Source organism: Nerophis ophidion, linkage group LG05 (genome assembly GCF_033978795.1).
Source record: "Nerophis ophidion isolate RoL-2023_Sa linkage group LG05, RoL_Noph_v1.0, whole genome shotgun sequence".
Lineage (NCBI taxonomy): Eukaryota > Metazoa > Chordata > Actinopteri > Syngnathiformes > Syngnathidae > Nerophis > Nerophis ophidion.
The window spans coordinates 10,577,797-10,649,885 of NC_084615.1; the positions used below are offsets into that span (position 1 = coordinate 10,577,797).

Here is a 72,089-nt window from a genome sequence, read left to right on the forward strand (position 1 = left end):
CACTATCGAATTAATGAATATTAAAGTAAAGTTAAAGTAGCAATGATTGTCTCACACACACACTAGGTGGGGTGATTTTTGTCCTCTGCATTCGACCCATCCCTTTGATCACCCTCTGGGAGGTGAGGGGAGCAGTGGGCAGAAGCGGTGCCACGCCCGGGAATCATTTTTGGTGATTTAACCCCGAATTCCAAGTCTTGATGCTGAGTGCCAAGCAGGGAGGTAATGGCTCCCATTTTTATAGTCTTTTAATCAATCAATGTTTATTTATATAGCCCCAAATCACAAATGTCTCAAAGGACTGCACAAATCATTACGACTACAACATCCTCGGAAGAACCCACAAAAGGGCAAGGAAAACTCACACCCAGTGGGCAGGGAGAATTCACATCCAGTGGGACGCCAGTGACAATGCTGACTATGAGAAACCTTGGAGAGGACCTCAGATGTGGGCAACCCCCCCTCTAGGGGACCGAAAGCAATGGATGTCGAGCGGGTCTAACATGATACTGTGAAAGTTCAATCCATAGTGGCTCCAACACAGCCGCGAGAGTTCAGTTCAAGCGGATCCAAGACAGCAGCGAGTGTCCCATCCACAGGAGACCATCTCAAGCGGAGGCGGATCAGCAGCGTAGAGATGTCCCCAACCGATACAGGCGAGCGGTCCATCCTGGGTCCCGACGAGCGGTCCATCATGGGTCTCGACTCTGGACAGCCAGTACTTCATCCATGGTCATCGGACCGGACCCCCTCCACAAGGGAGGGGGGGACATAGGAGAAAGAAAAGACTCGGCCGGGGTTTAACAACATCCATCCATTTCTACTGCTTATTCCCTTCTGGGTTGCGGGGGGCGCTGAGGCCTATCTCAGCTACAATCGGGCGTCAGGCAATGTACACCTGGACAAGTCGCCACAAGCTTGAACAACAATTACCTCTATTATCAACAAAACAATTGTTTCAAATGCAACAATACATAGATGTAAAGATAACTGGAAATACAAAAGAAAGCAGATAAATGGAGGGGAAGAAAGAGAAGTCTTAACTATATTGACCTTGTAGATTGTTATAGTAACAATAAATTTATACAGCGGGCCCAAAAATACTAACTGTGGTCCACAAATGGCCCCTGAGGCTGCACTGTGGACATCCATGGTAGTACCTGGTTCTACAGAGCATTTCCACTGGAAGCGAGCTTTTGGTTGATTGATTGAAACTTGTATTGGTAGATTGCACAGTACAGTACATATTCCCTACAATTGAGTACTAAATGGTAACACCCCAATAAGTTTTTCAACTTGTTTAAGTCGGGGTCCTCCTTGATCGATTCATGGTTTACCAGGAATTGATTTACGTGGACCCCGTAATAAGGTCTCACTGACACCGTGAACTGGGGCTTTAATGTCCTTTGTCGGAATGACAAGTCAAAGTGTTTCTTGTGTGCCTCTTTTTCCTGCAAAAAGTAGGAAAGGCTGGTCTTTAAAGGAACGTAGCGTAGGCCTTAAAGGCTCATATTGTGTGCCTTCACAAGTGTCATCACATGAATTGATGAAAGTGAACTTAAATAAGTTGAAAAACTTATTGGGGTGTTACCATTTAGTGGTCAATTGTACGGAATATTTACTGTACTGCGCTATCTACTCATAAAAGTTTCAATCAATCAATCAATCAATCAATCAATCAATCAATCAATCAATCAATCAATCAATCAATCAATCAACCAATCAATCAATCAATCAATCAATCAATCAATCAATCAATCATAACATCATCATTTTTAAAACATGTACATTATTTTCAAGGGATGGTTTTATTTACTTGTCTTAGTTCAATAGTGTTGGTGTTGCTGGTTGATTCTGCTGAAAAACAATGTATTTTATTTACTTGTCTTAGTTGAAAAGTGTTGGTGTTGCTGAAAAACAATGTTTTTATTTAGTTTTCTTAGTTGAAAAGTGTTGGTGTTGCCGGAAAACAATGTTTTTATTTAGTTTTCTTAGTTGAAAAGTGTTGGTGTTGCTGAAAAACAATGTTTTTATTTCGTTTTCTCAGTTGGAAAGTGTTGGTGTTGCTGAAAAACTATGTTTTTGTTTAGTTTTCTTAGTTGAAAAGTGTTGGTGTTGCCGGAAAACAATGTTTTTATTTAGTTTTCTTAGTTGAAAAGTGTTGGTGTTGCTGAAAAACAATGTATTTTATTTACTTGTCTTAGTTGAAAAGTGTTGGTGTTGCTGAAAAACAATGTTTTGATTTAGTTTTCTCAGTTGAAAAGTGTTGGTGTAGCTGAAAAACTGTTTTTGTTTAGTTTTCTTAGTTGAAAAGTGTTGGTGTTGCCGGAAAACAATGTTTTTATTTAGTTTTCTTAGTTGAAAAGTGTTGGTGTTGCTGAAAAACAATGTTTTAGAGTTTTAGAGCTGCTTCTCAACAAGAAATTGGCGCTCGGCCGGAAACAGGAAACGGTATTTTCCCTACTTCCGGTGTGTTTCATTAGTTTCTGTCCCCCGAAAATGGCGAACGTTGCTGCTGTCGCTGCTGCCGCCGCCGCCGCTGCCGCTGCTGCTGCTGCGGCGGCGGGTCGAGACCCAGCCGTCGACCGTTCATTGAGGTCGGTGTTCGGTGAGTGCTTTTTCTCCATTCCCTGCTTGTTGACCGACACACCGTCAGTCTCGTTACATCCCTGTTAGCTCGCTGGCTAACATAGCCAGTGTGGCTCGTCTTTGTTAACTTTGTCATCTCCCAGTCAACTTACCTTCCTTCTTACATTGCAGTGGGCAACATTCCTTACGAAGCCACAGAGGAACAGTTAAAAGACATCTTCTCTGAAGTGGGACTTGTGGTTAGCTTCAGGTCAGTATCCTCCATTCATTCCCACTCTTGCTGGGCGCCAGGAATCTTCCAAATGGGCCCCCATCGAGTCCTACAAGTGGGCCCCCAGGGACCCCATCAAGTCCTACAAATGGGCTGCCAGGGACCCCATCAAGTCCTACAAATGGGCAACAGGGACCCCATCAAGTCATACAAATGGGCTCCCAGGGACCCCATCAAGTCATACAAATGGGCTCCCAGGGACCCCATCAAGTCATACAAATGAGCTCCCAGGGACCCCATCAAGTCATACAAATGAGCTCCCAGGGACCCCATCAAGTCATACAAATGGGCTCCCAGGGACCCCATCAAGTCATACAAATGGGTTCCCAGGGACCCCATCAAGTCATACAAATGAGCTCCCAGGGACCCCATCAAGTCATTCAAATTGGGACCCACAGTCAATTTCTGGGGTCCCACTTTTTTTGTAAGCATTTTGAAAAGAAATGATAATGTATAAAAGTATCCTGTTGTATCTCAGATTCTATATTGTGTATTGGAAAAAGGTTGTCATAAACGTTACTTCATTCATCCAAAAAAATAATACTTAAGAAAACATATATTTATGAATAATTAAATGTATTTCGTTATAAACATCAATTCACTTTTCCTTCATGGATCTAAACTTTACCTCTGCCAATATTTTTTATCTATATTTGTATTTGATAGGTTGTTGGTGTATTTATTTCAGTATAAAAGTGTAGAAAGTGTTGGGTGATGAAATGATGATAATGGTGTGCCAGGGCATACGTGCATATGACAAATGTCATTGATTATTCTCACCTGTATGTAGATCATCGGTCCTTTAAAAAGCGCCACATCTACACTTTCATGGCAAATAATGCCAACAAACTTAGAATTTAGCAAGTTAGTTTCAATGTCATTTAATAGAATGGCACTCTAGCATTTTATCTCTGGTGATGGCCATAAACTGTGTGTTCCCCTTTAAGAATGGCAGTATGTGGGGTGAGTCAGGTGTGTAAGTGAGTGGGCAAGTTAGGAGAGGGAGTGCTAGAATGTTCAGGAGTGTTACTAGCATGGTGAATGGCCGCTTGGCTTTTTGGGAAACATCAATAGCGACCGCAAAGAGCGGAAGTGTAGGGAGCCACTGGCGGGTAAAGTGGAGAGTGTTACCCCTGAAAATGGAGGGAAGGTCTCAGACCCCTGTGCTCCTGGACCACAGTCTGGGAGCAGGAAAGGTGTAACAGGATGTTTCCTGGTGCCTGCTGAGACTGGATCTTAGTTGTAAAGGTGTTCTTTCCCTCAGCCAGTTTCCATGGCGTGTAAAACATCTTTTATCTTCTTAAATCAGCCATTTGCTGAAAAGTGGCGCCTGAAGACAACATTTCATTGAAGCTCGGCTTCTTGGCGTTATTGCTCGCCATGACCAAAACAATAGCACCTGGAAATGCAGGATTTTTAATCCATAAAACATTCGGCGAATCAAAATTTAAGAAATTCTACCGGAAAGTTCATTACTTTGAAGTCGACCAATAAGATGCAATAAATGAGGCCGAAAATTTGACTCTGCAAATACAAACAAAACCCTGTTTTAACACGGAGAAAATAATGTTGGTAAAAAAAATCGAGGCGCAGACTTGTGAAGGTGCACATCCTTTCTGTTTTTAAAGCGTAAAAAGACTCAAAGTGTGTTAACGCCAACACCAGTTCCTTTGTTAGCCATTGTTGTAATCTACTTAGGATTCATATTCTCAATCAAATGAGAAGAGTATCCATAAATTGCACAATTACAATTTGATTACTTATATGATACATGTCTAAACTGAATTTGATTGTTGTATACTGGTATTCATGTTATATCACCCATGAGCTGATGTGCAGTGGGTTATGAACATGTTGATATATTTGCATCAGGTTAGTGTACGACAGGGAGACGGGAAAACCCAAGGGTTATGGCTTCTGCGAATACCAAGACCAGGAGACTGCGCTTAGCGCCATGCGGAACCTCAACGGCAGAGAGTTCAGTGGTCGGGCCCTTCGTGTTGACAATGCAGCCAGTGAGAAAAACAAGGAAGAGCTGAAAAGTAAGTGTTGTGGAGACCACACATGCTACGTCAGCTATGAGCTTGGAAGTTGACTTGTCCTTCACAGGTTTAGGAACTGGAGCGCCCATTATTGAGTCACCCTATGGGGACGCCGTGTCCTCAGAGGAGGCTCCGGAGTCCATCAGTCGAGCTGTGGCCAGTCTACCACCAGAACAGATGTTTGAACTCATGAAACAGATGAAGGTACTTCTATTTTTGTATTCAGTCTATATAAGTTTACATCTTTGTAGTGTGATCGCACCTCATCAGTAAGACTTTTCAAAAATCAATAGAAAGATTTATAAGCTTGTGATTGATGATTGGAATCAATTTGCATCTGACCTCCATCAAACATGGCAGAAGTTTCTCTTAGAAAATAGCGCAGTAGTAAACCGTAGGGAAACAATCCGCCTTTATTGATTGTGGTCCTGTGTGTGTTTTTGTCAAAGTGTGTGTGTTTGTGTGTAATCAGCGTTGTGCCTCTTCCCCCTCACACAGCTGCAAGTGCAGCCCGAAGAACAAAAGAAAAAAGTATGAGTGAAAGTAGCGTAGAAGTTGCAAGAAGTTTGAGAGGGAGCAGCCACACCATGTCTTTTAGCTCACCAGTAATCCTGCACATGCAATGTCTTTTCACTCAACTACTGCATTGGTCCTGACTGGGAGATAAACACACACACACTCTTTTACTCAGAAAAAATATTACATACATCTAAATATGTTTTAATCAAACTTTTTGTTCATGTGTCTGCAAAGATTCAACTCCTCGGACATAACATGGACTAAAAAACTCTGCTGACACTTTGTGTTCAACTTGTTGAAACTTGACAAGAGAACAACTCAATAACTTTGAGAGGAAAAACAAGTTGTTCTCTTTCCCCCCACCAAACTTACCACAAAATGCTAAACTTTGGCATGAGTTACTTGTATTGTTACTCCTCTAGTAAACACAATTATATATATGAACACAATGTTAGCATGTGCTACCTGTACCGTTACTCCTCTAGTAAACACAATTATATATATATATATATATATATATATATATATATATATATATATGAACACAATGTTAGTATGTGTTACCTGTACCGTTACTCCTCTAGTAAACACAATTATATATATGAAAACAATGTTAGTATGTGTTACCTGTACCGTTACTCCTCTAATAAACACAATTATATATAATTTACTGCCAGGATGTGGTCTGTGTAACATTTATTTGGGCTGATATTCTAATTTGATTATGGAAATGAATTTGTCATGCAGTAATTATTTTTCAAATTTTATTGGATCAAATTATAATTTTGAAGTAGCACATTTGTTATGTTGTTATTTATTTTATTTATACAGTCCTGAGCTTTAGTTCCTACCTGTTGTTTCCGCACATCCGAACAGGGAAGGGATGAGGGTTGAAAAGAAAACATGCGGGCAGGGAAGTACTGCGTCCCAGTTGAAAAAAATTAAAAAAACGTTGGTGCTGTCGAGGGGACATTTCCTGTTTTATTTTGCTTTCTGCGGCACAAATTTTTACCTTCTTGTTTCACTCCATGCAGAAAATCAACAGCGAGACAGCAAGATGGTGCGACCAACCTTCTTAGTTGGTACTGCCTCTTGTTGCTCAATGGTCACTTCTTATTTTGCTAGCTGACCAGACCACGAGTGCCTTTGATCATGCAACCAACCTTGCGTCACGCTTTCCGTTTTTTTTCGGCATATATGTATCTCAAACACTTTTTAAAAATGTATGGGTTACGTGTCTATCCCGATTTACATTGTCTTTTTATGGCAAAAATGTTAGCGATTTGCTTGTTTTGTAGGAAGTGTTAATGTAACTGCATGGTAAAGACTGTGTTTCCTCCCTGCAGCTGTGCGTCCAGAACAGTCCCCAGGAGGCCAGGAACATGCTTCTCCAGAACCCTCAGCTGGCCTACGCTCTCCTGCAGGCCCAGGTCGTCATGCGCATTGTCGATCCTGAAATCGCCTTGGTGAGAAACGCCAACCCTGCTCACTCTTTTCTTTCCACAGCTGTACACTAATGGCCCTTTTTCTCCATATGTGGCAGAAAATGCTTCACCGCCAGACCGCGGTCCAGTCGCTGGTTCCCAGCGGTCAAGGAGGGGCAGCAGCGCCTGTCAATCCAGCGCCAGCACAGGCCAACACTCAGCAGCAGCAGCAGCCTGTGGTATGAACAATACTCTACTTACAAATGCATCCACAACTACAATATTACACTGAGTAGTCATTAACACGTTAAGTCCACTGCCAAACTAGTCAGTGGTTACTACTGTATCATATTTGTATTATTACTATATTAGTCACACCTATAATTAGGGCTGGGCGATATTGCCTTTTTTAATACAGCGATATTTTTAGGCCATAACGCGATATACGATATATATTACGATATTTTGCCTTAGCCTTGAATGAACACTTGATGCATATAATCACAGCAGTATGATGATTCTATGTGTCTACATTAAAACATTCTTCTTCATACTGCACTAATATATGCTACTTTTAAACTTTCATGCAGAGAAGGAAATCTCAACTAAGTCAATTTACCAAAACTGTATTTATTAAAGTTATTTGCAGGTGACTTTTCAAATGATGCTACATATTAGCAGTAATGCTACTTTTGGTAGCAACGCTTGTGCGCCACACTTGACAAGTTAAAGTTGTCTATTCGACATATTCCCGCTTGAAGCCGGACCACCGCCAGACGATGGACCCCGTGCTGTTTTTCTTGGGAATTAATTCTTCCTTCATTTGTTACCAGATTCGCACCTTCTTTCTCCCCAACAACCCGCTAGCATCACAGCTAACCTTAGCCACACCGCTACCTCTCCACTGGGCGAGGGCGTATACTTATGTGACGTGACAGTAAGTGACGTATGAATGTGCGCCTGCTTGTTTGTGAGGAGACACAAGAAAGAGGAGAGTGTAATGCCCGCTGTGACGCCAAATTTGTGCCCAGCGAAATAAGTGCTCGGGGGGGTGTACGCATGCACGCACCTGCGCAGTCCAGTGCGCAGTGACCAGCCGGGCAGTTTTTTGGCAGGGCGGCGTCATTGACAAACCAGCGTGTGTGTAGCGAGAGAGAGAGACCATCCTAGTAGTGATTTAGCGAGACTCTGAAGATTTGTTTGTTTGTGTGGACTGACAACCTTATACAGAACTGTCTCATAAAATTAGAATATTCTGATAAAGTCCTTTATTTTCCGTAATGCAACTAAAAACATGAAAATGACATACATTCTGGATTCATTACACATCAACTGAAATATTGCAAGCCTTTTATTATTTTGATATTGCTGATTATGGCATACAGCTTAAAAAAACTCAAAAATCCTATCTCAAAAAATTAGAATATTTCCTCAAACCAAGTAAAAAAAAAGGTTTATTACAGCAAAACAAAATCAAACATTTGAAAATGTCAATTAATGCACTCAGTACTTGGTTGGGAATCCTTTTGCACGGATTACTGCATCAATGCTGCGTGGCATGGAGGCAATCGGCCTGTGGCATTGCTGAGGTGTTATGGATGCCCAGGATGCTTCAATAGCGGCCTTTAGCTCATTTGCATTATTGGGCCTGGTGTCTTTCAGCTTATTCTTCACAATACCTCACAAATTCTCTATGGGGTTTAGGTCAGGAAAGATTGGCAGGCCAATGGAGGACAGTAATGCCATGGTCAGTACACCAGTTACTGCTGGTTTTTGCACTGTGGACAGGTGTCAGATCATGCTGGAAAATTAAATCATCATCTCCATAGAGCTTTTCAACAGATGGAAGCATGTAGACAGCTGCATTGAGTCTGGACTTGATGAAACACAGTGGACCAAAACCAGCAGCTGACATGGCTCCCCAAACCATTGCTGACTGAGGGAACTTCCGTTGTCTAGAGTTCAGGTGTGGCTTGACCATGGGAATACGGCTATTAAAGCTGTATCTGTTGAAAAGCTCTATGGAGATGATGATTTAATTTTCCAGCACGATATGACACCTGTCCACAGTGCCAAAACCAGCAGTAACTGGTGTACTGACCATGGCATTACTGTCCTCCATTGGCCTGCCAACTCCCCTGACCTGAACCTCATAGAGAATTTGTGGGTTATTGTGAAGAAGAAGCTGAAAGACACCAGGCCCAATAATGCAAATGAGCTAAAGGCCGCTATTGAAGCATCCTGGGCATCCATAACACCTCAGCAATGCCACAGGCCGATTGCCTCCATGCCACGCAGCATTGATGCAGTAATCCGTGCAAAAGAACTCCCAACCAAGTACTGAGTGCATTAATTGACATTTTCAAATGTTTGATTTTGTTTTGCTATTATAAATCTTTTTTTTTTTAACTTGGTCTGAGGAAATATTCTAATTTTTCGAGATAGGATTTTTCAGTTTTCTTAAGCTGTATGCCATAATCAGCAATATTAAAATAATAAAAGGCTAGCAATATTTCAGTTGATGTGTAATGAATCCAGAATGTATGACATTTTCATGTTTTTAGTTGCATTACGGAAAATAAAGGACTTTATCACAATATTCAAATTTTCTGAGACAGTCCTGTATATCACAGTAACTTTGGTATGATACGGTTTTTCTTTTAGCTAACAATATCAGCAAATCCAAGTTTAACTAATGAGTATACCTTGTATGCACTCTCACTGAGGCCACAGGGGCAATTATTTGGCAAGCCGTCCCATACACACTGTATAAAATAGGGTGGGCATATATTTCCCACTTAAGGCACTAAACATATGCCCCGACACGCTTGGGCACTTATTTCGCAGCGAGCACTTATTTCGCTTGACACCGCAGCTGCGTTAGAACGTCTACTGGAATATTACGATATAGTCATTTTCTATATCGCACAGAGACAAACCTGCGATATATATCGTATGTCGATATATCGCCCAGCCCTACCTATAATGTTGTTTTTATGAAGTACTACTACATTACACTAGCCAGTGACTCTACTATTTATCACAAGGGTTTTCTCAATTTCGTAGTTATTTTATTACACAGCTAGTTTGGACTACTTATTGCTGTAGTACTACACAAATAGCTGATGCTACAATATTAAATGACCATTACTGCTTCATTAAGTTTTTGTTAGACACATACACTCTCCCCTAAGGGGGACGGAAGTCTGGGCTTCTCTGCTTAGGCTGCTGCCCCCGCGACCCGACCTCAGATAAGCGGAAGAAAATGGATGGATGGACATGCAATTTTGAATTATTATAGAATTCTCTACATCATAGACTGCACATTGCAACATAACGATGCAGTTTTTTGACATTTGATATTAAATCATTACATAAGTATTTGATGTTTATTACTATAATATTACACACAAGCTAAATTTGCTGTGTTTTTACATGGGATTTAGTATTTTTTAAAATAGATAAATATACATGACCCTTTCGCAGGAATTAAACACACCGGCAGTGTTTCTCCCAGAATTCCAATATACTTTCGGGGGTGCGGCCAATATGACGTCGTCATACAAGTTGCATAATCTGAGAGGATGCATATCTTCTTTTTTTCGAAGGCTAAACAATGTTTTACATGTAGTTAAAAACAAATCTGTTATTAGTAGTAGCATACTTGTCTTCTCTGACAGTGTTTGGCTGTGTGTTTGAATTATTGCTACAATGAAACAAATGCTGCTCTATGTTCTGCCCTCCCTGAATGTTGGAATTTAGTTTGCTAAATATAAACTGTTCTTGGGAGGAAACACTTGAGGTATGTTTTTGATATTCTCCACAATGAAGTTAATGTAAAATTAAGCACACACAGGAAAGTAGAACGTATAGACATGAAGTGCACTTCCATAAAGGGATCAGGTTAAATGATCAACACAATACAGAACAGGAAGAAGAAGGTTGCTGTTAATGCCTCTAGCTTAATGCTAACGTGTCAATGGAGCAGCTCATTGAGATGTTTTTCCAAACTAATGACAGACTATATATTCATACAACCCATCCATCCATCCATGTTCTACCGCTTATTCACTTTGGGGTCGTGGGGGGCGCTGGGGCCTATCTCAGCTACAATCGGGCGGAAGGCGGCGTACACTCTGGACAAGTTGCCGCCTAATCGCTGACATTGCTTTTACTGTTTTTCACAAAAAAAACCCCTCATTTTTAAGGATTGTCCGCCTCCATTCTGCCACAATCACAACATGTTCTGGTAGCCCCGCGCAGTAGTTAGTCTGCATTGTGCTGACATTAGTCCTCCATGTACTTGTCTGCCACATGATCAGGCTGGAATGCACGTCAACGGAGCACCTCCCATGATGCAGCCTCCCAACATGGGTGTAGTCCCTGGAGCCATGCCTGGACCTGGACAAGCACCGGCCCCGGGACTGGTTGGCCCTCCAGGTAATTTTCTTCCAAGGAGTCATCCGATGTTCCAAATAATAATAAACTGCATCACTTTATTTTAGAGTTAGAGTACAATGCTTTGCTGCTTGTTAGTTGTTTAAAAACACCTTCATTTCATTCATTCATATATGCAATGTTTTCCTTTTACTGTTATTTGTCCTGTTTCTTGGTTCAACTTGCTGAAAATGTACAAGCATGATGTTCCTGCTCCTTCCTCACTGTGATCACAAGGGGGCGCCACAGCCTTGTAAAAGTGCCCTATGTGCACTTCAATCCAAAGCTTTCACTCGTCTCAATGTCCTCAACCGCCACCATTTCTAATCTCATTCAATTTCCATTTTATGGAAGAATATCACCATCACGCTTCCAAGATCCTCTTAAAGTGCCGCTTTGCTCTCTTGAGTCTTGTCTTCTTTTCTGCTTTTAATGCTGGCTCAGGAAACCTTCAGCATTCTCCCACAGGAGCGTCTGCACAAGCTGCTATGGAGCGGCCGCAAGGTATCACATGTCAGTCCTGCACACGCCAAAGTGTATGCATTTGTCCTATTCTGCATGCATTTTTAACCCTTCAATAGACTTCAGGTGTGCATTATGTCACGTTTTGCCGCTTTCAGAATCCTGGTTAGCTCCTCCAAAATGTGATTGGTCTAGGTCTTTCTACGTTATTGTACAGGTCAGGCCACCTTCTCTTATTTACGATCAACATTTGCAGTAAAAATGACGCAACACATCAATTAGTTGCAGCTTTAATAACACTCCCCATCATTTCTTTCATTGCCGTCCTGCGGCCGCAAAGAAGGAAGCTCGGAGGCACGGAGGGTTGTGGTTGCTCAACGTGCTCACATTGCTCGAGCCAGATCAGCAGCTTTAAAACAGGCTGTCTAAAGTGCGTCCTGAGGGACTTTTGGGGGACACTGTCCACTTAGAATTAAACAATTGGCTAAAATCATGAAAAAGTTTTTGGGAACGTCCACTCAGGCAAATCATGTAGATGATCCATATGTGCTGTACACATTTACTTGATACTTCCATTCCTGCCTTATTTGTATTGGACTTTATTCGAACTTTGGCTAGTATTTTATTCAACAAAACCAAGTTTCAGAGCTGTTAGCTGTTTTTGGAGTTAATCATAGAACTGGCACCAATTATTGATTTTGGTTACCCCCTAAAATGGTGTGGTGCTCAAAGCTTCCGACTTGACATCCATGTTTTCACTGTTTTATTTATGTCAGTAGTTGTAAAACTTTTTATTTCCCAGTACCAGCTCAGAAAACACTTGGCTATACAAATATCGCCATAATGACAAACCTTGAAATGCAGTAGTGTAGTAGACCTATGCATTCATTAAAAACAAGGCAGAAGTTTTATCTTAAAAGTGTATTTAGTGTAACATTACACGGTTTGAACAGTAACACTGTGTTTGAATATTTAATTTAGTCTTTCTTTGGCGTACAACTAGATGGACCCATGGGTACTGTTCTTTATGATTTGAAATACTTGTGGTAAGTCACATGAAGTATTCTCATGGATGCAGTGCACAATGGCGGTGGGTAGTCAGGTCTGCTTCTGCAGTCAGGGTGTGAGGCGCTTTGATGGTGTTTGGCCGCTGATAGGTGTGCAGCGGGACTTGTGTAAAACGAGGAGGAGCGTTAAGACGATTAGGAGTTTGAGAGGAGAATCTGGGCGAGTGAGCCGGAGATGTGAGGAGGGTTCAGACCTCACACTGTGAGGGCGGTGACCACGGCAAGTAGGCTCCTGTCTGTAAAAAAATTAAGTACTGTGCTGTTTGACAAATGGAGCACACTGTTTCAGTAGCAAAATGCATATTTGAAATGGTACTTACCTACCCACCATTTGACAACACAACCCATAGTCCCATTACTTCGTGCATGATAAAGTCTGAAACACTGTTAACCCATTCGGCCTTTGTTACGGCTCTGATACTACATCAAAAAGCGGAAAATTGCCTGTTCCAAGTTGTTCCTCCATTTTGTTGGGCTGTCAATACAGAACAACAACAGAGTTAAACGTCTAACTGTTCAGCAGTGTTCTCTTACTGCAGATATGGAAGTACATTGATCCTGTTTAAATGACAAGTGTTTAAAGAGCATACCTCATTACAATTACCGGTACTAATAAATACTTTCTACGGACGTACGCTGCCAACCACACAACTAAAAACCATATTGATCTTATTTGCATTAATCGGAAATTCAGGCGCTCACTGCTTGATGTCAGAGCGAGAAGAGGAGCTGACGCTGCATCTGACCAACACATAGTCACAGCAAGGTTCCAGTTGAAATTGAAACTCATTAAACAAAGAGGAGGGAGGATCAAATTCAACATACAACAATTCCAAGATATCGCAGGGTTTCCCACACATTCATTTATTTGTTGCGGCCCGCCACGAAAGAATTACGGCCGCCACAAATAAAAAAATAAAAAATATATATATTTTTTTCTTTCCGGTTTTTGACTCTCTCGATCGCTCATAAAAGCAATGGGACTTTGTCTGTGAATGGAGCTTGTACTTACATATTATATAAATATTTAAATATTATATAAATATGTACATAAAGTGTTGTAATTATATTCCAACTCCGCTTTCATCTTGGTTATCGCCACCGCAGGATGTCTGCTCTCGCCTTTCCTTTTCCTCCTCTGCATTGACTGGGCCATGAACCAAACAACCAAAAACAGCAAAACCGGCATACAGTGGAGCCTTACCGAACAACTAGAGGACCTAGACTATGCAGACGATCTAGCTCTCCTGGCTCACACTCACCAAAAGATGCAGGACAAATCACAAATCACATTTTCCGCGCTATAAGCCGTCCCGGTTTATAAGCCGCACCTTCAATGAATGGCATATGTCCACCTATAAGCCGCACCGGGTCATAAGCCGCGCCTACACTGCGCTAAAGGGAATGTCAAAAAAACAGTCGGATAGGTCAGTCAAACTTTAATAATATATTACATACAAACCAGTGTGCAAATGTGCAATCACAACAATAGTAACACTCAAACTATTGCAGAGCAATAGCAACATCAATAACTCAACATTGAATAGAATAGAATAGAGTTTTATTGTCATTATTGCAATGAACAGGTTCAAAGAACAACGAAATTGGAGCAGATCATCCTAAGGTGCATATACAATATGGTAGTATAAATAGTAAAAAACTCAACATTGCTCGAACGTTAATGTCACAGCACACGAAATAAACATTTAAAGCTCACTTTCTGAAGTTATTTCTCATCCATAAATCCCTCGAATTCTTCTTCTTCGGTGTCTGAAGTAAAAAATTGGGCGAATACGGCATCCAAAACGGCACAGGTCATCTTGTTGCTTCCTCCACCTACCCACCATTGATTCATTTATGTTCAATTCTCTCGCTGCTGCTCTATTTCCGTGTTCTTCTGCGTGACTTATTGCCTTGAGTTTGAATTCTGCGTTGTACGCGTGTCTCTTAGTAGGAGCCATTTTGTGGTCGTCTTTACAAAAACACACACATGAAATTAATTGTATTAGCCGCGCGCTTCTTCTACGGGGGCGGGTGCTCACCTTGGCGGTTGCATACCGTAGAAGAAGAAGCGCTTCCTCTTTCCAGGTGGGCGGGTGCTTACCTTGGTGGTTGCTTACCGTAGAAGAAGAAGCGCATCCTCTTCCACGGGGAAAAAAGATGGCGGCTGTTTACCGTAGTTGCGAGACCTAAACTTTATGAAAATAAATATTTATATTAATCCATATATAAGGCGCATCGGGTTATAAGCCTCACTGTCAGCTTTTGATTAAATTTGTGGTTTTTAGGTGCGGCTTATAGCGCGGAAAATACGGTACAAAGAGCTGCTGCATTTCTTGGGCTTAAGATCAATTCACAAAAAACAAAGGTCATGCGTATCAATACCAAGAACAATACACCAATAACAATGGACCATAATCAATTAGAGGAGGTAGTCAGTTTTACATACTTGGGGAGCATAATCAGTGTAGATGGAGGGGCAGATGAAGATGTCAAAGCCAGAATAGGGAAAGCAAGAACATCATTCAACATGCTAAACAAAATATGGAGAGCAAAAAACATTTCTCTCAAAACCAAACTGAAAACATTTAACTCAAATGTCACATCCATCTTGCTGTACGGATCAGAAACATGGAAAACCACCAGTAGCATTCTCCCTAAACTTCAGACATTTGTAAACCGTTGCATCCGCCGGGTCCTAGGAGTCTACTGGCCAAACACCATCACCAAAGCCAACCTGTGGAACTCACCGAACAAGAACCAGTGGAATTGCAAATCAGGAGAAGGAAGTGGCCACACATTCAGAAAACCCAATAAATCAATCACCAAACAGGCACTAACACGGAACCCACAGAGAAAAAGAAACAGAGGGAGACAAAAACAACCTAGAGAAAAAGCACGGAACAGGATATGAGTGCTGAGTGGCTGTCATGGCAACATCTCGACCGTAGGGCACAAGATCGGAATGGATGGAAGGCTTCCTTTGGCGGCCAATGTTCCTCAGGGAATACTAAGGCCTAAATGGAAAAAAAAAAAAAATAGTCAACCGGGGGACTAAAATGACTAGCGGTACAATCGAGCTCGGCATTAATTGCCAAAGGAGATGAATGGCAATCGGCCGTTGGATGGGCACATATCTACTTTAAATGCATATCATTTGTATAGAATATAGGCCTGAGTTCATCAAGCATTTCTTAACCCAGTGTGGCGATGAACAAGCAAATGTAGGCGCTTTCATTCAGAGCTGTCCGTGGTCTTGGCAGACTGCTGCTGTTTTCTGGCATCCGTGTCACTAAAGGTGTAATTAGTCTAAGTGGCAATCTAACACTGACACACCCTCTGACAGCAGCGTTCCCACACCCCAAACAATAGTGAGCAGGAAGTGACTTTGCACTACAAGCTGTCTCTAATTTCCATGCTTGATGTCCATTTGTGTGATGCGGCATCTCACCATGACTTTGTTCCATCTTCTCATTGTTTTGAAAACATTAGTCATAAAATACTCTGCCCACCTGGAAAAATACTCCCATCATCTCACTGTCACATTTATCTTTGTCCAAATGCGCACTGATTGTTTTGGGTTCTCAGGGCTTTGTTTCGGAGTAAATCCTAAAGTGTGTTTAAAAATGCATTTTCACAATGAGAGTCCCAGGATGTAGTCTTAAAATAAGGCAGATCAATAGAATGAATGATTCACTTTACCTTTAGTCCGATTATCCTGGCAATGACTGAGGTTTTACTGTAACCTTAACCCTAGCAATTTAGTCAAAAATACCACTCAATCACATGCTCATAATGCTTTCTCACCCTTACCCTGTTGACTTTTTGGACAAGTTGCATCTTGTGCACATTCTGAGGAAAATATGCTAATATTTCTCTTTTAAAATAGAAAATATATCCATAAACTTAGATTTGTTTTTCCTCATTGTATTAATAAACCTCTAATTTACAAACCTCCCCACTTAATGTAGTAACTAGTGACTTTTTTGCGATTTCAACCACATACAAATTGGAAAGCATGGGAAAATGTGCAATTTTATGGGTTGTCCCAACGTTTACATCAAAATATAAGAATATAGGGAACCTCTTTCATACATTTTGTGCTTTTTAATATGCTATTACCTTCCATGGTGGCAAGCTGGGACCTTTCGAGTGGATACTCAGTGGTTGTTTCCAAAAAAGTCAAGGAGTTTGAAAAGTTTCTGCAATGGAAATGGGTCTGCTTTGCGCATTTTTAGCCGCTTAAACCAATCCAATGCAGGTCAATGTATCCTCAGATACCTGAAAAAAAACATTTTTAAAATGTAATTGTATTTATTTTTTAACCTTTATTCACCCAGGAAAGTCCCATTGAGATTAAGAATCTCTTTTTCAAGGAGTCCTGCACAGTGTAGGTGCCACTTGACATGTTAGCTTCATGTTTATATCTGACAAAGTAAATGATACATTTTGTTAATAATTCATCCAATTTATATTTTAGAGGTGGGAATCTTTAGGCATTTTTTATCGATTCTCTGAAATTATGAATAGATTTAGAATGGGAATAAAAAAAAAAATGGTGATTTGAATGTGAAACAATTTTTGAGCCCCCTACATTGTGCCGAGGACCAACTGAAAATGGTCCACAGGCCGCATTATGAACAGCCCTGCATTACTCACTGTCCAGTGAAAAATATAGTGTAGTCATCTGTTAATCATGTGGACCAGTACTTTAGAAACTATTTGCCTCCGCTGGTTGTAGGGAAGTAGTTCACTCATTTCAAACAACTGGCGGCAGTGTATTTCTTTTTAGAGGTTTTTAAAAGCCTGCGTTTGGGTTTTCATGTTGTTCCTTCTCATCTAGGAGGAGGCGGCATCCCCCCCAGAGGTCTCCTGGGCGACGGCCCCAATGATCCCAGAGGGGGCAGCCTGCTGACCGTCACAGGAGAGACCATTGAGCCCAAGTGAGACATTAGCACTGTTAGCCTTAGCGTGCTGAGGCCCTACTAATAAAACGTGTCTGTTTAAGTCGAGGATACATGGGAGCACCTCCTCCCCACGCTGCGGCGCCCGGGCACATGGCCCCAATGGGAGCCGGTCCACCACCGGATATGAGAGGGCCTCCAATGGACATGAGAGGCCCGCCTATGGGTGAACCCCGTAACATGATGGGTGACCCAAGAGGGCCTCCTATGATGGAGCAGCGGGGACCTCCGATGGAAAACAGAGGTGAGCTCCAGCGCGTCGAAATGTTGATTATATGTGGTCATCAGGAAACCTGAGTCCAAGGTCACGGCTCGGTTCATTTTCGGTACAGTAAGAAATAAACAAAATATACATTTTTTGATTACTTCTTTAACAAATTTGCTAAATCTTCCACCAAAAATAATTTTCTTAGTGGAATATTTGATGTGAAGTAATCGGAAACTTGGATAGGTCAATAATTCATAATAACATTGATTTTGATTCAATATTATGTTTTAAACAATGACAGTTTGAAAAAAACCAAAACAGCTTTGTTTTATTAGTAAACGTTGCAAGTTTTTCTAAATTACATTTAGCCTTTAAGATTTTTTATTTCACTTTTGTTTATGTTTTTGTTTATTTTATTAGTTTTTTTAGAATGTGCCGTGGGCCTTTAAAACATTAGCTGTGTGCCGCAAATGGCCTTTGGGGCACACTTTTGAAACCCCTGCTATAGATAATAAACAATTAAATCTGATTAATCAAAGGGATAAAAAGCAGAGCCTGGCGACGCATGCGCGTTTATCATAACTGTCTCGCTCTCTCTGTCTCTGCCCCGCCCTCACCAATGTTTACGCTGTGTGCACCACTTTTTTTTTTTTTTTTTTTTACCCCTTCTTAACCCTGAACATACATTGAAAATACATACAACCATAACTTAAAACGCCGGACATTCGAGGCACTTAAGAAACTCCACCTGGACAGCCCTGCAAAAAGGACATATCCCGTGAAAAGAGGAGGTGTGGTCAGTCTATCATAGCCCAGTTGTTGCTAGCATGCCGTGTGTTGTTGTTTTTTTGATTGATTGAAACTTTTATTAGTAGATTGCACAGTACAGTACATAATTCGTAGAATACCACCCCAATAAGTATTTCAACTTGTTTAAGTCGGGGTCCATGTAAATTAATTCATGGTGCTTCGGTGTGCACTGTTTACACAACGTGCGATGCGCTACTTATATGTCCGTGTTGTTCGGTTCACCTGCAAACCGAACCGAAACCCCTGTACCGAATATATATATATATATAAATATAAATATAAATATAAATAAAAGAAATACTTGAATTTCAGTGTTGATTTATTACACACATATATACACACACATAACACTTCATCATCAGACCAAAGGGTTGGTTTTGGCTCAGTTCAATTGCTTCCTTGTCCAACTGGGAGATTTTCGGGAGAGGCACTGAAATTCGGGAGTCTCTTGGAAAATCGGGGAGGGTTGGCAAGTTGCTAGATGCTAAACCTACAAACTAACCATTTTAGTCCATAATAAAACAAACACTCAGTATAATATTTCCACTCTCGCTGGGATGTTGACCGACAAGATGCTCACATAATTGTGTTTATATGAAGAATCAATCACAATCCTTACAAAGGGTTAAAAGTTCTAGCAGGAAGTGTCTTTTGGGGTTTATTTCACCATCTGGAGGGATGAGAAAGTGGACCAGCCTGCATTTGTCTAATAGCAGCTGAGAGATGCATGGATTATAATCTTGAATGCACTTTTAGCAAGTTTGAGAGCAAGCAGAAGCAGCCTCAGTGTCAACAATAGCAGCTAAGCTAGCATTAGCACTCTGCTATCAATGCATCACTAAAATAGTCCGTCTGTGTAGGCGATGATAATAACAATATCACTCATATTTGCTTCATTTGCTATATTGTTGTCATTTTAGTAGGTAGACATATTTATGTTGCACTTTACTGTTTGTGTCTTCTTTTTGTTTACGCATGGGAGAGTGTGAAACAAAATGTCGATTCCTTTGTATGTAGAATAGAATAGAATAGAGTTTTATTGTCATTATTGCAATGAACAGGTTCAAAGAACAACGAAATTGGAGCAGCTCCTCCTATGTCTTTACATGTAAAGAAATTGACAAATAAAGCTGACTTGACTTCATTTTCAGGATGGAGTATTGTTTCTGCATGTTTTTAGAGAGTACAATGAGAGGACCCTCCATCTGTAGACTCAATTGTTAGATATCTATTTAGCATTTAGAAAGCATAACAACATATGTGTTCTTGTGAATGGTAAACACATCTCTTTTTGACTCATCTGATAATATTCACAAGCGTTAGCGTGATGTCAATCACCGAATTCATAGTGGAATAAGTGCTGCCACATAGTTTGTGGAGTGTAAACCCAAGTGGGTATGGTGGAATGGATGGTGAACTTGTTTTTCCACTCTCCTGCTACTTCAATACAGAGAGAGGCCAACAGACATTTTGATATGCTTCCACAGCATGATATTCTTTTTCATCACCTGTGGGTCCTCTTTGTCTGAACGTACTCTTGGTGTGGCTGTGCGTCTTTCCGCAGGTCGCGACCCCAGAGCGATGGACACGCGCGGCCCTGTGGCGGCCCAGAGGGTTCCCATGACACCAGGAATGCCAGGCCCCATTCCCCACAACATGGGTCCCAGCGTGCCACTTCCTCAGAGACTGGTAAACATCAACTTCACTCCAACTATATGTGTATGTGTTCCCGTAGCGGAGAACTAGCCTGCTAGCTAACAACAAACAAGCGCAAAAACAATGAGCACAGAAGGAGGAAACTCAAGTCCTAGTAAATATGCCTGGATGATCATTAGACACATGTGTTTGTCCCGCAGGGTCCTGGCCTTCCTGGAGTCCCTCCATCAGGAGCAGGTGGTTTCAGCCCCGGCCAGAACCAAGTTTCCACACAGGACCAAGAAAAGGTAAGAGTCACGTCTTAGAAAATGGGGTGTGGTCCTGCCACAAAGATGGTTGACTTGCCCTCTCGTCCCCCGCAGGCGGCGCTGATCATGCAGGTGCTGCAGCTGACCCCGGAACAGATCGCCATGTTGCCCCCCGAGCAGAGGCAGAGCATCCTCATCCTCAAAGAGCAGATTCAGAAAACCGCAGGAGGTGCACCTTGATTGTCTGACAGTGCCAAGGTCAGGTGGGCTAATGTTTCTTCAATCCCCATTGTTATTTTATTATTATTTCATCCTGTTCTAAATCCATTAAAACATTTTTTTTTTTTTTAAGATTCTATGTTTTTTGGTCATCTCCATACTCACTGCATTTTTTATTCTGTAACCGTTTAGAAAAGGTTTTATAATTTTTATACCAAATAAAATATTGCGGGAATTGCTTCGAATCAAGAATTGATTCTGAATGAAATTGTGAGACGCCCAAAGATTCCCACCTCTAGCGACTGTAGTCTGACTTAATTATCACAAACACTTAACAACCAGACTTGTGGCCATCAATCCAGCCATCGGCATCCAAGGATTTTCCTGAAATATGTACTTGCCATTACAGAATGTCTTTCAATGCCCATCACAAATCACTTGATTTTTGGTCCAGCAGCTGACAGGCAACTAGCAGCTAACTACCTCCATACAGAGTGAGGAGCCGCTTCATTAACAATTGTTAAGTCAGTCAAAACATTAGCAAAAATTAAGGCCTTGAATGGCAATAAAAAGTGTAAAAAGCGATGTCCAGAGGCATTAAAAATGAGATACAGCTGATGAAATACAATTTATTGGATAAACATTTAATTATTGTTATGAGAAGCACAGTGTGAAAACTGGCGCTGCACAAAGTCAGAACATACTAGGTCCAGTCAATGTGCTCATGCTGAGACATCAATCAGAACATGCTAGGTCCAGTCAATGTGCTCATGCTGTGACATCAATCAGAACATACTTGGTCCAGTCAATGTGCTCATGCTGTGACATCAATCAGAACATGCTAGGTCCAGTCAATGTGTTCATGCTGTGAACAAGGCGACATAAGGAATGCATGTTGAGAAAATGGGAAATGCACATTTCAGTAAAAGTGTCTGATTGAGGCACTTTCCTAAACTTGCCCAAAGCCTGTCAACAGGAAAGCTGAGAGGCGTGTGCAAAAAGACAAGCTGGCCTTTAAAGGCTGACAGCACTTAGCATGACCAACAATGCAACTGGCAGCTGCTGCTACCAAAAATGTGACAAAAGACATTAAGACCAAACAGTCCCTTTCTACTTGACTATAGAGTAAGAGTAAACTTGAACATTGTCACACTTCCAACATCAAACTATGTGCAGTGGCAGATGGGCATGAACTCACTTTGAAGTTGCATTAGATGTGCTGTTAAACCTGTAAAATCATTAAATGTGCTGTTAAACCTGTAAAATCATTAAATGTGCTGTTAAACCTGTAAAATCCTCACCTCCATCACGGCAAATAATAGCCAAAGGATCCAAATAGTGTGTAGATGGTAGTTTTTCTGTTCTATTGACTCCAACAATTGTATGTGATATAAGAGTATATGTAAGTAGTTAAAACATTGTGTGGACATTTCAATAGCGTTCATCGTATCGGTATTTGACTAGAATCAGCAGTTTTAAACCCTGATCGGAACAATCCTAATACAACTCTTTTCTTGTAATATTATCAAATTATCCACATTACATTACAATTCTCACAATGTATAACTTCCCTTTTAGATAATGACACCTTTTCCCAGTGTATTGATATTTTTGAAAGATCCTGCCTTGACTGCTGTGCTCGTGTTCGTACGCTTTCTACTTTCTCTTTCTTCTTTCTTACAGTCTGCCCTCTGCCGGAAGATCTCATTAGTTTGGATGATTGCATAGATTTTTGCTGTTTTTGGTGCATTCACCCACCTTATGTTTCATCTTTTCTTTCAGCCCACATGTGAAATCCACCATGAATAGGATTTCATCAATAAAAGCCAACAAAACAATCCTAAAACATGGGCCTTTTTTGAAACCTATTTATTTAGAAGGAGTTTAAAGATGGAATCGTTTCAAACTGTCAGTGGATCATTTAGCACATGTGCCACTTGACTTTGTTCTTCCTGCTTCTCTTCCTTCTTCCTTCTGGTAATCACTCTTGATAAAGCAGAGGCACAGCAGAGCAATAAATCTTTGATTCTTTCACACACAAACCCATTTCCAAGTCAGGGATTAGCAGTTGCTGCTCGTAACAGTATTTTTGTACAGTAAAAGTGCTGATGTTTATTTACATTGTTGACTTTAAAGTTGGAACAATGGAAAATGATGTATATTAACAAATGTAACACAAAATAAACAAAGAGAGTCAATGGAAGAAGTTCAAAGCAGAGACTAAAACCAATCCAATGCAGGTCATGATATGCTAAACCTCAAGTATATTCAAGAAGAAGCAGCCTGGATCTCAGCTTTGTGTTGTTGTAGTTTGTCCTTTTTTTAATGTCATTTTTAGGCCGATTAAAAAAAACTAAACTTGTGGACCATACACACCGGCCCCCCTGGGTGGGACAGGACAAGTCCTAGAAGGAAGAGCAACACACCCTGCGTTGTTGTTGTTGTTAAAGGTTTGTGTGTATTTGGGAAGACACACACTTCTAGGACTAATCCGGTCCGACCCGGATGTTGGTTGGCGTGCAATGCTGTCATCATCTGCTGCTCCTCGTAATTAGCGTTGAGCAACATTCCACCAACAGGTCTTGCATAAGGACCTTGTTGTTTAGAAGTTCTCTTTGTTGAAGTAGAACTTGGTCTTGCGGGGATCCATGTCAGAGTATTTGATGCATTTCTTCACCAAAACTTTAGCCAGAGCGACGGGGCCGCACAAGAAGGTTCCCACCACAGCCCTGGTGAGCAGGAGAGAAAGCAACATTTTCTCTCTTTCTTTGCTAGTTGCGAGGAAATAAATGAATCTTACGAGGGGTTCTCTTTGCGGACTTCTTCAAACTCCTTGTCCCAGTTGGGTCTTCCGTAATGAGTTTTCTGTTTGAGGCCGGTCACCACGTCGGTCTCCTTGTCAAAGTGCACCATGGCATGATTGGCCTTTTGGGAAGAGGACACCTCATGAAGACACACGACCGTAATAACACCTTTACACACACACAGTGTACGTACATGGCTTTGATCCCAGCCGGTTAGAAAGAGCTTGTAGGTCAGGAAATCCCCGATGCCCCTCTCCTCCATCTCCCTCTCCAGCACCTGCAGGAGGTCGGCGAACCACTCGAAGGCATGAGTTTCGCGGCAGAGCCAATAAAAGTAGATCTGGAAGCAGGAAGTGGGAAAAAAGCATTGCCAAAGACTTAATGACAGGTGTGTTCAGGGTGCACCACATAATTGAACATAAATGGACTATTATTGATGACGATAGAAGGAAACTAAGTTGACATTGGGGATTTGATTGGTTGTAACACAAAAAAAAAAAGCATGAAAACTAGCTATTGAACATATATTTGTCATTTCTAGTTGATTGTAATTGTAGAATCAGATTGGAAAGTAAATAATTTAAATAAAACTACAGTATTTTACTCCAATATATTTAAGTGTGTTGATATTTATTCTAATTTTTGATCAGTTTGCTCTTTAAGCCTCCAACATGAAATATTCCTGAAATTGTGTCCTGCAAAAGGTCAGTAAAAAGAAATAATTGTAGCTTCCAGGAGGTAAGGAAGAACCATATTTGATTATTGATAACCCGATCAGCCATTAAAGAAGAATGCTGCGAGTGGTGTATGACCTCAGGCAGGTGGAATGTCAGCCCTCACTAAACCTGTTGGACAGGTTTAGTGAGGGCTTTCCACTTGGAGACAATAGACACTCAAGTCAGAATCTCATCACAAGCCAACAAGTCAAGGCTCCATTACCTTCCTGGTGCGCAGCTTGGGGTTGGACTCCTTGAACTTGTACCAGATAGACTTGAGGATGGAGGCGAAGGGCGTGACTCCGATGCCGGCGCCGACCAGCATGCTGACCTCGTAGGTGAACACGTCCTCGCTGGCGGTACCGAAGGGACCGTCTACGCCCATCCTTGATGGAGACAACATGCTTAGATGTACAGTACATGTGCAGCGTAGTGTCAATCATTGTCTCCCATCGCGCCCCATGCAAATGTGTCAATGCTGTTTGTTGTCAGCGTGACATTGTGACGTGAAGGCTGGCTCTCAGCGTGCACCTCCATTGCAGTGTTTTCCAGGAGGAATGCTGTTTGTTGTCAGCGTGACATTGTGACGTGAAGGCTGGCTCTCAGCGTGCACCTCCATTGCAGTGTTTTCCAGGAGGAATGCTGTTTGTTGTCAGCGTGACATTGTGACGTGAAGGCTGGCCCTCCATTGCAGTGACAACATGGCCTGCACTTTTCATGCAATGTTGGAATATTTGCATTAAGATGATTTACTGTGAGGCGTAAGGCTTTTTTTTCAGTATTTGTTAGCTTGTGTAAACAAATATTAGTTTTAGCATAAAAAAACCTTTTCCCTCAGCATTCACACCAATGTTGGAGGCACTGAAGGATTTGTGCAGTCACCCAACCTTGTCAGCATGCACTAGCAAATATGCTCCTCATAAGTATTTGCACACACATTTTACAGGTGCAAATGCTAGTTTGTCAGATATACACATAGAAAGCTATTATTGCATGCATTCAGCACAAAGATTGTGTTATAGAATATTTGGGATAGACTGCAGCATGTTAAGTAATCTCACAAATATTGCCAGAAATGAGCTTGTGTGTGAACGCTTGTCTCTCAGCATTCACACAAACGCTGTTTGCGTAAATACTTGTCTCAGCACTCGCACGCTAAACATTCTACTGTAAATACAGAATGCTTGTCCTTCAGCAGTCATACAAATATTTTTGAGGCACATTAGCTTTATCGTAAGTGTACTACAGTACGTACAGACCACGGTTGTCAGCGTTCTACCCTCAATTCTTGCCCTTTAGCTTCCGTACTCAAATCTTTGGGAGGCACTTTGTGGCATTTGTCCGTCAGCATTGGCAGATTGAAGTGTGAAAGCTTGTATTGACATGGTGAGACATAACAGCAACATGAATGAGTGAATGCTGAGAGAGCACCGTTGTTAACAGCAAAATGATTGTGATGAACTCACTTGGGCCCCTGCACCCCCTCTGGGAGCTGCTCCATGATGCTGATGAGTTTTTCAGTCCAGTCCCCGGCCGAGCGGATGTGGACGCTGAAGAAGTCCTCCTCGGGGGCCGAGGTCATGGTGAAGGGGTGCCACTCCAGCTGCGAGATGGCCGGGCAGTTGAGGAAGACGTACTGGCCCACCTCCATCTTGAATCCGCTCTTGACCAGCTGCAGCTCCAGCACCTTGGACGGCCTCATGACGATCTAAGCGGGCAAAAAAAAAAAAAGGTGAGGTGGGGTGGCCGCCTGGGGGGGGGGTGCCGGGGTGGACGCACCTTTCTGTAATGGACCGTTTGCAGGTAGCGAACCAGACGAAGCAGGCGCTCGCACAGGTACAAAATCATGGGCCCGATCACCCACATCCACGTCTGGAAGAGAGCACATCTTCTATCTAGCGCCATACTAAGGATTGACTTTGGGAGGAGACCCACCTGAGGAAAGCCTCCCGCAAACTGAGGGACGGGGCACTCTGGGATCAGCCCCCACTCGTTAAAGCGATCTTTGCAAATGGTGAAGTTGTGCGGCGGGTCGGTGGTGGTCTGACTCCTCACGATGCGCCTGCCATGCATGCACACACCCACAGTGGTCAGGGCTGTGTGTGTGTGTGTGTGTGTGTGTGTGTTGTGGTGGTCTGACTCCTCACGATGCGCCTGCCACGCACACACCTACAGTGGTCAGGGCTGTGTGTGTGTGTGTGTGGGGGGGGGTTCACTCCTACCCGGCGCCGTGGATGACCAGACCGGCGAAGAAGATGATGAAGAAGTGGTGCGTGTACCAGAAGACCTCAAAGTAGCTGCGGCGGATGACCTCCATGGAGGAGGTGATGATGAGGATGAGGGCCAGCGTGATGATGACCCCCGTGATGCCGGCGATGGTGGTGAACACCACGTAAGTTGGGTTCTGCTGGGGGTCCTAACACACACACACACACACACACCACTTGTTGACATTAGCAACACCTACACTCATTCAACCATTTATTTCACTCACCTTTGAACCATGCATTACTGTACATTTACTAGTAATTATACTGCAGTGACCTTTGAACCATGCATTATTGTACATTTACTCGTAATACCTCCAGTATATTCCTATTCGAAGCGTATGAAAGATGTTTCCATACAGTCATAGCATGTGAAAAGAGTCCATTCTAATTCTTGTAGTGATGATTTAATCCAGAATCAATTCTCAATTCTGCAGGATTCTCCTAATATATTATTAGTTCTAGAAAGCAGGTTACAAAAGCTCCTCTTGGCTGCTGACATGTGACCTTTAGGCTAGAAGTTGTCTCTTAAAGAAAAAAGTATTTTTAGAATGTTTATGTAATAAAAGAAAATAGAGCAAGACTACTTTACATTACTTCGGATAGAAAAGCAATTGGCAAGATATTCAAATGCAATATTTAAAAAGGAACATTAAAAGTTATCAAAATAAATAGTATTTATATATTTTATTTTATATATTTCGGTATGTTCAGTATTTTACATGTAAAATGTACCATGTGTGTGTGTGTGTATATATATATATATATATATATATATATATATATATATATATATATATATATATATATATATATATATATATATATATACAATCATAAGACTACTTCATCTCTACATAACTGTTTCATGAGGGGTTCCCTCAATCATCAGGAGATATATATATATATCTATATATATATATATATATATATATATATATATATATATATATATATTTGAGTTTGTACAAAAATGGATACATGAATGATACAGCAGAGGATTGGGAGAATGTCATATGGTCAGATGAAACCAAAATAGAACTTTTTGGTATAGACTCAACTGGTGGTGTTTGGAGGAAGAAGAATACTGAGTTGCATCCCAAGAACACCATACCTACTGTGAAGCATGGGGGTGGAAACATCATGCTTTGGGGCTGTTTTTCTGCTAAGGGGACAGGACGATTGATCTGTGTTAAGGAAAGAATGAATGGGGCCATGTATCGTGAGAGAGCTTTGAATGCCATAATTTACAAGTAAATTCTTTAAAATTCCTACAATGTGAATTCCTGGATTTTTTCCCCCCACATTCTGTCTCTCACAGTTGAAGTGTACCTATGATGAAAATGACAGACCTCTGTCATCATTTTAAGTGGGAGAACTTGCACAATCGCTGGCTGACTAAATACTTTTTTGCCCCACTGTATAATAAATATTCATCTTTTAGGTTGGTACTTGTAAGAGAAGGAAGAAATTGACCGTGCAGCACCCAGCGGATCAACTGAGGTGACACACACACGCACACACACACACACACACTTATTTAAGGTTGTTGTTAGTGTAGCAGAAGAAGCTAGGTGAAAGCTGAATGAAGTAGGAGCAGGTGAGTGGTGATAATAAGAAGATGGTGCTCACTATGTCGGTGCTCCTGAAGGGGTTGAGGTAGGTGGTGGTGCTGCTGTCGTTCAGGTTGGACAGCGCCGTGCTGAGCTCGTCATATTGTCCTCGTCTGCTGTTGTTGTACCACTCCATGTTGAGGAGGTGGGCGATGACGTGGACGGCTGTGGAACAAGGACAACTTCAAATGGCCAAACATGCCTCACTTTCACATTTCCAAATGTGGCTTTTTGCCAAGGTCATCATTGACCCTATATGTTACTTTTTGCCAAGGTCATCATTCACACTTGTGCTGCTCTGACCCTAAATGTTGCTTTTTGCCAAGGTCATCATGCACACTTGTGCTGCTCTGACCCTAAATGTTGCTTTTTGCCAAGGTCATCATGCACGCTTGTGATGCTCTGACCCTAAATGTTGCTTTTTGCCAAGGTCATCATGCACACTTGTGCTGCTCTGAGCCTAAATGTTGCTTTTTGCAAAGGTCATCATGCACACTTGTGCTGCTCTGACCCTAAATGTTGCTTTTTGCCAAGGTCATCATGCACATTTGTGCTGCTCTGACCCTAAATGTTGCTTTTTGCCAAGGTCATCATGGACACTTGTGCTGCTCTGACCCAAATGTTGCTTTTTGCCAAGTTCATCATGCACACTCGTGCTGCTCTGACCCTAAATGCTGCTTTTTGCCAAGGTCATCATGCACACTTGTGCTGCTCTGAGTCTAAATGTTGCTTTTTGCCAAGGTCATCATGCACACTCGTGCTTCTCTGACCCTAAATGTTGCTTTTTGCCAAGGTCATCATGCACGCTTGTGATGCTCTGACCCTAAAAGTTGCTTTTTGCCAAGGTCATCATGCACACTTGTGCTGCTCTGACCCTAAATGTTGCTTTTTGCCAAGGTCATCATGCACACTTGTGCTGCTGTGACCCTAAATGTTGCTTTTTGCCAAGTCATCATGCACACTTGTGCTGCTCTGACCCTAAATGTTGCTTTTTGCCAAGGTCATCATGCACATTTGTGCTGCTCTGACCCTAAATGTTGCTTTTTGCCAAGGTCATCATGGACACTTGTGCTGCTCTGACCCAAATGTTGCTTTTTGCCAAGTTCATCATGCACACTCGTGCTGCTCTGACCCTAAATGTTGCTTTTTGCCAAGGTCATCATGCACACTTGTGCTGCTCTGACCCTAAATGTTGCTTTTTGCCAAGGTCATCATGCACGCTTGTGCTGCTCTGAGTCTAAATGTTGCTTTTTGCCAAGGTCATCATGCACACTCGTGCTTCTCTGACCCTAAATGTTGCTTTTTGCCAAGGTCATCATGCACGCTTGTGATGCTCTGACCCTAAAAGTTGCTTTTTGCCAAGGTCATCATGCACACTTGTGCTGCTCTGACCCTAAATGTTGCTTTTTGCCAAGGTCATCATGCGCACTCGTGCTGCTCTGACCCTAAATGTTGCTTTTTGCCAAGGTCATCATGCACATTTGTGCTGCTCTGACCCTAAATGTTGCTTTTTGCCAAGGTCATCATGCACACTTGTGCTGCTGTGACCCTAAATGTTGCTTTTTGCCAAGTCATCATGCACACTTGTGCTGCTCTGACCCTAAATGTTGCTTTTTGCCAAGGTCATCATGCACATTTGTGCTGCTCTGACCCTAAATGTTGCTTTTTGCCAAGGTCATCATGGACACTTGTGCTGCTCTGACCCAAATGTTGCTTTTTGCCAAGTTCATCATGCACACTCGTGCTGCTCTGACCCTAAATGTTGCTTTTTGCCAAGGTCATCATGCACACTTGTGCTGCTCTGACCCTAAATGTTGCTTTTTGCCAAGGTCATCATGCACACTCGTGCTGCTCTGACCCTAAATGTTGCTTTTTGCCAAGGTCATCATGCACACTTGTGCTGCTCTGAGTCTAAATGTTGCTTTTTGCCAAGGTCATCATGCACACTCGTGCTGCTCTGACCCTAAATGTTGCTTTTTGCCAAGGTCATCATGCACGCTTGTGATGCTCTGACCCTAAAAGTTGCTTTTTGCCAAGGTCATCATGCACACTTGTGCTGCTCTGACCCTAAATGTTGCTTTTTGCCAAGTCATCATGCACACTTGTGCTGCTCTGACCCTAAATGTTGCTTTTTGCCAAGGTCATCATGCACACTTGTGCTGCTGTGACCCTAAATGTTGCTTTTTGCCAAGGTCATCATGAGCACTTGTGCTGCTGTGACCCTAAACGAGGTAGAAAGAGGTGATTGAAAAGGCAGAATGTTTGTCGTGATGTGAAGTTAGTGATCATAAAGTAGATATTTCTGTCTCCACATTGCAGTTTGTCCTGCTGTCACATCTCCCAGCTCATGATGATTATGTACAACACTAGCAAACTGACCTGTCATCAAGGCGATGGTGTACGCCACCAGCTTGTGGAAGTCGATGTTTTTGTCCAGCTGCTTCCTCAAACTCCGACTGCAACACTTGAAGGGAACACACAAGGACTTTGTGTTAATAAACACAAACATATTTCACTTTGCATCTTCCTTCAATCACCTTTGTCTTATTTCTCACGGGAGTTGCATAAATGTGGCCAACATTTCATCACCATCCTGCCAACAATGCACACGCCCTGATGTTACCATGGCAACATCTGTGACTGTCACACTAGGACACTTGCGCAACTTCACCAATGTTCCCAATGAGGGAACTCACATAAGAATAAACTGTATTCAATATGTGCACTTTGTACAGTGTCTGTCACAATGTTGGACAGTCCAGGGACACTAGTCAAAGATCTTCTATATGACAAGAGTACTGTGCTGTTTTTAGGAATACCACACTAAAACACTAGTCAAAGATCTTCTATATGACAGGAGTACAGTGCTGTTTTTAGGAATACCACACTAAAACACGAGTCAAAGATTTTCTATATGACAGGAGTACAGTGCTGTTTTTAGGAATACCACACTAAAACACGAGTCAAATATCTTCTATATGACAGGAGTACAGTGCTGTTTTTAGGAATACCACACTAAAACATGAGTCGAATGTTATTGTCAGCAGTGTCTGCTGTTTTTATGCAGCTACAGCAAAACAAAAGTCAAATATCATAAGTCAGGAGTTTCTGCTGTTTTTAGGCATCTACAGCAAAAAGACTATTGATTGATTGATTGATTGAAACTTCTATGAGTAGATAGCACAGTACATTCTGTACAATTGAGCACTAAATGCTAACACCCCAATAAGTTTTGAAACTTATTTAAGTCGGGGTCCACGTTAATGTACTCATGGTTTTAATATGTGAGGAGTGTCTGCAGTTTTTAGGCATGTCCAGCAGCAGAAGACAAGTCCAAGATGTGTTTGCGTACCACAAGAGAGCCTCTGATGAGGGACAGAAGGTTCCGGCACACGGGGAGGAGGATCAGCAGGCAGTTGAAGTTGAGCACGGCTGCAGGCGCCCTCGCCCACGCCAGAGCAGACTGACGACAACACAAGACGGTGAGTTGCTTTCAAACATCCAAATATTAGCCATGAATGTCCTGTGAGGAGGACTCAGGACTCAGGACTCACCCCCAAGATGTGTCGCGTGTAGAAGAACTGATCCCCCAGGTCATAGAAGAAGTAGAACCACACGAAGAGGAAGAGGTTGATGCCCATCCACACCACCTGAAAACACCACCTGCTTGTTAGCAGCACATCATCTCATGCTAGTGACGCTACCATCACATCACGTCATGCTAGTGACGCTACCATCCCATCATGTCATGCTAGTGACGCTACCATCACATGTCATGCTAGTGACGCTACCATCACATCATGTCATGCTAGTGACGCTACCATCACATCATGTCATGCTAGTGACGCTACCATCACATCATGTCATGCTAGTGACGCTACCATCACATCATGTCATGCTAGTGACGCTACCATCACATCATGTCATGCTAGTGACGCTACCATCACATCATGTCATGCTAGTGACGCTACCATCACATCATGTCATGCTAGTGACGCTACCATCACATCATGTCATGCTAGTGACGCTATCATCACATCATGTCATGCTAGTGACGCTACCATCACATCACGTCATGCTAGTGACGCTACCATCCTATCATGTCATGCTAGTCACGCTACCATCACATCATGTCATGCTAGTGACGCTACATCACATCACGTCATGCTAGTGACGCTACCATCCCATCATGTCATGCTAGTGACGCTACCATCACATCATGTCATGCTAGTGACGCTATCATCACATCATGTCATGCTAGTGACGCTACCATCACATCACGTCATGCTAGTGACGCTACCATCCCATCATGTCATGCTAGTCACGCTACCATCACATCATGTCATGCTAGTCACACTACCATCCCATCATGTCATGCTAGTGACGCTACCATCACATCATGTCATGCTAGTCACGCTACCATCCCATCATGTCATGCTAGTGACGCTACCATCCCATCACACTCATGCTAGTCACGCTACCATCCCATCATGTCATGCTAGTGACGCTACCATCACATCACACTCATGCTAGTCACGCTACCATCACATCATGTCATGCTAGTGATGCTACCATCACATCACACTCATGCTAGTCACACTACCATCACATCATGTCATGCTAGTGACGCTACCATCACATCACGTCATGCTAGTGACGCTACCATCACATCATGTCATGCTAGTGGCGCTACCATCACATCATGTCATACTAGTGACGCTACCATCACATCATGTCATACTAGTGACGCTACCATCACATCACGTCATGCTAGTGACGCTACCATCACATCACACTCATGCTAGTGACGCTACCATCACATCATGTCATGCTAGTGACGCTACCATCACATCATGTAATGCTAGTCACGCTACCATCCCATCATGTCATGCTAGTGATGCTACCATCATATCACGTCATGCTAGTCACGCTACCATCACATCATGTCATGCTAGTCACACTACCATCCCATCATGTCATGCTAGTGACGCTACCATCACATCACACTCATGCTAGTCACGCTACCATCACATGTCATGCTAGTGATGCTACCATCACATCACACTCATGCTAGTCACACTACCATCAAATCATGTCATGCTAGTGACGCTACCATCACATCACACTCATGCTAGTCATGCTACCATCACATCATGTCATGCTAGTGATGCTACCATCACATCACGTCATTCTAGTGACGCTACCATCACATCACGTCATTCTAGTGACGCTACCATCACATGTCATGCTAGTCACGCTACCATCCCATCATGTCATGCTAGTGACGCTACCATCACATCACGTCATGCTAGGGACGCTACCATCACATCATGTCATTGCAGTCATGCTAGTTACGCTACCATCACATTGTGTCATGGCAGTCATGGTAGTGACGCTACCATCACATCATGTCATGGCAGTCATGGTAGTGACGCTACCATCACATCATGTCATGGCAGTCATACTAGTGACGCTACCATCACATTATGTCATGGCAGTCATGCTAGTGACGCTACCATCACATCATGTCATTGCAGTCATGCTAGTTACGCTACCATCACATCATGTCATTTCAGTCATGTTTGTTAAGTTACCATCACATCATGTCATGGCAGTCATGCTAGTGACGCTACCATCACATCATGTCATTGCAGTCATGCTAGTGATGCTACCATCACATCACACTCATGCTAGTGACGCTACCATCACATCATGTCATGCTAGTGACGCTACCATCACATCACGTCATGCTAGTGACGCTACCATCACATCATGTCATGCTAGTGACGCTACCATCACATCATGTCATGCTAGTGACGCTACCATCACATCACGTCATGCTAGTGACGCTACCATCACATCATGTCATGCTAGTGACGCTACCATCACATCATGTCATGCTAGTGACGCTACATCACATCACGTCATGCTAGTGACGCTACCATCCCATCATGTCATGCTAGTGACGCTACCATCACATCATGTCATGCTAGTGACGCTATCATCACATCATGTCATGCTAGTGACGCTACCATCACATCACGTCATGCTAGTGACGCTACCATCCCATCATGTCATGCTAGTCACGCTACCATCACATCATGTCATGCTAGTCACACTACCATCCCATCATGTCATGCTAGTGACGCTACCATCACATCATGTCATGCTAGTCACGCTACCATCCCATCATGTCATGCTAGTGACGCTACCATCCCATCACACTCATGCTAGTCACGCTACCATCCCATCATGTCATGCTAGTGACGCTACCATCACATCACACTCATGCTAGTCACGCTACCATCACATCATGTCATGCTAGTGATGCTACCATCACATCACACTCATGCTAGTCACACTACCATCACATCATGTCATGCTAGTGACGCTACCATCACATCACGTCATGCTAGTGACGCTACCATCACATCATGTCATGCTAGTGGCGCTACCATCACATCATGTCATACTAGTGACGCTACCATCACATCACGTCATACTAGTGACGCTACCATCACATCACGTCATGCTAGTGACGCTACCATCACATCACACTCATGCTAGTGACGCTACCATCACATCATGTCATGCTAGTGACGCTACCATCACATCATGTAATGCTAGTCACGCTACCATCCCATCATGTCATGCTAGTGATGCTACCATCATATCACGTCATGCTAGTGATGCTACCATCACATCACACTCATGCTAATGATGCTACCATCACATCATGTCATGCTAGTCACGCTACCATCCCATCATGTCATGCTAGTGATGCTAACATCACATCCGTCATAATAGTGACGCTACCATCACATTATGTCATGGCAGTCATACTAGTGACGCTACCATCACATTATGTCATGGTAGTGATGCTACCATCAAATCATGTCTTTTCAGTCATGTTAGTGATGCTACCATCAAATCATGTCATTTAAATGTTAGTGACGCTACCATCAAATCATGTCTTCAATCATGTTTGTGATGCTACCTTCTAATGTCATTTCAATCATGTTATTGACGCCACCATCAAATGATGTCATTTACACGACTTCTGACCCATCTGTCACATTGAACTACTCTGCTGTTTTTAATCAGTTTGAGCAAGTGTCTCTGCGGCAGTTTGAAGAATTAAGGAATCAAATGAAGCCCTCAGGCAGTTTGAAGAATTAAGGAACCAAATGAAGCCCTCAGGTTCCTCCCATGATGCTTGCTGTCCCTCCTACATTTTTGAAAGAAGTGTTTTCTTGCACAGGACAGCCTGTTCTTTACATTTTAAGTAGAAGTCTCTTTTCTGGTGTACTTCCTACTAGTTTTAAACTTGCCGTGGTTCAACCACTTTTAAAGAAACCTGGTCTTGACAGTTCCGTTTTAGCCCATTATAGACCCATTTCTAAGCTGCCTTTCCTCTCAAAGATCTTGGAGAAGATTGTTAATCACTTTTTTAGAGGACTGTGATATTTTAGAAGTCTTTCAATCTGGTTTTAAACCCCTCCATAGTACCGAGTCAGCATTACGAAGGGTTTTTAATGAGATCCTGAGAGCAACAGATTTAGCTGATCATGTGATTTGAGTATTACTGGATCCAACAGCAGCATTTGATGCGGGGGACCACAATATTTCAATTAGCATCCTACAGCATCAAGTGGGCATCTGTGGTACTGCTTGGAGTTCCCTGAAGTCATATTTGACTAACAGGACTTTCTCTGTAAATGTTGCTAGTTTTGAATCCTCTGTTGCTCCACTGACATGTGGGGTCCCACAAGGCTCAGTTTTAGGACCACTGCTCTTTTCTATGTATTTACTTCCTCTGGGCTCAATCTAAGAAAGCATGATATTTCTTTTCATTGTTATGCCGATGACACACAAATGTATTTTCCGTTAAAGAGAAATCCTGCCTCTTCAACTTGCTTGCCTTGAAGAGATCAAGGCCTGGATGGCGCTAAACGTTGACTTTGCACATTAAGCCCATGGTCACCAAGCTGGGCTTTGGTATCGACAGTGATTTTAAATTGGAGCGTCAGATTGGCACAGTGGTGAGATCCAGCTTTTTTTGATTTACGCCAGCTGGCCAAGGTTAAAAAGCTCCTTTCTAGGCAACAGTTTGAGACCGTAATCCATGCATTTATTACATCTCAGCTGGATTACTGTAACTCTTTGTATTTTGTGTTTTATTCTTTCTTTATTATTATTCCGCCGCCTCTTCAAGCTGTAATTTCACCCCCTTAAGATCCTTTAAAACTCACCAAATTTTACACACACATCAAGACTGGCGAAAATTGCCACCTGATAAAAAAACAAAAACAAACCCTAAAACTCAAAATTGCGCTCTAGCGCCCCCTAGGAAAAACACAGACAAAACTGTTTGTAACTTCTGTTAGGATTGTCGTAGAGACATGAAAGAAAAAGCTCTACGTACGTCTGACTTAGACCTACATTTCATACAATGACCTCTTTCAGCAAAAATCCACAGGAAGTTGGCAAAAACCCCTTCAAAACAAAATATTCATAAAAAAACGTCATTTTTGCCTCTTTGAGCTGTAATTTGACCCCCTTAAAATGCTTCAAAACTCACCAAACTGGACACACACATCAGGACTGGCGAAAATTGCGATTTAATAAACAAACCAAACCCCAAAACCTAAAATTGCGTTCTAGCGCCCCCTAGGAATAAAACTGAAAAAACTGCTCCTAGGAAAAAAAAAAACTGACGAAATTGCTTTTAACTTCCGATAGGAATGCCGGAGCCACATGAAACTGAAACCTCTATGTAGGTCTCACTTAGACCTACATTTTAATAATTAACATCCTTCAGCAAAAATCAACAGGAAGTTGGCAATTACCCCTTCAAAACAAAAGTTTTGTAAAAAACCCGTCACGTTTTTTCAAACATGATCTCCTCTGAGCAAGTTTGTCGTGTCGGCTTCAAACTCGCACAGGAGAGAGATTGAACCCTTCTGATTAAAAGTTATCAAAAGAGTTTTAATAACTGCTCCGGTTTTGATTTAACACACCTTCAAAGAAAATAGAAATGTCTTACAGTTTTAGGAGTTAAATGGTGGAAGAATCTCAGTGATGAGCTGAAGACATGCACTTCTTTGGTAAGCTTTAAGAAAACATTGCAAGGTGAAATAATTGAAAATTATAAAATATAGTAACAATTACTTTCATCCCATTGATTTTTTTTTTTTAACGTTGATTTTCCAGGCAATCTAATCTTCAGTGAAGGTATAGGATAGACAAATATAAGCTTTGGCTTCAGCCTATTCCTTTTTTGGTCATTCTTTTTCTTTTCTTTCCTGTGTAAATGTGCATAATTGTATACATATAACATGTACTGTATAACTGATCACACAAAATGGTTGATGGATTTGATTGATTATATTACCAAAATAAACGTATTTCATTCATTCATTCATTCATTCATTCAAACCCCTGCGCAAAGTTTCCTGAAAATTTTAATTTTTGCCTCTTTGAGCTGTAATTTGACTCCCTTAAAATGCTTCAAAAATCACCAAACTGGACACACACATCAGGACTGGCGAAAATTGCGATCTGATAAAAAAAAAAATCCAACCCCAAAACTCAAAATTGCGCTCTAGCGCCCCCTAGGAATAAAACACAGACAAAACAGCACCTTGGGAGGAAACACAGACAAAACTGCTTGTAACTTCCGGTAGGAATGTTGGAGAGACATGAAACAAAAACCTCTATGTAGGGTCCCACTTAAACCTACATTTTAATAATCGACATGCTTCAGCAAAAATCAACAGGAAGTTGGCAAAAACCCCTTCAAAACAACATTTTCCTAAACGCTTATCCGGGCTTGGGTCGCGGGGGCAGCAGCCAAAGTCGGTCCCGTCCATCGCTGCTTGCAACTTAAATTATTATTATTATTATCTCCCTCTCCATGTGACACAGGCCCCTTCTTTGGCTATTTTTAAAACCCTTCTTAAAACCCATTTTTATTCACTGGCTTTTAACCCAGCATGAGACTTTAAACTGTTTTTAACTTTTACCTTTTCTAACTACTTTTTATCTAACACATTGTTTTTAGGGTAATTTGTATTTGCTATTTCAATGTGTTTTTTACTTCTGTTTTAAATGTTAATTTTCTAGTATGTCCTTTACCTTTATTTCTTTGCGGTGTACAGCCCTTGGTTCTTCAACTGTGCTTGTTTTTAAAGGGCTTTATTAATAAAGTTGGTATGTTAGTGACGCTACCATCAAATCATATCTTTTCAGTCATAGTAGTGACGCTACCATCAAATCATGTAATTTGAATGTTGGTGACGCTACCATCAAATCATGTCATTTAAATGATGTTAGTGACGCTACCATCAAATCATGTCTTTTAAATGATGTTAGTGACGCTACCATCAAATCATGTCATTTAAATGTTAGTGACGCTACCATCAAATCATGTCTTTTAAATGTTAGTGACGCTACCATCAAATCATGTCATTTAAATGTTAGTGACGCTGCCATCAAATCATGTCATTTAAATGATGTTAGTGACGCTACCATCAAATCATGTCTTTTCAATCATGTTAGTGAGGCTAGTATCAAATCAAGTCTTTTCAGTCATGTTAGTGACGCTACCATCAAATCATGTCATTTAAATGATATTAGTGACGCTACCATAAAATCATGTCATTTAAATGTTAGTGACGCTACCATCAAATCATGTCTTTTCAATCTTGTTAGTGACGCTAGTATCAAATCATGTCTTTTCAGTCATGTTAGTGACGCTACCATCAAATCATGTCATTTAAATGTTAGTGACGCTACCATCAAATCATGTCATTTAAATTATGTTAGTGACGCTGCCATCAAATCATGTCATTTAAATCATGTTAGTGACGCTACCATCAAATCATGTCATTTAAATGTTAGTGACGCTACCATCAAATCATGTCATTTAAATGATGTTAGTGACGCTACCATCAACTCATGTCTTTTCAATCTTGTTAGTGACGCTAGTATCAAATCAAGTCTTTTCAGTCATGTTAGTGACGCTACCATCAAATCATGTCATTTAAATGTTAATGACGCTACCATCAAATCATGTCATTTAAATGTTAATGACGCTACCATCAAATCATGTCATTTAAATGTTAGTGACGCTACCATCAAACCATGTCATTTAAATGTTAATGACGCTACCATCAAATCATGTCATTTAAATGTTAGTGACGCTACCATCAAATCATGTCATTTAAATGTTAATGACGCTACCATCAAATCATGTCATTTAAATGTTAGTGACGCTACCATCAAATCATATCTTTTCAGTCATAGTAGTGACGCTACCATCAAATCATGTAATTTGAATGTTGGTGACGCTACCATCAAATCATGTCATTTAAATGATGTTAGTGACGCTACCATCAAATCATGTCTTTTAAATGATGTTAGTGACGCTACCATCAAATCATGTCATTTAAATGTTAGTGACGCTACCATCAAATCATGTCATTTAAATGTTAGTGACGCTACCATCAAATCATGTCTTTTAAATGTTAGTGACGCTACCATCAAATCATGTCATTTAAATGATGTTAGTGACGCTGCCATCAAATCATGTCATTTAAATGATGTTAGTGACGCTACCATCAAATCATGTCTTTTCAATCATGTTAGTGAGGCTAGTATCAAATCAAGTCTTTTCAGTCATGTTAGTGACGCTACCATCAAATCATGTCATTTAAATGATATTAGTGACGCTACCATAAAATCATGTCATTTAAATGTTAGTGACGCTACCATCAAATCATGTCTTTTCAATCTTGTTAGTGACGCTAGTATCAAATCATGTCTTTTCAGTCATGTTAGTGACGCTACCATCAAATCATGTCATTTAAATGTTAGTGACGCTACCATCAAATCATGTCATTTAAATTATGTTAGTGACGCTGCCATCAAATCATGTCATTTAAATGTTAGTGACGCTACCATCAAATCATGTCATTTAAATGATGTTAGTGACGCTACCATCAACTCATGTCTTTTCAATCTTGTTAGTGACGCTAGTATCAAATCAAGTCTTTTCAGTCATGTTAGTGACGCTACCATCAAATCATGTCATTTAAATGTTAATGACGCTACCATCAAATCATGTCATTTAAATGTTAATGACGCTACCATCAAATCATGTCATTTAAATGTTAGTGACGCTACCATCAAATCATGTCATTTAAATGTTAATGACGCTACCATCAAATCATGTCATTTAAATGTTAATGACGCTACCATCAAATCATGTCATTTAAATGTTAGTGACGCTACCATCAAATCATGTCATTTAAATGTTAATGACGCTACCATCAAATCATGTCATTTAAATGTTAGTGACGCTACCATCAAATCATGTCATTTAAATGTTAGTGACGCTACCATCAAATCATGTCTTTTCAGTCATGGTAGTGACGCTACCATCAAATCATGTCATTTAAATGATGTTAGTGACGCTGCCATCAAATCATGTCATTTAAATGATGTTAGTGACGCTGCCATCAAATCATCTCTTTTCAATCATGTTAGTGACGCTACCATCAAATCATGTCATTTAAATGATGTTAGTGACGCTACCATCAAATCATGTCACTTAAATGATGTTAGTGACGCAACCATCAAATCAAGTCTTTTCAGTCATGTTAGTGACGCTACCATCAAATCATGTCATTTAAATGTTAGTGACGCTACCATCAAATCATGTCATTTAAATGTTAGTGACGCTACCATCAAATCATGTCATTTAAATGTTAGTGACGCTACCATCAAATCATGTCTTTTCAATCTTGTTAGTGACGCTACCATCAAATCATGTCTTTTCAGTCATGTTAGTGACGCTACCATCAAATCATGTCATTTAAATGTTAGTGACGCTACCATCAAATCATGTCATTTAAATGATGTTAGTGACACTACCATCAACTCATGTCTTTTCAATCTTGTTAGTGACGCTAGTATCAAATCAAGTCTTTTCAGTCATGTTAGTGACGCTACCATCAAATCATGTCATTTAAATGTTAATGACGCTACCATCAAATCATGTCATTTAAATGTTAATGACGCTACCATCAAATCATGTCATTTAAATGTTAGTGACGCTACCATCAAATCATGTCATTTAAATGTTAATGACGCTACCATCAAATCATGTCATTTAAATGTTAGTGACGCTACCATCAAATCATGTCATTTAAATTATGTTAGTGACGCTGCCATCAAATCATGTCTTTTCAATCATGTTAGTGACGCTACCATCAAATCATGTCATTTAAATGTTAGTGACGCTACCATCAAATCATGTTATTTAAATGTTAGTGACGCTACCATCAAATCATGTCATTTAAATGTTAGTGATGCTACCATCAAATCATGTGTTTTCAATCTTGTTAGTGACGCTACCATCAAATCATGTCTTTTAAATGTTAATGACGCTACCATCAAATCATGTCATTTAAATGTTAGTGACGCTACCATCAAATCATGTCATTTAAATGTTAATGACGCTACCATCAAATCATGTCATTTAAATGTTAGTGACGCTACCATCAAATCATGTCATTTAAATGTTAATGACGCTACCATCAAATCATGTCATTTAAATGTTAGTGACGCTACCATCAAATCATGTCATTTAAATGTTAGTGACGCTACCATCAAATCATGTCTTTTCAGTCATGGTAGTGACGCTACCATCAAATCATGTCATTTAAATGTTAGTGACGCTACCATCAAATCATGTCATTTAAATGATGTTAGTGACGCTGCCATCAAATCATGTCTTTTCAATCATGTTAGTGACGCTACCATCAAATCATGTCATTTAAATGTTAGTGACGCTACCATCAAATCATGTCATTTAAATGATGTTAGTGACGCTACCATCAACTCATGTCTTTTCAATCTTGTTAGTGACGCTAGTATCAAATCAAGTCTTTTCAGTCATGTTAGTGACGCTACCATCAAATCATGTCATTTAAATGTTAATGACGCTACCATCAAATCATGTAATTTAAATGTTAATGACGCTACCATCAAATCATGTCATTTAAATGTTAGTGACGCTGCCATCAAATCATGTCTTTTCAATCATGTTAGTGACGCTACCATCAAATCATGTCATTTAAATGTTAATGACGCTACCATCAAATCATGTCATTTAAATGTTAATGACGCTACCATCAAATCATGTCATTTAAATGTTAATGACGCTACCATCAAATCATGTCATTTAAATGTTAATGACGCTACCATCAAATCATGTCATTTAAATGTTAGTGACGCTACCATCAAATCATGTCATTTAAATTATGTTAGTGACGCTGCCATCAAATCATGTCTTTTCAATCATGTTAGTGACGCTACCATCAAATCATGTCATTTAAATGTTAGTGACGCTACCATCAAATCATGTCATTTAAATGTTAGTGACGCTACCATCAAATCATGTCATTTAAATGTTAGTGACGCTACCATCAAATCATGTCTTTTCAGTCATGTTAGTGACGCTACCATCAAATCATGTCATTTAAATATTAGTGACGCTACCATAAAATCATGTCATTTAAATGTTAGTGACGCTACCATCAAATCATGTCTTTTCAATCTTGTTAGTGACGCTACCATCAAATCATGTCTTTTCAGTCATGTTAGTGACGCTACCATCAAATCATGTCATTTAAATGTTAGTGACGCTACCATCAAATCATGTCATTTAAATGATGTTAGTGACACTACCATCAACTCATGTCTTTTCAATCTTGTTAGTGACGCTAGTATCAAATCAAGTCTTTTCAGTCATGTTAGTGACGCTACCATCAAATCATGTCATTTAAATGTTAATGACGCTACCATCAAATCATGTCATTTAAATGTTAATGACGCTACCATCAAATCATGTCATTTAAATGTTAGTGACGCTACCATCAAATCATGTCATTTAAATGTTAATGACGCTACCATCAAATCATGTCATTTAAATGTTAGTGACGCTACCATCAAATCATGTCATTTAAATTATGTTAGTGACGCTGCCATCAAATCATGTCTTTTCAATCATGTTAGTGACGCTACCATCAAATCATGTCATTTAAATGTTAGTGACGCTACCATCAAATCATGTTATTTAAATGTTAGTGACGCTACCATCAAATCATGTCATTTAAATGTTAGTGATGCTACCATCAAATCATGTGTTTTCAATCTTGTTAGTGACGCTACCATCAAATCATGTCATTTAAATGTTAATGACGCTACCATCAAATCATGTCATTTAAATGTTAGTGACGCTACCATCAAATCATGTCATTTAAATGTTAATGACGCTACCATCAAATCATGTCATTTAAATGTTAGTGACGCTACCATCAAATCATGTCATTTAAATGTTAGTGACGCTACCATCAAATCATGTCTTTTCAGTCATGGTAGTGACGCTACCATCAAATCATGTCATTTAAATGTTAGTGACGCTACCATCAAATCATGTCATTTAAATGATGTTAGTGACGCTGCCATCAAATCATGTCTTTTCAATCATGTTAGTGACGCTACCATCAAATCATGTCATTTAAATGTTAGTGACGCTACCATCAAATCATGTCATTTAAATGTTAGTGACGCTACCATCAAATCATGTCTTTTCAGTCATGGTAGTGACGCTACCATCAAATCATGTCATTTAAATTATGTTAGTGACGCTGCCATCAAATCATGTCTTTTCAATCATGTTAGTGACGCTACCATCAAATCATGTCATTTAAATGTTAGTGACGCTACCATCAAATCATGTCATTTAAATGTTAGTGACGCTACCATCAAATCATGTCATTTAAATGTTAGTGACGCTACCATCAAATCATGTCATTTAAATGATGTTAGTGACGCTACCATCAACTCATGTCTTTTCAATCTTGTTAGTGACGCTAGTATCAAATCAAGTCTTTTCAGTCATGTTAGTGACGCTACCATCAAATCATGTCATTTAAATGTTAATGACGCTACCATCAAATCATGTCATTTAAATGTTAATGACGCTACCATCAAATCATGTCATTTAAATGTTAGTGACGCTACCATCAAATCATGTCATTTAAATGTTAATGACGCTACCATCAAATCATGTCATTTAAATGTTAGTGACGCTACCATCAAATCATGTCATTTAAATGATGTTAGTGACGCTGCCATCAAATCATGTCTTTTCAATCATGTTAGTGACGCTACCATCAAATCATGTCATTTAAATGTTAGTGACGCTACCATCAAATCATGTCATTTAAATGTTAGTGACGCTACCATCAAATCATGTCATTTAAATGTTAGTGACGCTACCATCAAATCATGTCATTTAAATGATGTTAGTGACGCTACCATCAACTCATGTCTTTTCAATCTTGTTAGTGACGCTAGTATCAAATCAAGTCTTTTCAGTCATGTTAGTGACGCTACCATCAAATCATGTCATTTAAATGTTAATGACGCTACCATCAAATCATGTCATTTAAATGTTAATGACGCTACCATCAAATCATGTCATTTAAATGTTAGTGACGCTACCATCAAATCATGTCATTTAAATGTTAATGACGCTACCATCAAATCATGTCATTTAAATGTTAGTGACGCTACCATCAAATCATGTCATTTAAATTATGTTAGTGACGCTGCCATCAAATCATGTCTTTTCAATCATGTTAGTGACGCTACCATCAAATCATGTCATTTAAATGTTAATGACGCTACCATCAAATCATGTCATTTAAATGTTAATGACGCTACCATCAAATCATGTCATTTAAATGTTAATGACGCTACCATCAAATCATGTCATTTAAATGTTAATGACGCTACCATCAAATCATGTCATTTAAATGTTAGTGACGCTACCATCAAATCATGTCATTTAAATGTTAATGACGCTACCATCAAATCATGTCATTTAAATGTTAGTGACGCTACCATCAAATCATGTCATTTAAATGATGTTAGTGACGCTGCCATCAAATCATGTCTTTTCAATCATGTTAGTGACGCTACCATCAAATCATGTCATTTAAATGTTAGTGACGCTACCATCAAATCATGTCATTTAAATGTTAGTGACGCTACCATCAAATCATGTCATTTAAATGTTAGTGACGCTACCATCAAATCATGTCATTTAAATGATGTTAGTGACGCTACCATCAACTCATGTCTTTTCAATCTTGTTAGTGACGCTAGTATCAAATCAAGTCTTTTCAGTCATGTTAGTGACGCTACCATCAAATCATGTCATTTAAATGTTAATGACGCTACCATCAAATCATGTCATTTAAATGTTAATGACGCTACCATCAAATCATGTCATTTAAATGTTAGTGACGCTACCATCAAATCATGTCATTTAAATGTTAATGACGCTACCATCAAATCATGTCATTTAAATGTTAGTGACGCTACCATCAAATCATGTCATTTAAATTATGTTAGTGACGCTGCCATCAAATCATGTCTTTTCAATCATGTTAGTGACGCTACCATCAAATCATGTCATTTAAATGTTAATGACGCTACCATCAAATCATGTCATTTAAATGTTAATGACGCTACCATCAAATCATGTCATTTAAATGTTAATGACGCTACCATCAAATCATGTCATTTAAATGTTAGTGACGCTACCATCAAATCATGTCATTTAAATTATGTTAGTGACGCTGCCATCAAATCATGTCATTTAAATGTTAGTGACGCTACCATCAAATCATGTCATTTAAATGATGTTAGTGACGCTACCATCAAATCATGTCATTTAAATGTTAGTGACGCTACCATCAAATCATGTCATTTAAATGATGTTAGTGACGCTACCATCAAATCATGTCATTTAAATGTTAGTGACGCTACCATCAAATCATGTCATTTAAATGATGTTAGTGACGCTACCATCAAATCATGTCTTTTCAATCTTGTTAGTGACGCTACCATCAAATCATGTAATTTGAATGTTAGTGACGCTACCATCAAATCATGTCATTTAAATGATGTTAGTGACGCTACCATCAAATCATGTCATTTAAATGATGTTAGTGACGCTGCCATCAAATCATGTCTTTTCAATCATGTTAGTGACGCTACCATCAAATCATGTCATTTAAATGTTAGTGACGCTACCATCAAATCATGTCATTTAAATTATGTTAGTGACGCTGCCATCAAATCATGTCTTTTCAATCATGTTAGTGACGCTACCATCAAATCATGTCATTTAAATGTTAATGACGCTACCATCAAATCATGTCATTTAAATGTTAATGACGCTACCATCAAATCATGTCATTTAAATGTTAATGACGCTACCATCAAATCATGTCATTTAAATGTTAATGACGCTACCATCAAATCATGTCATTTAAATGTTAATGACGCTACCATCAAATCATGTCATTTAAATGTTAGTGACGCTACCATCAAATCATGTCATTTAAATTATGTTAGTGACGCTGCCATCAAATCATGTCTTTTCAATCATGTTAGTGACGCTACCATCAAATCATGTCATTTAAATGTTAGTGACGCTACCATCAAATCATGTCATTTAAATGTTAGAGACGCTACCATCAAATCATGTCATTTAAATGTTAGTGACGCTACCATCAAATCATGTCATTTAAATGTTAGTGATGCTACCATCAAATCATGTCTTTTAAATGATGTTAGTGACGCTGCCATCAAATCATGTCTTTTCAGTCATGTTAGTGACGCTACCATCAAATCATGTCTTTTAAATGATGTTAGTGACGCTACCATCAAATCATGTCTTTTAAATGTTAGTGACGCTACCATCAAATCATGTCATTTAAATGTTAGTGACGCTACCATCAAATCATGTCTTTTAAATGTTAGTGACGCTACCATCAAATCATGTCTTTTCAATCTTGTTAGTGACGCTAGTATCAAATCAAGTCTTTTCAGTCATGTTAGTGACGCTACCATCAAATCATGTCTTTTCAATCATGTTAGTGACGCTACCATCAAATCATGTCATTTAAATGTTAGTGACGCTACCATCAAATCATGTCATTTAAATGTTAGTGACGCTACCATCAAATCATGTCATTTAAATGATGTTAGTGACGCTGCCATCAAATCATGTCTTTTCAATCATGTTAGTGACGCTACCATCAAATCATGTCATTTAAATGTTAGTGACGCTACCATCAAATCATGTCATTTAAATTATGTTAGTGACGCTGCCATCAAATCATGTCTTTTCAATCATGTTAGTGACGCTACCATCAAATCATGTCATTTAAATGTTAATGACGCTACCATCAAATCATGTCATTTAAATGTTAATGACGCTACCATCAAATCATGTCATTTAAATGTTAATGACGCTACCATCAAATCATGTCATTTAAATGTTAATGACGCTACCATCAAATCATGTCATTTAAATGTTAATGACGCTACCATCAAATCATGTCATTTAAATGTTAGTGACGCTACCATCAAATCATGTCATTTAAATTATGTTAGTGACGCTGCCATCAAATCATGTCTTTTCAATCATGTTAGTGACGCTACCATCAAATCATGTCATTTAAATGTTAGTGACGCTACCATCAAATCATGTCATTTAAATGTTAGTGACGCTACCATCAAATCATGTCATTTAAATGTTAGTGACGCTACCATCAAATCATGTCATTTAAATGTTAGTGACGCTACCATCAAATCATGTCATTTAAATGTTAGTGATGCTACCATCAAATCATGTCTTTTAAATGATGTTAGTGACGCTGCCATCAAATCATGTCTTTTCAGTCATGTTAGTGACGCTACCATCAAATCATGTCTTTTAAATGATGTTAGTGACGCTACCATCAAATCATGTCTTTTAAATGTTAGTGACGCTACCATCAAATCATGTCATTTAAATGTTAGTGACGCTACCATCAAATCATGTCTTTTAAATGTTAGTGACGCTACCATCAAATCATGTCTTTTCAATCTTGTTAGTGACGCTAGTATCAAATCAAGTCTTTTCAGTCATGTTAGTGACGCTACCATCAAATCATGTCTTTTCAATCATGTTAGTGACGCTACCATCAAATCATGTCATTTAAATGTTAGTGACGCTACCATCAAATCATGTCATTTAAATGTTAGTGATGCTACCATCAAATCATGTCATTTAAATGATGTTAGTGACGCTACCATCAAATCATGTCTTTTCAATCTTGTTAGTGACGCTAGTATCAAATCATGTCTTTTCAGTCATGTTAGTGACGCTACCATCAAATCATGTCATTTAAATGTTAGTGACGCTACCATCAAATCATGTCATTTAAATGTTAGTGACGCTACCATCAAATCATGTCATTTAAATGTTAGTGACGCTACCATCAAATCATGTCATTTAAATGTTAGTGACGCTACCATCAAATCATGTCATTTAAATGTTAGTGACGCTGCCATCAAATCATGTCATTTAAATGTTAGTGACGCTACCATCAAATCATGTCATTTAAATGTTAGTGACGCTACCATCAAATCATGTCATTTAAATGTTAGTGACGCTACCATCAAATCATGTCATTTAAATGTTAGTGACGCTACCATCAAATCATGTCATTTAAATGTTAGTGATGCTACCATCAAATCATGTCTTTTAAATGATGTTAGTGACGCTGCCATCAAATCATGTCTTTTCAGTCATGTTAGTGACGCTACCATCAAATCATGTCTTTTAAATGATGTTAGTGACGCTACCATCAAATCATGTCTTTTAAATGTTAGTGACGCTACCATCAAATCATGTCATTTAAATGTTAGTGACGCTACCATCAAATCATGTCTTTTCAATCTTGTTAGTGACGCTAGTATCAAATCAAGTCTTTTCAGTCATGTTAGTGACGCTACCATCAAATCATGTCTTTTCAATCATGTTAGTGACGCTACCATCAAATCATGTCATTTAAATGTTAGTGATGCTACCATCAAATCATGTCTTTTCAGTCATGTTAGTGACGCTAGTATCAAATCATGTCATTTAAATGTTAGTGATGCTACCATCAAATCATGTCATTTAAATGTTAGTGACGCTACCATCAAATCATGTCATTTAAATGTTAGTGACGCTACCATCAAATCATGTCATTTAAATGTTAGTGACGCTACCATCAAATCATGTCATTTAAATGTTAGTGACGCTACCATCAAATCATGTCATTTAAATGTTAGTGACGCTACCATCAAATCATGTCATTTAAATGTTAGTGACGCTACCATCAAATCATGTCATTTAAATGTTAGTGACGCTACCATCAAATCATGTCATTTAAATGTTAGTGACGCTACCATCAAATCATGTCATTTAAATGTTAGTGACGCTACCATCAAATCATGTCATTTAAATGTTAGTGATGCTACCATCAAATCATGTCTTTTAAATGATGTTAGTGACGCTGCCATCAAATCATGTCTTTTCAGTCATGTTAGTGACGCTACCATCAAATCATGTCTTTTAAATGTTAATGACGCTACCATCAAATCATGTCTTTTAAATGTTAGTGACGCTACCATCAAATCATATCTTTTCAATCTTGTTAGTGACGCTAGTATCAAATCAAGTCTTTTCAGTCATGTTAGTGACGCTACCATCAAATCATGTCTTTTCAATCATGTTAGTGACGCTACCATCAAATCATGTCATTTAAATGTTAGTGATGCTACCATCAAATCATGTCTTTTAAATGATGTTAGTGACGCTGCCATCAAATCATGTCTTTTCAGTCATGTTAGTGACGCTAGTATCAAATCATGTCATTTAAATGTTAGTGATGCTACCATCAAATCATGTCTTTTAAATGTTAGTGACGCTACCATCAAATCATGTCTTTTAAATGTTAGTGACGCTACCATCAAATCATGTCTTTTAAATGATGTTAGTGACGCTGCCATCAAATCATGTCTTTTCAGTCATGTTAGTGACGCTAGTATCAAATCATGTCATTTAAATGTTAGTGATGCTACCATCAAATCATGTCTTTTAAATGATGTTAGTGACGCTGCCATCAAATCATGTCTTTTCAGTCATGTTAGTGACGCTACCATCAAATCATGTCTTTTAAATGATGTTAGTGACGCTACCATCAAATCATGTCTTTTAAATGTTAGTGACGCTACCATCAAATCATATCTTTTCAATCTTGTTAGTGACGCTAGTATCAAATCAAGTCTTTTCAGTCATGTTAGTGACGCTACCATCAAATCATGTCTTTTCAATCATGTTAGTGACGCTACCATCAAATCATGTCATTTAAATGTTAGTGATGCTACCATCAAATCATGTCTTTTAAATGATGTTAGTGACGCTGCCATCAAATCATGTCTTTTCAGTCATGTTAGTGACGCTAGTATCAAATCATGTCATTTAAATGTTAGTGATGCTACCATCAAATCATGTCTTTTAAATGATGTTAGTGACGCTACCATCAAATCATGTCTTTTAAATGTTAGTGACGCTACCATCAAATCATGTCTTTTCAATCATGTTAGTGACGCTACCATCAAATCATGTCATTTAAATGTTAGTGACGCTACCATCAAATCATGTCTTTTAAATGATGTTAGTGACGCTGCCATCAAATCATGTCTTTTCAGTCATGTTAGTGACGCTACCATCAAATCATGTCATTTAAATGTTAGTGACGCTACCATCAAATCATGTCTTTTCAATCTTGTTAGTGACGCTAGTATCAAATCAAGTCTTTTCAGTCATGTTAGTGACGCTACCATCAAATCATGTCATTTAAATGTTAGTGACGCTACCATCAAATCATGTCATTTAAATTATGTTAGTGACGCTGCCATCAAATCATGTCATTTAAATGTTAGTGACGCTACCATCAAATCATGTCTTTTCAATCATGTTAGTGATGGTACCTTCCAATGTCATATCAGTGGTGGTAGTGACGCTACCATCACAAGATGTCATGTCAGTGGTGGTAGTGACGCTACCATCACAAGATGTCATGTCAGTGGTGGTAGTGACGCTACCATCACAAGATGTCATGTCAGTGGTGGTAGTGAGGCTGTGGAAAACTCACCAGTGTGACTAAGGTCACTCCATTGTTAATAATCCAGTTGGCCATGATGATGATGATGATGATGATGATCACCTTCAGTACAAATGCATCAGCTCAACACTTCTGCACTTTTTAAAGCTTCTAGTCTCCTCCCCTATTTGTGTGTGGGTTTTATCTAACACACACACACACACACACACACACACACACACACACACACGCACACACACGCACACACAGACAGAGCGCAGGACAAGAGTGGAATAATTGAGGAAGTGAAAAAGGTGCAGTGTTTCCTTCAAAAGCTGCAAGGCCACATTCTTACCTGCTTGGAACTAGAAGAGAGGAATGAGGAGGTGGAAAAAGAAGAATACAAAAATAGTTGCTGAAACGTCACCAGTCGTAAACAAAATAACTTATTTGTCTTCCCAGGAAGTCAGTGTGTGAAGTCCAGTCAGCTTTGTATGAACAACCTCCGCTGCACATTCATTGCATCTTGTAACTTCAGAACAGCGCGGTGGTGCAGAGGTTAGTGCACCTGCCTCACAATACTGAGGTCCTGAGTTCAATCACGGGCTCAGATCTTTCTGTGTGGAGTTTGCATGTTCTCCCCGTGACTGCGTGGGTTCTACTGCGGCTTCCTCCCACCTCCAAAGACATGCACCTGGGGATAGGTTGATTGGCAACACTAAATGGTCCCTAGTGTGTGAATGTTGTCTGTCTATCTGTGTTGGCCCTGTGATGAGGTGGTGACTTGTCCAGGGTGTACGCTGCCTTCCGTCAATGTGCAGATGAGATAGACTCCAGCACCCTCTGGATGGATATATATATATATATATATATATATATATATATATATATATATATACATACCCACACACACGTGTATTTGTATTGAACCGTTTCAGTATGGGGGTTTCGGTTTGGTTCGGAGGTTTGTCAAACGAGTTTGTAAGTTAAAGTCTTAACAAGCTACTCTGCTTTCTGCCTCTGTCTGAGCAGTGAGCACCCAGCATTGTCCCGCCCACACAACCATCTGATTGGTTAAATACAAAGCCAATGAGCTGTGCGTATTCAGAACGATGTAACAGCCAATCAGCAGTGCATATTCAGAGCGATGTAGTCCATGCTTCGGCGTCGAGCAGATATTCGTTTAGCAGCGGACATCGTACTCTCCCCAAATGATAAAAAACACTCCCCAGTCACAACTATTATTAACATCACTATGAGCCCGTTGACCTTCTAGAAACTTAAACTGCAGCTCAGCTTACTCGCAGTTCTGGCTTGGAGGTGAAGGCTATTTAGCTTTTAGCGTAACGTTAGCTCATTTTGCTGTGTGTGTGTGTGTGCGCGTGTGTTAGGGGCAGCAAAGCCCTGTCCGTCTGTTATTTCACATGAACTAACATGAACTCCATGGTGTTCAGGGATGAATAGTCTCTCCTATTGCTATTGTACTATTTTTTCAGCAGTAGTTACATGACTCATTAGTAATGTAGCGGCCTAGTTTTGAATGGCAGAAGAAAGGTTTTGTCATTTTATTTAATCAAAGCAACAACTTGAGGCCGTTTAATGTGGATTAACGTGGGCAAAATTATTATAGTGTTCCCAATGTTAAAAGGATAAAGCCATTGTTTACAAATTTTGTATATAAATGATCAAAAAATTTATATTTTGTTGTTTTCTTACTGTACCGAAAATGAACCGAACCGTGACCTCTAAACCGAGGTACGTACCGAACCGAAATTTTTGTGTACCGTTACACCCCTAATATTGTGTGTATATATATATATATATATATATATATATATATATATATATATATATATATATATATATATATATATATATATATATATATATATATACATACAGATACAGTGATAGTCAAACTACTTGGAAGATATAGTAAGCTAAGCTACAAGTTACTCTCCATTAAATGTAACTAAGCTACAGGGGAAGCGATCGCTGGAAAATTGTAGCTAGCTACACTACAAAAGTAGCTAGTTACATTGAACAACATTTCTATCTATGGTCCACACGTACAATATCTATGTTCTTGTGAGCGTACAAATATTACTATTTACTATCTTAACTATAACAAACAGCATCCATGTATATGTTGACAACACGAACTTCTCATTGAGTCAACAACTTAGCACTCAGTATTGTTTTCTCTACAGCAGGAGTTAGCAACCTTTTTGAAAGCAAGAGCTACTTCTTGTTGGGTACTGATTTATGCCAAGGGCTACCAGTTTGATACACACTTCAATAAATTGCCAGAAATAACCAATTTGTTAAATTGACCTTTAATATATATATATATACATATATATATATATATATATATATATATATATATATATATATATATATATATATATATATATATAAAATGGGTATTTCTGTCTGTCATTCCGTCGTACATTTTTTTTTTTCCTTTTACGGAAGGTTTTTTGTAGAGAATAAATTATGAAAAAAGAAGAGAAAACAGGAAAAAAAAAGAAAATTAAATTTTGAAACATAGTTTATCTTCAATTTCGACTCTTTAAAATTCAAAATTCAACCCAAAAAAAGATGAGAAAAACTAGCTAATTCAAATCTTTTTGAAAAAATAAAAAATAATAATTTATGGAACATCATTAGTAATATTTCCTGATTAAGATTAATTTTAGAATTTTGATGACGTGTTTTAAATAGGTTAAAATACAATCTGCATTTTGTTAGAATATATAACAAATTGGAGCAAACTATATTTTTAACAAAGACAAATTATTTCTTCTAGATTTTCCAGAACAAAAATTTTACAAGTATTTCAAAAGACTTTGAAATTAGATTTAAATTTGATTTTAAATATTTTCTAGATTTGTCAGAATTTTTTTTTTTTTAATTTTAATCATAATAAGTTTGAAGAAATATTTCAAAAATATTCGTCACAAAAACAGAAGCTAAAATGAACAAATAAATGATAAATGGGTTGTACTTGTATAGCGCTTTTCTACCTACAAGGTACTCAAAGCACTTTGACACTACTTCCACATTTACACACTGATGGAGGGAGCTGCCATGCAAGGCGCTAACTAGCACCCATCAGGAGCAAGGGTGAAGTGTCTTGCTCAGGACACAATGGATGTGACGAGGTTTGTACTAGGTGGGGATTGAACCAGGAACCCTGGGGTTGCACACGGCCAGTCTCCCACTGCGCCACGCAAAATTGATTTACTATTCTTTACAATAAAAAAATAAATGTACTTGAACATTGATTTAAATTGTCAGGAAAGAAGCGGAAGGAATTTAAAAGGTAAAAAGGTATATGTGTTTAAAAATCCTAAAATCATTTTTAAGGTTGTATTTTTTCTCGAAAATTGTCTTTCTGAAATTTATAAGAAGCAAAGTAAAAAAATAAATGAATTTATTTAAACAAGTGAAGACCAAGTCTTTAAAATATTTTCTTGGATTTTCAATTTCTATTTGAGTTTTGTCTCTCTTAGAATTAAAAATGTCCAGCAAAGCGAGACCAGCTTGCTAGTAAATAAATACAATTTAAAAAATAGAGGCAGCTTACTGGTAAGTGCTGCTATTTGATCTATTTTTAGAACAGGCCAGCGGGCGACTCATCTGGTCCTTACGGGCGACCTGGTGTTGGTGACCCCTGATCTAAAGGCACACGTGTCTAAATATGTAGGGCTCACATTATTGTGGGTTCCTGCGCAAAATCTTCACCACTAAAGGATTTTTTGTGGGTTCCTGCATAAAACTTCACTAAAGGAATTATTGTGGGTTCCAGCATAAAATTTTTACCACTAAATGAATTATTGTGGGTTCCTGCAGAAAATGTTCATCACTAAAGGAATTATTGTGGGTTCCTGCACAAAATCTTCATCACTAAAGGAATTATTGTGGGTTCCTGCACACAATCTTCATCACTAAATTATTTTGGGTTCCTGCACAAAATCTTCATCACTAGAGGGATTATTGTGGGTTCCTGCACAAAATCATCTCTAAAGCAATTATTGTGGGTTCCTGCACAAAATCTTCATCACTAGAGGAATTATTGTGGGTTCCTGCACAAAATCTTCATCACTAAAGGAATTATTTTGGGTTCCTGCACACAATCTTCATCACTAAAGGAATTATTGTGGGTTCCTGCACAACATCTTCATCACTAAAGGAATTGTGGGTTCCTGCACACAATCATCACTAAAGGAATTATTGTGGGTTCCTGCACAAAATCTTCATCACTGAAATAATTATTTTGGGTTCCTGCACAAAATATTAATCACTGAAATAATTATTTTGGGTCCCTGCACAAAATCTTCATCACTAAAGGAATTATTGTGGGTTCCTGCATAAAAGCTTCACTAAAGGAATTATTGTGGGTTCCAGCACAAAATCTTTACCACTAAATTAATTATTGTGGGTTCCTGCACAAAATCTTCATCACTAAAGGAATTATTGTGGGTTCCTGCACAAAATCTTCATCACTAAAGGAATTATTGTGGGTTCCTGCACACAATCTTCATCACTAAAGGGATTATTTTGGGTTCCTGCACACAATCTTCATCACTAAAGGAATTATTTTGGGTTCCTGCACACAATCTGCATCACTAAAGGAATTATTGTGGGTTCCTGCATAAAATATTCATCACTAAAGGAATTATTTTGGGTTCCTGCACAAAATCTTCATCAGTAAAGGAATTATTGTGGGTTCCTGCATAAAAGCTTGACTAAAGGAATTATTGTGGGTTCCAGCACAAAATCTTTGCCACTAAATGAATTATTGTGGGTTCCTGCACAAAATCTTCATCACTAAAGGAATTATTGTGGGTTCCTGCACAAAATCTTCCTCACTAAAGGAATTATTGTGGGTTCCTGCACACAATCTTCATCACTAAATTATTTTGGGTTCCTGCACAAAATCTTCATCACTAAAGGAATTATTGTGGGTTCCTGCACACAATCATCACTAAATGAATTATTGTGGGTTCCTGCACAAAATCTTCATCACTAAAGGAATTATTGTGGGTTCCTGCACAAAATCTTCATCACTAAAGGAATTATTGTAGGTTTCTGCACACAATCTTCACTAAATTATTTTGGGTTCCTGTACAAAATCTTCATCACTAAAGGAATTATTGTGGGTTCCTGCACACAATCTTCATCACTAAAGGAATTATTGTGGGTTCCTGCACACAATCTTCATCACTAAAGGAATTATTTTGGGTTCCTGCACACAATCTTCATCACTAAAGGAATTATTGTGGGTTCCTGCACAAAATCTTCACCACTAAAGGAATTATTGTGGATTCCTGCACACAATCATCACTAAAGGAATTATTGTGGGTTCCTGCACAAAATCTTCATCACTAAAGGAATTATTGTGGGTTCCTGCACAAAACCTTCATCACTAAAGGAATTATTGTGGGTTCCTGCACACAATCTTCATCACTAAATTATTTTGGGTTCCTGCACAAAATCTTCATCACTAAAGGAATTATTGTGGGTTCCTGCACACAATTATCACTAAAGGAATTATTGTGGGTTCCTGCACAAACTCTTCATCACTAAAGGAATTATTTTGGGTTCCTGCACACAATCTTCATCACTAAAGGAATTATTTTGGGTTCCTGCACAAAATCTTCATCACTAAAGGAATTATTGTGCGTTCCTGCACAAAATCTTCATCACTAAAGGAATTATTGTGGGTTCCTGCACACAATCTTCATCACTAAATGAATTATTGTGGGTTCCTGCACAAAATATTCATCACTAAAGGAATTATTGTGGGTTCCTGCACACAATCTTCATCACTAAATTATTTTGGGTTCCTGCACAAAATCTTCATCACTAAAGGAATTATTGTGGGTTCCTGCACACAATCATCACTAAAGGAATTATTGTGGGTTCCTGCACAAAATCTTCATCACTAAAGGAATTATTTTGGGTTCCTGCACACAATCTTCATCACTAAAGGAATTATTTTGGGTTCCTGCACACAATCTTCATCACTAAAGGAATTATTGTGGGTTCCTGCACACAATCATCACTAAAGGAATTATTGTGGGTTCCTGCACAAAATCTTCATCACTAAAGGAATTATTTTGGGTTCCTGCACACAATCTTCATCACTAAAGGAATTATTTTGGGTTCCTGCACAAAATCTTCATCACTAAAAGAATTATTTTGGGTTCCTGCACAAAATCTTCATCACTAAAGGAATTATTGTGGGTTCCTGCACAAAATCTTCATCACTAAAGGAATTATGGTGGGTTCCTGCACAAAATCTTCATCACTAAAGGAATTATTGTGGGTTCCTGCACAAAATCTTCATCACTAAAGGAATTATTGTGGTTTCCTGCACACAATCTTCATCACTAAATTATTTTGGGTTCCTGCACAAAATCATCACTAAAGGAATTATTGTGGGTTCCTGCACACAATCATCACTAAAGGAATTATTGTGGGTTCCTGCACAAAATCTTCATCCCTAAAGGAATTATTATGGATTCCTGCACAAAATCTTCATCACTAAAGGAATTATTGTGGGTTCCTGCACAAATCATCACTAAAGGATTTATAGTGGGTTCCTGCACAAAATCATCACTAAAGGAATTATTGTGGGTTCCTGCACAAAATCATCACTAAAGGAATTATTGTGGGTTCCTGCACAAAATCTTCATCACTAAAGGAATTATTGTGGGTTCCTGCACAAAATCTTCATCACTAAAGGAATTATTCTGGGTGCCTGCACAAAATCTTCATCACTAAAGGAATTATTGTGGGTTCCTGCACAAAATCATCACTAAAGGAATTATTGTGAGTTCCTGCACAAAATCTTCATCACTAAAGTAATTATTTTGGGTTCCGGCAGAAAATCTTCATCACTAAAGGAATTATTTTGGGTTCCTGCACAACATCTTCATCACTAAAGGAATTATTGTGGGTTCCTGCACCAAATCTTCATCACTAAAGGAGAAATCTCATCTGTGGGAGAACATTCCTCTGACATTAGTTTTTGAGTGGTCAGCTTGAAGCGTCCCTCTGTCTCGGACTCTCTCCTGGTCATGTGACATGAGTGTCTGCTAGGATTTTACTTCCTGGTCTTTTCCTGTTTCTGATTGGCCAGTCTGTAATGTTTGGCCCTAACCTTAGCCAATGGTGCCTCATCAGAGCAACCATTCTTATTATTTATTAAATGTTGAACTACAACAACCATCATGGATGTTGACATTCTTATTCTTTATTAAATGTTAAACTACAACAACCATCATGGATGTTGACATTCTTATTCTTTATTAAATGTTAAACTACAACAACCATCATGGATGTTGACATTCTTATTCTTTATTAAATGTTGAAATGGAAGAAAAGGGTGAAGGCACAAGCAGTAAAATAGAGAAAAAGCTCATTCAGTGGCAGCTATCTTAAATTTCTTCTCTCTCCACATTTTCTTTCCAGTGACATTGTGTCTGGGAACAATGTGATTGGTTGCATCTTCCAGTGACATTGTCTCTGGGAACAATGTGATTGGTTGCATCTTTTCAAAAGTCCCACACATGAGTTTCTTAGTCCAGGAGATATGTGTGTCAGACTTCCACAAGCAAGAGGAGGAAGATGTCCACTCCCCAAAGTCCCCACGCCTTTTTGGCGAGCTTGCCTTGCACACCTGCTTCACTTCTGAGCCGTGCTCAAAGGCGGACTTTGTCTGGGAGGCTACATTGTTTGGGTCACCGCCAGGGGGTCTTGAAGGCCAAAGTCTCCAACAATGTTGTTCAAGTCCACTCCACCTCCTGCAAGAGAACAACATTAATGAGCTACACCATCTTATTCCACTCCACCATTCACCATCTTATTTTACCAGCAGAAGGTCCCAGTACATCTGGCTCAGCACGCAGAGAACTTTCTCCTTGATCACTGATCAGTGGTAACAAGACTGCCACAAATTTAACAAAGACTGATTTGTGGTAACAAGACTGATCCGTAGTAACAAGACTGATCAGTGGTAACAAGACTGATCAGTGGTAACAAGACTGATCAGTAGTAACAAGACTGATCAGTGGTAACATGACTGATCAGTGGTAACAAGACTGATCAGTGGTAACAAGACTGATCAGTAGTAACAAGACTGATCAGTGGTAACATGACTGATCAGTGGTAACAAGACTGATCAGTGGTAACAAGACTGATCAGTAGTAACAAGACTGATCAGTGGTAACATGACTGATCAGTGGTAACAAGACTGATCAGTGGTAACAAGACTGATTCAGTAGTAACAAGACTGATCCGTGGTAACAAGACTGATCAGTGGTAATAAGACTGAACCGTAGTAACAAGACTGATCCGTGGTAACAAGACTGATCAGTGGTAACAAGACTGATCAGTGGTAATAAGACTGATCGGTAGTAACAAGACTGATCAGTAGTAATAAGACTGATCAGCAGTAACAAGACTGATCAGTAGTAACAAGACTGATCAGTGGTAACAAGACTGATCAGTAGTAACAAGACTGATCAGTAGTAACAAGACTGATCAGTAGTAACAAGACTGATCAGTAGTAACAAGACTGATCAGTAGTAACAAGACTGATCAGTAGTAACAAGACTGATCAGTTGTAACATGACTGATCAGTAGTAACAAGACTACCAAAGGACCTTCTCAGTGGCTTGATGAGGTAGGAAGTAACAACCTTTAGTCACCTTTTCATCCCAGACAGTGAAAGTGTGGGCCAATCAGGGACCTCGATACTGAACAGCACGCTTTGATCAATATTGCTGTGGTAGTGTAGTGAAATGTTTGCTTTATTTAGACATTTTTAGGATTGACAATGCTTCATTTAGGAGCAAATAAATGTACAATATGCTTAAAATAGTTCTATGAAATTATCTATGTGTGATATCTGTTACTATAATGTATTTATTTTATTATTATTTTTACATTTATTTGAAATGTTAGCTGTTGGGGGAAAAAACAGCACATGATGTCTTTTTTTAAACCATTCCTGACAAGTTTGTGTGTGGAAAAACTCATCAAACAAATGTTTCACACAAAAAATCAGCGATGTGGCAATGCGGCAATTTTTAAATAGTGAGGGACAACTTCTTGATGATACCAATTTAACTGCAAATGTTTAGAGACAATATTTAATTAGTAAGGGACAACTTCTAGATGATACCAATTTAACTGCAAATGTTTAGAGACAATATTTAAATAGTGAGGGACCACTTCTTGATGATACCAATTTAACTGCAAATGTTTAGAGACAATATTTAATTAGTAAGGGACAACTTCTAGATGATACCAATTTAACTGCAAATGTTTAGAGACAATATTTAAATAGTGAGGGACCACTTCTTGATGATACCAATTTAACTGCAAATGTTTAGAGACAATATTTAAATAGTGAGGGACCACTTCTTGATGATACCAATTTAACTGCAAATGTTTAGAGACAATATTTAAATAGTGATGGATAACTTCTATTTAACTGCAAAAGTTTAGAGACAATATTTAAATAGTGAGGGACGACTTCTTGATGATACCAATTTAACTGCAAATGTTTAGAGACAATATTTAAATAGTGATGGATAACTTCTATTTAACTGCAAAAGTTTAGAGACAATATTTAAATAGTGAGGGACGACTTCTTGATGATACCAATTTAACTGCAAATGTTTAGAGACAATATTTAATTAGTAAGGGACAACTTCTAGATGATACCAATTTAACTGCAAATGTTTAGAGACAATATTTAAATAGTGAGGGACCACTTCTTGATGATACCAATTTAACTGCAAATGTTTAGAGACAATATTTAAATAGTGAGGGACCACTTCTTGATGATACCAATTTAACTGCAAATGTTTAGAGACAATATTTAAATAGTGATGGATAACTTCTATTTAACTGCAAAAGTTTAGAGACAATATTTAAATAGTGAGGGACGACTTCTTGATGATACCAATTTAACTGCAAATGTTTAGAGACAATATTTAAATAGTGAGGGACCACTTCTTGATGATACCAATTTAACTGCAAATGTTTAGAGACAATATTTAAATAGTGAGGGACCACTTCTTGATGATACCAATTTAACTGCAAATGTTTAGAGACAATATTTAAATAGTGATGGATAACTTCTATTTAACTGCAAAAGTTTAGAGACAATATTTAAATAGTGAGGGACGACTTCTTGATGATACCAATTTAACTGCAAATGTTTAGAAACAATGTTTAAATAGTGAGGGGCCACTTTTAGATGATACCAATATAACTGCACATGTTTAGAGACAATATTTAAATAGTGAGGGACCACTTCTTGATGATACCAATTTAACTGCAAATGTTTAGAGACAATATTTAAATAGTGATGGATAACTTCTATTTAACTGCAAAAGTTTAGAGACAATATTTAAATAGTGAGGGACCACTTCTTGATGATACCAATTTAACTGCAAATGTTTAGAGACAATATTTAAATAGTGAGGGACCACTTCTTGATGATACCAATTTAACTGCAAATGTTTAGAGACAATATTTAAATAGTGATGGATAACTTCTATTTAACTGCAAAAGTTTAGAGACAATATTTAAATAGTGAGGGACGACTTCTTGATGATACCAATTTAACTGCAAATGTTTAGAGACAATGTTTAAATAGTGAGGGGCCACTTTTAGATGATACCAATATAACTGCACATGTTTAGAGACAATATTTAAATAGGTGGTGGTGAGGGACGACTGTCACACCTTTCTGTAGATGATAATTACACATGATGGCGGGCACTCGCCCAACAACCAAACTGCTGAGTTCTTACCTCCAAAGGCCACATTTTTCTCAGGCAAATTCTGTCTGGTCATCCAAGATGGCGGTCTCGCGCAGGCGGGAGTCCGGAGGGTCCAGCAGCGCCAGGGGCTCGTCGGACATCAGCACCATGGTGGCGGCGGTGGAGTAGGACGGGCGCGGGAGGTCCCGGCGGCGGCAGCACAGGACGTTGTGGCTGAAGAGGCGCCTGCAGGGGTGCAGGTACTGGTAGAAGAGCAGCATGAAGAGCACGGCCAGGCTGTAGCCAACCAGCAGCTGCACGGCCAGCAGCGGCGCGCACACGTACTCGAAGAAGTCGGACTTGCAGAAGTACCAGAGCGTGATGAGGAGCAGGTTCTCCACAAAGCGCACGCCGTAGTAGGCGGCCAGGCGGTCCCAGCGCTGCCTCCGGTCCAGGAGCTCCGGGTGGGCCAGGTCCAGCTGCACGGCCGACCAGCAGAAGACGTTGATGCAGGCGTAGAGCAGCGTGAAGGCGCTCAGCACCACCAGCGTGCCCAGCTTGGAGAAGTTCTTCTCCACGTCCCCGGCCAGCGAGCCCTTCTTGGCCCACAACTCGGCCCAGGGCAGGAAGAAGAAGAAGAGCAGGTTGGCCACGCCCACCAGGATGATCCAATGGCTGAGCGCCGTGCTCATGAGCACCAGGGCGGCGATGCGGGTGGCGATCTCCAGGCCTCGCCACAGGACCATGCACAGGTAGGCCAACTTGCTGAAACGCACCTTGTAGTCGTCGTAGCGCACCTGGATGGCCAGCACGCTGCACACCAGGGCGCCGTAGATGATGGACACCTTGGTGATGATCATCAGGGACACTGCAAACACACTGATGCTCTCATCACGCTTCAACATATTCTACACACTCTTCTACTCTTACATAAACATGAAGAATGGACCAGGTGGTGCCACTAGGGGGCACCATCACCTCCACTCTTACATGAACATGAAGAATGGACCAGGTGGTGCCACTAGGGGGCACCATCACCTCCACTCTTACATAAACATGAAGAATGGACCAGGTGGTGCCACTAGGGGGCACCATCACCTCCACTCTTACATAAACATGAAGAATGGACCAGGTGGTGCCACTAGGGGGCACCATCACCTCCACTCTTACATAAACATGAAGAATGGACCAGGTGGTGCCACTAGGGGGCACCATCACCTCCACTCTTACATAAACATGAAGAATGGACCAGGTGGTGCCACTAGGGGGCACCATCACCTCCACTCTTACATAAACATGAAGAATGGACCAGGTGGTGCCACTAGGGGGCACCATCACCTCCACTCTTACATAAACATTAAGAATGGACCAGGTGGTGCCACTAGGGGGCACCATCACCTCCACTCTTACATAAACATGAAGAATGGACCAGGTGGTGCCACTAGGGGGCACCATCACCTCCACTCTTACATAAACATGAAGAATGGACCAGGTGGTGCCACTAGGGGGCACCATCACCTCCACTTTTACATAAGCATGAAGAATGGACCAGGTGGTGCCACTAGGGGGCACCATCACCTCCACTCTTACATAAACATGAAGAATGGACCAGGTGGTGCCACTAGGGGGCACCATCACCTCCACTCTTACATAAACATGAAGAATGGACCAGGTGGTGCCACTAGGGGGCACCATCACCTCCACTCTTACATAAACATGAAGAATGGACCAGGTGGTGCCACTAGGGGGCACCATCACCTCCACTCTTACATAAACATGAGGAATGGACCAGGTGGTGCCACTAGGGGGCACCATCACCTCCACTCTTACATAAACATGAAAAATGGACCAGGTGGTGCCACTAGGAGGCACCATCACCTCCACTCTTACATAAACATGAAGAATGGGGCACCATCACCTCCACTCTTACATAAACATGAAGAATGGACCAGGTGGTGCCACTAGGGGGCACCATCACCTCCACTCTTACATAAACATGAAGAACGGACCAGGTGGTGCCACTAGGGGGCACCATCACCTCCACTCTTACATAAACATGAAGAACGGACCAGGTGGTGCCACTAGGGGGCACCATCACCTCCACTCTTACATAAACATGAAGAACGGACCAGGTGGTGCCACTAAGGGGGCACCATCACCTCCACTCTTACATAAACATGAAGAATGGACCAGGTGGTGCCACTAAGGGGGCACCATCACCTCCACTCTTACATAAACATGAAGAACGGACCAGGTGGTGCCACTAGGGGGCACCATCACCTCCACTCTTACATAAACATGAAGAACGGACCAGGTGGTGCCACTAAGGGGGCACCATCACCTCCACTCTTACATAAACATGAAGAACGGACCAGGTGGTGCCACTAGGGGGCACCATCACCTCCACTCTTACATAAACATGAAGAACGGACCAGGTGGTGCCACTAGGGGGCACCATCACCTCCACTCTTACATAAACATGAAGAACGGACCAGGTGGTGCCACTAAAGGGGCACCATCACCTCCACTCTTACATAAACATGAAGAATGGACCAGGTGGTGCCACTAAGGGGGCACCATCACCTCCACTCTTACATAAACATGAAGAACGGACCAGGTGGTGCCACTAGGGGGCACCATCACCTCCACTCTTACATAAACATGAAGAACGGACCAGGTGGTGCCACTAGGGGGCACCATCACCTCCACTCTTACATAAACATGAAGAACGGACCAGGTGGTGCCACTAGGGGGCACCATCACCTCCACTCTTACATAAACATGAAGAATGGACCAGGTGGTGCCACTAAGGGGGCACCATCACCTCCACTCTTACATAAACATGAAGAACGGACCAGGTGGTGCCACTAGGGGGCACCATCACCTCCACTCTTACATAAACATGAAGAACGGACCAGGTGGTGCCACTAAGGGGGCACCATCACCTCCACTCTTACATAAACATGAAGAACGGACCAGGTGGTGCCACTAGGGGGCACCATCACCTCCACTCTTACATAAACATGAAGAATGGACCAGGTGGTGCCACTAGGGGGCACCATCACCTCCACTCTTACATAAACATGAAGAATGGACCAGGTGGTGCCACTAGGGGGCACCATCACATCCCTTCCAACATTAACATGAAGAATGGACCAGGTGGTGCCACTAGGGGGCACCATCACATCCACTCCAACATTAACATGAAGAATGGACCAGGTGGTGCCATTATGTTAACTTGCTAACATTTTATAGATTAAAATGTACAAACCCCGTTTCCATATGAGTTGGGAAATGGTGTTAGATGTAAATATAAACAGAATACAATGATTTGCAAATCCTTTTCAACCCATATTCAGTTGAATATGCTACAAAGACAACATATTTGATGTTCAAACTCATAAACATTTTTTTGTTGTTGCAAATAATCATTAACTTTAGAATTTGATGCCAGCAACACGTGACAAAGAAGTTGGGAAAGGTGGCAATAAATACTGATAAAGTTAAGGAATGCTCATCAAACACTTATTTGGAACATCCCACAGGTGTACAGGCTAATTGGGAACAGGTGGGTGCCATGATTGGGTATAAAAGCAGCTTCCAAAAAAATGCTCAGTCTTTCACAAGAAAGGATGGGGCGAGGTACACCCCTTTGTCCACAACTGCGTGAGCAAATAGTCAAACATTTTAAGAACAACGTTTCTCAAAGTGCAGTTGCAAGAAATTTAGGGATTTCAACATCCACGCTCCATAATATCATCAAAAGGTTCAGAGAATCTGGAGAAATCACTCCACGTAAGCGGCATGGCTGGAAACCAACAATGAATGACCGTGACCTTCCATCCCTCAGTATCAAAAACCGACATCAATCTCAAAAGGATATCACCACATGGGCTCAGGAACACTTCAGAAAACCACTGTCACTAAATACAGTTTGTCGCTACATCTGTAAGTGCAAGTTAAAGCTCTACTATGCAAAGCAAAAGCCATTTATCAACAACATCCAGAAACGTCGCCGGCTTCGCTGGGCCCGAGATCCTCTAAGATGGACTGATGCAAAGTGGAAAAGTGTTCTGTGGTCTGATGAGTCCACATTTCAAATTGTTTTTGGAAATATTCGACATGGTGTCATCCGGACCAAAGGGGAAGCGAACCATCCAGACTGTAATCAACGCAAAGTTGAAAAGCCAGCATCTGTGATGGTATGGGGGTGCATTAGTGCCCAAGGCATGGGTAACTTACACATCTGTGAAGGCACCATTAATGCTGAAAGGTACATACAGATTTTGGAACAACATATGTTGTCATCCAAGCAACGTTATCATGGACGCCCCTGCTTATTTCAACAAGACAACGCCAAGCCACATTCAGCACGTGTTACAACAGCGTGATTTCGTAGTAAAAGAGTGCGGGTATTTTCCTGGCCCGCCTGCAGTCCAGACCTGTCTCCCGTGGAAAATGTGTGGCGCACTATGAAGCATAAAATACGACAGCGGAGACCCCGGACTATTGAAGGACTGAAGCTCTACATAAAACAAGAATGGGAAAGAATTCCACTTTCAAAGCTTCAACAATTAGTTTCCTCAGTTCCCAAACGATTATTGAGTGTTGTTAAAAGAAAAGGTGATGTAACACAGTGGTGAACATGCCCTTTCCCAACTACTTTGGCACATGTTGCAGCCATGAAATTCTAAGTTAATTATTATTTGCAAAAAAAAAATTAAGTTTATGAGTTTGAACATCAAATATGTTGTCTTTGTAGCATATTCAACTGAATATGGGTTGAAAAGGATTTGCATATCATTGTATTCTGTTTATATTTACATCTAACACCATTTCCCAGCTCATATGGAAACGGGGTTTGTACAAATTTCGATAAGTACACAGGGTGAGTATTTCCCATTATGTGGTATTTAAACAAGTACACAAGGTGAGTATTGTGAGAAGTAGAGCAAGCGAGTACTTCTTACGTCGTACAGGCAGGATGTACTTCTCCTGGATCATGGCGTAGAGTTGGAGGGTGAGTTGCGGCGTGGAGCCCAGGAAGGCCTGGATGACGGAGGTGCGCTTGAAGGCGTTCTTGTGCGTGGCCAGGATGCGCTGCGAGCGGCTGATCTCGTACTCGGTCCAGGTGCCCTGGTGGCCCCTGCCCAGGAAGATCTTGCGGGTGATGGTGACGTAAGGCTCCTCCCCCTTGCCGGCTTTGAAGTACACCACCAGGGCATCAAAACACCTGCGACACAGGACACATGAGCCTGTAGTACTTATGTAGGCCAGCAGAGGGCAGTGTAGCAGTTCTGCTTTCACGCTGAACTCTTCTCATTGAAAAATATATTCAACATCCATCCATCCATTTTCTATCGCTTATTCCCTTTTGGGGTTGCGGGGGGCGCTGGTGCCTATCTCACCTACAATCGGGCGGAAGGCCGGGTACACCCTGGACAAGTCGCCACCTCATCGCAAGGCCAACACAGATAGACAGACCACATTCACACTCACATTCACACACTAGGGCCAATTTAGTGTTGCCAATCAACCTATCCCCAGGTGCATGTGTTTGGAAGTGGGAGGAAGCCGGAGTACCCGGAGGGAACCCACGCATTCACGGGGAGAACATGCAAACTCCACACAGAAAGATCCCGAGCCTGGACTGCAGGAACTTCGTATTGTGAGGCAGATGCACTAACCCCTCTGCCGCCGTGAATCCCTATATTCAACATTTTAGACATATTACAGGAAAATCACAAAAAAACAAGGAGTATGTCCAGAAAAAAAAAAAAAATCACAAAATCTATCCTCATTAGGATGAATATATATTTCTAAAGAAAATATATTTGGTTATTTAAAAAAAATACTGTATTTGCAATGTTTCATATTTAGAATACAAAGATGAGCAAGTACAGTATTAAACAAAAATGTTACTCCCATTTGTTTTTTATCCACCATCCATTACTATTAATATTGTTTAAATATAGTGTAGTCATAAATAACATTTAAACACGCCGTCAACATTCAAGACAGTTTTTTTGAAAGCATTTGGTCTTTTAAGGTTTTAAATTTTTGAGTTTCACAATTTACACCAAAAAATCAAAGGCAAGTATTAACATATTTTCTCTATTCATAAATGAAACATCCATCCATTTTCTACCGCTTATTCCCTTTCGGGGTTGCGGGGGGCGCTGGCGCCTAGCTCAGCTACAATCGGGCGGAAGACGGGGTACACCCTGGACAACTCGCCACCTCATCGCAGGGCCAACACAGATAGACAGACAACATTCACACTCACATTCACACACTAGGGCCAATTTAGTGTTGCCAATCAACCTATCCCCAGGTGCATGTCTTTGGAAGTGGGAGGAAGCCGGAGTACCCGGAGGGAACCCACGCATTCACGGGGAGAACATGCAAACTCCACACAGAAAGATCCCGAGCCTGGATTTGAACCCAGGACTGCAGGACCTTCGTATTGTGAGGCAGACACACTAACCCCTCTGCCACCGTAAAACAATTAGTTTTATTTTCAAATATTCTGACCACGTAATGAACACATTACTGTCTTGAAGTTGACGTCAAAGTGGAAGTTGCAGTTCCACATGAAGTGGGTGCACTTCAATGAATGTCCACTAGAGGGCAGGCTGAGGACAGTCCCAGGGTGTGGTGGTGTTACGGTCCAGGTCCAGGACAAACAACACACCCTGGAAAGACCTCCAGACAGGGAAGTACTAGTTGGAAAGAAGCAGCCCAGTGAAGATTGTCAGCACATGGCGTCGCCTCACACCACTGTGCTGGAATGTTGATGCAGGTTTGACCCAGAGGCTTCCCAGCCCAGCCCAGCCCACAGGGAAAACTGTATTTATCTGCCCCCGTGCCTTGCATACATGGTGTTAGCACACGGTGCTAGCATAGAAGCAGACACACACAGTCTGAAGGCCAGGGACTCCAGACAGCACTCAAGTTGATAAATGCATTTGGAGGCAAGGCAGTCAATACGCTCACTTCCTTGTATGGACATTTGGCTGCTGACTAAGTCTGAATGGAGCAAGTTCCTCTAAAAGACCAAATAAGTGACTCGCATGTCGCTGTTCTCTCTGCTGGGCGGTCAGGAAGTTGTTAGATCATCCTGAGAAGGAATCCTTAAAGGCCTACTGAAAGCCACTACTAGCCACCACGCAGTCTGATAGTTTATATATCAATGATGAAATATTAACATTGCAACACATGCCAATACGGCCGCTTTAGTTTACTAAATAGCAATTTTGAATTTCCCGGGAGTTTCGTCTTGAAAACGTCTAAGACGTCAGGCGTTTTTAGGAAGTATGAGCACTGCACACACACACAGCTAAAAGTCGTCTGCTTTAACGGCATAATTACACAGTATTTTGGATATCTGTGTTGCTGAATATTTATGCAATTTGTTCAATTAATATTGGAGAAGTCACAGTAGAAAGATGGAGTTGGGAAGCTTTAGCCTTTAGCCACACAAACACACGGTGATTCCTTGTGTAAAATTCCCGTAGGTGAACATTTACCATGGATCAGAGCGGTCAAGCAGACATGGATCCCGACCGAATGTCAACCAGCAGGTTTCGGTGAGAAAATTGTGGTTGAAAAGTCGCTTCTTACCAGAGATCAGCTGAGCTTGTGCCGTCCATGAAGCTGCCGTCGACTTCCCTGAGACATTGACGTCAAGACACCCGTGGACACACCCTTCCGACTATCAGGTACTATTAAACTCACTAAAACACGAGCAACACAATAGAAAGATAAAGGGATTTCCCAGAATTATCCTAGTAAATGTGTCTAAAAACAACTGAATCCGTCCCAATGCATTTGTGTTTTTGTTTTTTTTAACTAGTTTTTTTTTTCTAGTCTGTCGCTATCAATATCCTCAAACACAAATCTTTCATCCTCGCTCAAATTAATGGGGAAATTGTCGTTTTCTCGGTCTGAATAGCACTTTTTGTTGGAGGCTCCCATTAAAAACAATGTGGATATGTGAGGAGCCATCAACATGTGACGTCATCGTCTGTGACTTCCGGTAGAGGCAGGGCTTTTGTCTTAGCACCGACAGTTGCCAACTTTATCGTGGATGTTCTCTACTAAATCCTTTCAGCAAAAATATGGCAATATCGCAAAATGATGAAGTATGACACAGAATGGACCTGCTATCCCCGTTTAAATAAGAAAATCTCATTTCAGTAGGCCTTTAATGTACAGTATGTCTGCATGCTGGGACCTGGCACACTTCAATCCTGTCTTTAGACGCTCAGAAGACAAGTCCAGGCCTGACACATTTCTAGCATGTAGCATAATCCCAACAAGTGCCTGTGCACACTATGCTGCTTGAACCCAGGAAACAGGATAAACAAGACCATGGACACAATTCCAAACAGACAAATAAAAGCACTAATCTCCTTGAACCCAGGAAACAGGACAAACAAGACCATGGACACACAATTCCAAAGAAACACATAGAAGCACTAGTCTCCTTTAACCCAGGAAACAGGACGGATTAGACCAGGGGTGCCCATTACGTCGATCGCGAGCTACCAGTCGACCGCGGGGGGTGTGTCAGTCGATCTCGAGCCAGGCTTTTAAAAAAAATAGACCTAAAAATTAGTGATCATCAATCTTCACCAAGACGTCACTTAAATGACATTCACGGTACCGGCGGGTCTTGTGAGATGACGCTGGCTGCTGCAAGATCATTATTATGAAAATATGACCGAGAGGAAGGCGAGAAACACTTTTTATTTCAACAGACTCTCGCGCCGTACCTTCCGTCAAAACTCTAAAGGCCGACTGCACATTTCCTATCTTCACAATAAAAGCCCTGCTTCATGCTGCCTGCGCTAACTAAATACAGAGTCTCGGAAAACTGGCGTGCACAAGCGATCCCTCAGAAAGCTGGCGTGCACATCACTTGTGCACGCCAGCTTTCCGAGACTCTTATTTTGTTAGCGCAGGCAGCATGAAGCAGGGCTTTTATTGTGAAGATAGGAAATGTGCAGTCGGCCTTTAGAGTTTTGACGGAAGGGACGGCGCGAAGGTCTGTTGAAATAAAAAGTGTTTCTCGCCTTCCTCTCTGTCATTTTTTCATAATAATGAACTGGCAGCAGCCAGCGTCATCTCACAAGACCCTCGGGTGCCGTGAATGTCAATCAAGCAAGCTACGGAATTTGCCGCCAATGTTTTTCTTGTAAAGTGTATGGAAGCTGGATGAATTAGATGCCAAAAACCAACCACTTTCATGTGGTATTGTACAGAAAGGACAACTTTTTTTCTCCTCCATTTGAAAATGTGGGCGTTATCATCATTACTGTCTGATTCCAATCAATGCAAGTCATCAGAATCAGGTAATACACCAACTTATATTGTTGTCTTCGTGAAAGAAAGAGATCTATATGTGTTACACATGCTTGTATTATCATTAAACACATTTAACTTGTTTACAAAAATGTCTCTTTCATAAATAAATAAATATAAATGATATATATAAATGAGGTAGATCCCCTCGAGTTGGTCAATTGAAAAGTAGCTCGCCTGCAGAAAAAGTGTGGGCACCCCTGGACTAGACCATAGACACACAATTCCAAACAGACACATAGAAGCACTAGTGTCCTTGAACCCAGGAAACAGGACGGACTAGACCATGGACACACAATTCCAAAGAGACAGATAGAAGCACTATGCTGCAGTCCAGTGACTCTGGTGCCAACAATGCATGATATGCATCGAGGAAGGCCAGATAGACGTCAAAGTGAGAATGTATGATGAGCTGCTGCTAGTTTTGCTTCACTCAGCTCAAAAAGAAGCAAGAAGAAGACATCATGTCCTGGAATTCACACGTCCCTGTTGTCATGTGACCATGCAGGGAGTGTGTGGTAAGCTGCTAAGCTTCAATCAACTCCAAGGAA

At 40.4% G+C, this 72,089-nt stretch overlaps 3 protein-coding genes across 8 annotated transcripts in view; 1 reads left to right on the forward strand and 2 right to left on the reverse strand.

Moving 5' to 3' along the window:
- Positions 1 to 2,451: 2,451 nt before the first annotated feature.
- cstf2 (cleavage stimulation factor, 3' pre-RNA, subunit 2) lies at positions 2,452 to 24,037 on the forward strand. Of its 6 annotated transcripts, none has more exons than XM_061899959.1 (14): positions 2,452 to 2,608; positions 2,761 to 2,839; positions 4,733 to 4,902; positions 4,970 to 5,106; positions 6,768 to 6,887; positions 6,965 to 7,084; positions 11,168 to 11,285; positions 11,727 to 11,786; positions 17,655 to 17,754; positions 17,820 to 18,019; positions 20,358 to 20,482; positions 20,650 to 20,736; positions 20,812 to 20,960; positions 22,600 to 24,037. In XM_061899959.1, exons 1-13 carry the CDS (start codon positions 2,500 to 2,502, stop codon positions 20,935 to 20,937), a joined length of 1,551 nt encoding a protein of 516 aa, XP_061755943.1. In that variant the 5' UTR covers positions 2,452 to 2,499; the 3' UTR covers positions 20,938 to 20,960; positions 22,600 to 24,037. The 6 variants fall into 6 exon arrangements, with proteins under 6 accessions (XP_061755943.1, XP_061755941.1, XP_061755942.1 ...); XM_061899957.1 differs by having other exon boundaries at positions 22,699 to 24,037; XM_061899958.1 differs by having other exon boundaries at positions 20,812 to 20,955.
- Positions 23,001 to 51,592, reverse strand: nox1 (NADPH oxidase 1). Its single transcript, XM_061899955.1, has 13 exons — positions 51,434 to 51,592; positions 31,871 to 31,966; positions 31,669 to 31,779; positions 30,696 to 30,780; positions 28,336 to 28,481; positions 26,659 to 26,852; positions 26,372 to 26,498; positions 26,216 to 26,308; positions 25,903 to 26,144; positions 24,660 to 24,822; positions 23,914 to 24,060; positions 23,717 to 23,841; positions 23,001 to 23,645 (listed from the first exon to the last, which is right to left on the reverse strand). Exons 1-13 carry the CDS (start codon positions 51,476 to 51,478, stop codon positions 23,519 to 23,521), a joined length of 1,701 nt encoding a protein of 566 aa, XP_061755939.1. The 5' UTR covers positions 51,479 to 51,592; the 3' UTR covers positions 23,001 to 23,518.
- A 7,089-nt stretch (positions 51,593 to 58,681) lies between these two features.
- xkrx (XK related X-linked) overlaps positions 58,682 to 72,089 on the reverse strand; it is a 29,085-nt gene continuing 15,677 nt past the window's right edge. The window contains 3 exon segments of the mRNA XM_061899963.1: positions 58,682 to 59,199; positions 62,224 to 63,040; positions 67,143 to 67,405. Of these exon segments, the coding sequence (XP_061755947.1) occupies positions 62,244 to 63,040; positions 67,143 to 67,405 (1,060 nt within the window). The 3' untranslated portion in view covers positions 58,682 to 59,199; positions 62,224 to 62,243.

What these genes read in the sequence shown, in the direction of transcription:
- cstf2 (XM_061899956.1), top strand. Translation starts at nt 2,500, where the DNA reads ATGGCGAACGTTGCTGCTGTCGCTGCTGCCGCCGCCGCCGCTGCCGCT. An exon ending in TCGATCCTGAAATCGCCTTG is followed by an intron (nt 6,888 to 6,964) that starts GTGAGAAACGCC and finishes CATATGTGGCAG; the next exon opens with AAAATGCTTCACCGCCAGAC. An exon ending in GGGACTGGTTGGCCCTCCAG is followed by an intron (nt 11,286 to 11,726) that starts GTAATTTTCTTC and finishes ATGCTGGCTCAG; the next exon opens with GAAACCTTCAGCATTCTCCC.
- nox1 (XM_061899955.1), bottom strand. Translation starts at nt 51,478, where the DNA reads ATGGCCAACTGGATTATTAACAATGGAGTGACCTTAGTCACACTG. An exon ending in GAGTGACCTTAGTCACACTG is followed by an intron (nt 31,967 to 51,433) that starts GTGAGTTTTCCA and finishes TGGTGTTTTCAG; the next exon opens with GTGGTGTGGATGGGCATCAA. An exon ending in TCATCAGAGGCTCTCTTGTG is followed by an intron (nt 30,781 to 31,668) that starts GTACGCAAACAC and finishes GTTCCCTTCAAG; the next exon opens with TGTTGCAGTCGGAGTTTGAG.